General features: G+C 36.6%; 2 protein-coding genes across 4 annotated transcripts; one reads left to right on the top strand and one right to left on the bottom strand.

Moving 5' to 3' along the window:
• The first annotated feature begins 41,491 nt into the window (after nucleotides 1–41,491).
• Nucleotides 41,492–48,527, top strand: LOC107809173 (phosphatidylinositol/phosphatidylcholine transfer protein SFH8). 3 transcript variants are annotated; one of them, XM_075248515.1, is made up of 15 exons: nucleotides 41,623–41,804; nucleotides 42,956–43,098; nucleotides 43,332–43,632; nucleotides 44,417–44,516; nucleotides 44,623–44,889; nucleotides 44,998–45,075; nucleotides 45,167–45,268; nucleotides 45,367–45,416; nucleotides 45,537–45,636; nucleotides 45,875–45,964; nucleotides 46,054–46,170; nucleotides 46,380–46,509; nucleotides 47,031–47,434; nucleotides 47,957–48,040; nucleotides 48,298–48,527. In XM_075248515.1, the coding sequence occupies exons 3-15, from the start codon at nucleotides 43,622–43,624 to the stop codon at nucleotides 48,316–48,318; spliced, it is 1,554 nt and encodes a 517-aa protein (XP_075104616.1). In that variant the 5' UTR covers nucleotides 41,623–41,804; nucleotides 42,956–43,098; nucleotides 43,332–43,621; the 3' UTR covers nucleotides 48,319–48,527. The 3 variants fall into 3 exon arrangements, with proteins under 3 accessions (XP_016489261.2, XP_016489254.2, XP_075104616.1); XM_016633775.2 differs by lacking the exon at nucleotides 42,956–43,098 and having other exon boundaries at nucleotides 41,492–41,804; nucleotides 46,057–46,170; XM_016633768.2 differs by lacking the exon at nucleotides 42,956–43,098 and having other exon boundaries at nucleotides 41,505–41,804.
• A 2,411-nt stretch (nucleotides 48,528–50,938) lies between these two features.
• LOC107809164 (uncharacterized) lies at nucleotides 50,939–51,892 on the bottom strand. Its single transcript, XM_016633760.2, has 2 exons — nucleotides 51,639–51,892; nucleotides 50,939–51,446 (listed from the first exon to the last, which is right to left on the bottom strand). Exons 1-2 carry the CDS (start codon nucleotides 51,843–51,845, stop codon nucleotides 51,006–51,008), a joined length of 648 nt encoding a protein of 215 aa, XP_016489246.2. The 5' UTR covers nucleotides 51,846–51,892; the 3' UTR covers nucleotides 50,939–51,005.
• Nucleotides 51,893–72,089: the final 20,197 nt, after the last annotated feature.

The raw sequence follows: 72,089 nt of genomic DNA, 5'->3' as shown, positions 1-72,089 counted from the left end.
AATAGAGGTCTGTAGATAGTCATGTATAGTTAGATAGTATGTGGCCTTGTCGGCTAGCCCTACCATATTTCATATATATATATATATATATATATATATATATGTCTTTTGGGCATGTTTTCTACGTAAGTTGTTCATATGAATTAGTAGTTTATTTTCAGACTTTATACATGAGCTACACTTATTTCATGTTTATATCTTAGACAAATGCTTAGGGGTGTTCGATAGGTAGAACTCGGGCACTCGTCACGACCCATCGATTTGGGTCGTGACATTGTCGGTGGTCCTAACAAGGGGATAGCATACAACCTTCCAAATAGATCATTTTGACGCTACAGGGCTGGATTGCAAGGAATAAGGACTTCCGCCCAATGCGAGGCAATTGATAGGTCAACTATCTCGTATATGGAGAAGAAGATCGCAAAGCTGACAGCAGAGCTTGAAGAGACAAAGGCTAGAGAACAAAAGAGAGATAAATAATTTGATACCTTTCAAGTTCATCTAGAAAAGAGGGACCAACAATTTAATCTCATTCAAGGTCAACTCGTCAATCTTCTTGCTAGTGGTATTTTCCCCATTCCCCGGTCTCGTGAGCCTTCCCCAGATGCTAGTCCTTCTCGTCGTGATCCTTCAAACCATGCCGACGATGAAGCTTCTAGTAGTGAAGATGGAGGCGATGCAATACAAAATACTCATTGAATGATGTTTGAACTTTTACCTTGTGAAACGTTTTATTGTTGGGTATTATGTTTTGTTAATATAGTTTAGTGGAGATGGAGATGATGTTTTGTTAATAATATAGTTTTGATAGTTGCTATTGTTATTGTTATTGTTATTATTGTTGTTGATATTGGTTGAATGACATCAATGTAATGCTGTCATTATAGGTGATTGGTTGTTGGAAGGTGGTACAACTATAAAACAGTTGTATTCTGCCCAACAAATACCCAAAAAAACCGACCGCCTACCGACCGAAGTCGGTCGGAACTGTTCATTTGAACTTTTCAGAAATTCAAAGTTACCGACCGACATCGGTCAGAATTATTGAATTTAAATATTAAATATTTTAACAATTCCTACCGACTGCAGTCGGAATTTTTAATTTTACATTTTAAATATTTTAAACATTCCAACCGAAATCGGTCGAAATTGAACAATTTTAAACATTCAGATAATTTAGTCAAAGTGCGTTGACGAATATCGATCGACTACGGTCACTACTCTATTGAGACCATTCTTTTTTCGATAAATTGAAATCAGTCGGTAATCGGTCGATTTTTGTTCGATTCTGACCGACTTCGGTTGGTTTTTGTGAACGCTTTTTGACAGTTTTTTAGTAGTGAGGACTTGTAGTATCTCTCTAGATCTGGCAAAAGAGAAAGGCCCCCCTAACATAATTCGAATGGAGGCTGACTGCTGAGCCCACTCTAGCCTCGCAGGGCGGGCCCCTGTGGTTTCATTAACGGTTGAAATGGAGAGCAGGCTCAGAATATAATAGCTTGACTGCTTAGGCTCTTTGCACCTAAATAAATAGTAGACACGCAAAAAAATAAGACGCGAAACTTATAGTGTCGTAACCTTCTAAGACTTTCTTCTCCAACTCACTCAATCGATAGATTGAGGCAATCAACTGGAAATCGACCAAAAGGATTGTCAAGCCTTAGAAGTCAAAGCATGCATCCAATATCATCATGCATAGCTAGCTTAGCATTCCCTCTTTTCAATCTTATATCAGATCCTTCATTACTTCTTCGCCAATACCATGGATTGACCAGAGACTCGGAGTAGTCGTCATCTTTTTACATAGTAGTCATCTAGCAAGAAAGGGAAAGACCACTTAGCGTAGTGGAATAGGAAAGAGAGCGTCGAGCACAAATTTTGTATCACCGAAAATCCTTTTTCGTTTATTGGAAGAATGAATGAAAAAGGCTTTGTCAAGCAGGCATGATTGTCACGTCGATCGACTGTTGAGAAATATTATCTTCGGGGCCACATCAGATATTTTTGACATGTAACATCAATTTATATTTGATAAGTTGATAAATTTGAATAAATATTATATTCTGAAGTTAGAATCTATCATTTTAAAGGTACGAAAAGTTTAGTGCATTAAGGGTCAGTCATACAAAGAATTTCACTTTTTTTTTCCAAAAACAAATTCAATTTTGTTCGAAATAAGTGTTTAGTTATAAAATTTTTAATTTTCACTTGAAGATAATTTCGGAATTTTTCGAAAATTTAAAAATTTTCAGAAGGTTGATTTTCAAAATTTTCACTTCAAATTACTCAAAAAAAATTCAAAAATAATAGCCCAGAATTATATTCATATTCAAATACAACTCTAACTTTCAAATACCATTTTCATTTGAATTTTTTTTTCACTTTTTTTCCGAAATTTTACAATTCTTATATCGAAACGGCCACTAAGACTTTCAAATTTGAGGGCATCAAGTTTAACTTCTGGATCCAAATGTGGTCCCTATCATTTCTGTTTCAGCCTTAATTAGTATCCAAACCGAAAAAGGTGGATATCATCAACTTGGAATGGTGAGTCAGCTCTTGAATCTTTGGAAGTTAATGCTTAAAGCTGCAACCCCCAACTTGTGGGAAGTCTAGTCTAGACTCTAGCTAGAGTTATTTGTGTGTCCCCTACCAAAATCATAATGATGAAACTCAAGAAATAAGGGACGAAAAAGGCAGGGACGGTGGAATTCATGGGTCAAAAGTTATTAACAAGAGAGAAAGGTACGTACAACTTTCACTTATGGGATCCCAATTGCCCGTGAGCTTTTTCTATTACAGGTACTTCGTAAGTTCCACTAGCTAGCTATTCTTTTCTGCACTCAAAATCATTGAAAAATTCCTCCTATCATCTCGCAAAAAGTTGAAGATTACCTTACTTTATCGTATCAATTAATGATCAAGTGTTGTAGACACCAAATTTATGAGAATCCGGTATATTCGACGCAGAGTATAAATTTTAACGCGACGATGTAGGAAGTTTAACCATGACAAGAAAATGGAGGACTTCATTTTAAAACTTAGATAAATTATACCGTATTATTTTCTCCGTCCTAACTTATGTGAGATTTATATAACTCGCACCAAATTTAAGAAAAACAACAACAATAATAACCCAGTGTAATTCTATAAATGGGGTTTGGGGAGAGTAGAGTATACGCAGACCTTACCCCTACATTTAAGAAGGCAGACAGATGTCTCTGATAGACCCTCGGCTAAGTAAAGAAAAAGGAAGGGCAACAAGCACACCATTCAGAAAACTGAAGCAGAAATACAAAACTAACAGTAAGTACTACTATCAGAAAATCGAAACGAAAGCAACAACAAGTAATAACAATAGTCAAGGAATACAAGAATACACAAAGGACACTAAGTCATATACTAGAGTTATTGTTACAGACAGGACAACGTTCGACTACGTATCATAACCCTTTACTTTAATTCTCAACCTCCATACATTTCTATTCATGGCCATGTCCTCACTAAGTTGGAGCAGCGCCATATCCTGTCTAACAGAAAGAATTTTCACGCTTGTCTAAAACAATACGACATAGGAATTTCTGTTGTTATAAAAGATTTTATTAAGGATAAATTAAAAAAATTGAAGTTAAATTATTTATTAAATATAAAAATATATCATTTTTTAGAACATACTAAAAGGAAAAAATTATTACATAAATTGGACGAGAGATAAGTGAGTGTTTATTTGGAGGATTTATGTAATTTTCACAAAAGTAGGATTCAAGTTGTAGAATTTCAAATACTTCTTTCAGATTCTTTCTTCTTGCTTTTAATATAACATGATCAAGACGACAGTATCTTCACAGAATCACAATCATGCATTACATTGAAAAACCAAAAGTTATAAATAATTGCCGTCACGAATAACATGGGGAGACCTCGTACCCATGCCTTTGAGGACCCAACACATGCCTTTGAGGATCCAACACCTAAATTCCTTTCTAGTAGCTGTTTTTTTCTTCTTTCCCACATAGTTAACTGATGAAGAGGAAAATAAACTAGTAGTATTGCTGTTTGAATTATGGACATGACTAGCTAATACATTTACTTTCCATTATATTGTTCAAATTGTGGTATCTTGAAACTGAACTATTGTTCAAATTGGTTTCCTATGAGGCCCGACTAATTTGGATTAGCTACTATCACGTAAGGTTCAATAAAAGAGGAAGCGCTAGCTACGAGAATAGTTTTTAATATTCAGCATTCGAAGTCGGAACATTTGGCTAAGGATAGAAAAATTATATTCATCCTACCACAAACTTACTTGGTTCTTAACAAGTACTAACTTCTTGCCAATCCATCTTACGCTAAAGTTTCCTCTCACTGGTTTGAGTTCCCATTGAAGTGTTTTGTGTGATTTCTTAACAAGTTATGAATAATTGAATATATGGAGGAGAAAAGTTTTACACTTGGGTTAGTAGTAGATCTTTTTTTTTTCGAATATAATCTATAACGACACTGAAAAGAATTATACATATGCTATATATTTATATAAACTTGTAACATATGATTGGCTAAAAATGTAAGACCAGTAATTTTTAGAGGGAACATGTTGACTAAATTCAGTAGTTTACGATGCTTGACTAGTCTGGAATTTGATCATTTTACCGTATTATTTTGGTCTAAAATAAGTGTCCATTTATATAATCAAGAAAGAATTAATTTTATTTTTTCAAATTTTGCCCTTATTTACATATTTCAATGTGTTAAGGTAACAATTAATTAAGGTTAATTTAGTGAATATATCTCCTTCTTTTTCTCTAGGAGTTCGTATTTCCTTAATGGGTATGCCAAAGGTAAAATGATCACTTATTGTGGATCGGAGAGAGTAATATTTAAAATATATAATTATGTTCTATATTTTTTACTTTACTAATAATGATAATAATAACGTTATCTCTTAAAATGATTGAGGATATACATTTGGTTCGTCAAATGTCCATGTCGACAGACAGATACCTTCATTGTGAAGCAAAAAATGCCTAAAAACATCCCATGTAATGCTCCATCATTCTTCCTTTTTTGTTTTATTTCTTTTAGTATTTGATAATTATAAATTTGGTTCAACAAATTAAGTATCACAAATAAACGGCGACGACTCAATTAAGAAATTTCAAAATTTTGCATACGTCATAAATTAAAAAACAGATAACTTACATGAACCAACAGAATAAAAAGCCAAAAATTTCCAAATTCAATTCCAGATATTCGAAATGTTTCTTAAGTTTTTGCAGCTCGCTATGAAAGTATAAAAATATGTAGCCCAGATTTTCATTATATATTTGATGGTGCTGAAAGATTGCTAAGATTTTCTATACCCAAGACCTTTTTTTCCTTCAAAAAGGAATATAATTTCATTTTTAATGCAATTTATAGATATTGCTAGCTTCGAGCTTTAGTGAAAGGCTACTAACAAGGGTTGTGGTGGAGTGATAAGTACTCTTTCACCCTTAGCTTGTATCAGGTTCGAGCCCTTGATATGGAATCACCTTTGTTAGGGAGCGCTTTACCCCCATGTGAGACTTTCCAGTGCGAATCCGGATTTAATCGGGGTCCCAGTACGAATATCGGATACCAAGTGGAAAAAAAAAACTTTAGTGAAAGATTGATCCGATAACTAAGAAGTCCAGCTTAGGCCCAAGATAAGGTTTCTAGAAGGCCATTTGAGGCCCATTTACATAGGGTGAGAATGGACCATCATTAGATTTGTTAATGGAGGGGGTCGACTGCGCGACATATTTTTTTGGGAAAATTACCCAAACTGTCACTCTATAAACTTTTCCAATCAAAAATAGCCCAAAATAAAATATCTACTAAAAAAAGGCTCAAATGTCATTTTGAGCCCAATTTTTTTCAATTAATGTTGTATCTGTTATTTTTGTAATACAGACATCGAGTTTTCTCTCTCTCTCTCTCTCTCTCTCTCTCTCTCTCTCATATATATATATATATATATATATATATATATATATATATATATATATATATATATATATATGTGTGTGTGTGTGTGTGTGTGTGTGTGTGTGTGTGTGTGTGTGTGTGTGTGTGTGTGTGTGTGTGTGTCAAAATTGCTGAAATTTACAACAAAACAAGAAACATTTGCGATTATTTTCTTCTGATTCCAGGTAATTTGGAGTAGAAAATCTTTTGTTTTGTATAATTTTTTGGGATTGCATGTGTTTTTGGAGAAGCGATGTTGCTATTTTTTTAAGCTTTTGCAACTGAATTGTTTAGTTAGAGATCATCGTATGTATCTGTTATAGATTTTGTTAGTTTTGGTCGAGTTTTGTATCAATTTCTTCACAAAATTTTGAAACTGTTTGTTCGTATAATTTTTTTTTAAAAAAAAATTCTCATTGAACCTAGTTTCAATTGTGAAACAGAGCAATATGATAGGACAAACTCGTTCGATGAGTTCATCACCTTATTCAAAGTCGGTTTCAATTGAGAAATCGAGTAACATGAGAAGAGAAACTAGGTCGATGAGTTTATCTCCTCATTCAACCCCGATTTTAGTTGAGAAATCAATTGATGAACGAAATATAGGAAGACAAAATCGTTCCGACAGTGTTAAAGTGTTAGAATCTCGAAAGGATGTTGTTCGACAATCTGAGAAAAAGAAGAGCAAAAGGGTTAGAGTGGATGATGTTCAAGGTAAGAGAAAACATGTCGTGGAGGACGAAGTGAATTTGGGTGTCAAACCAAAAAAAAGTAAGGTTCAGAAGGCAGAAAAAGTTAAAATTCCTAACAAAGTTTGTAAGGTACATACAATTTCAGTTAAATTTTTTTCTGTTGTTGCATCTTCTTTTAAAATTGGATTTAGTTTATATTTGTTTATTTTTATTCGTGTCATTTATTTGTAGCCTTGGAAGCTTTATATTCCACTTGGTGAGCCTTTTCCTGTTACTCATTGGACATCATACACTAATGTGGGCATCGTATCAGTTTTACAGTCAAAGTTGACTAATGTCCAGCTTCGGATGTTTAGGGAAAGCTGTTTTGGCTATTTTTTTGATTTACCTCGAGTTGCTATCCATGCACAACTTATTCATTCTTTAATGTTTAGGGAGTTGGTTCAAGATAAGTGTGATCAGTTTTATGTGAAATTGAATGACGAATGTGTTTTACGTTTTGATCTTCGGGAATTTGGTGATGTAAGTGGTTTAAACTGTTGTGGCAATGAATATATTGAGAGTAACTTCAGTAGACCCAATAGGTTGATGGATACTTATTTTTCCGGTCTTGAAGCGGTGTCAAAGAAGTCGCTTATTCATTATTTTGAGAAGAAAAAATGGCAGTGTGATGAAGACACAATTAAGATTGCAATCATTTATTTCATAAACACATTTCTAATGTCCACTCAGGCTCAGAAGACATTTATAAGTAAATGTGATTTCTATCTTGTCGAGAGTGGTGAGTATATGTCATTTCCCTGGGGTAAGATTGCGTTTCGAGCTTTAATGAAGTCGGTGAGGGACAGGTTGGGGGGAAAGTCTGAGTTTTATAGGATTGGTGGATTTCCTCTTCCATTGCAGGTGTGGTTCTATGAATGTTACACTGTAGTTGATCAAAAGTTTGTTGTTCGCATTGGAGATCATACACTACGCATATTGAATTGGGAAATGACAGACAGGCCAACGCGTGAGAACTTCTCTACTGGTTTCTTCAACAGCACAGAGAATAAGGGACCAGCTTTTATGTATTGATGGGTTATACATATATGATACACTGTAATTCATTGTGATACATCAAATATATAATTTTTATACATCTTTGATACATCTAGAACTGAAGCACTTTTTGTTATATTTGCAGTTTAAAAATATTTCTCCTACAACTGAAGAACTAAGGAGATTTACTTTGCCTGTTGAAGTTAACGATGAGTATCAGAAATATTTGACATCACGTAATAGGGGAAAATTTCCTATTGATGATAGTGATGATTTTGTCACGCCACCCCCGAAACAGATTAAGGAGCATGTTCCATCAAAAAAGGTGCCGGGTGTCCAACCTGTTGATTATGATCGTGAGTTGCAAAAGTTAAAAGCTGATGTTAAAATATATATATAAACAGGTTTGCATTGGTTTTTTATATATATGTATATATATTTAAAAGTTTTGTTAAAAATGTATATTCAAAGTCTATTATTTTTCTTATTTGTTTCCTTTTGTAGCTCCATAAGCAGTTAAAGTCGTTCATGGAATATGTTTCTGATAAATTCAAGGAAGTCTTTAAGTTGATAAATTTCAAGTTATATGTTTCTTTTCCATTGTGCATTTCCTTTTATTTTTTTAGTTAACTTACTGTATTCTTTTTTTTAAAAATAGTTTGGTGCAAGCGAAGACAAATATGGTGCACATCCAGAGGAAGACATCAGTGGTCGTCAAGCCAATAATGATTTTGTGAGCAATACGGAGTTTGGTGGAAATGAAGATGTTGACATGGATGGTTGTAAGGTGTGTTTAGTTGTGCATTCTGCACTTTTCCTTTTTCTTTTCTTTGTTGTTTTTGATAATTCAATAAATTTTTTTTTTAAAAATAGGTCGGTGGAAGTGAAGGCAAAGATGTTCCATATTCTCAAGGAGATACCAGTGCGCATCATCATAACAACATTATGCTCGATTCAGCAGATCAGTTAGGTGTCAATATTATGGAAGAACCTTCTGGTGTGAAAGTTAACATGTTCATTGCTGAAGTAACTTTCACACCAGATGTAGCGCATGCTAGCGATATTGGTGAGACTGCATATGAGGCAGCAGGGGAGATGGAGGCAGAATCTGAGAAAGAAAAGGTTCCTGAATCTCAGACTGGCGTTGTATGTGTGACTGCAAGTGTTGATGAGGCGGCATGGGAGATGAAGGAACAATTTGAGAAAGAGGTTCCTGAATTTCAGATTGTTTTGTACAAGCCTGAATTACTTCCTGAAGTTTCGTCGCAAATGGAAAAAAGAAAGAGATGTCCTGCAAAGATCGTGCAGTCTCCGTTCATTACTGTATTTGATTCAGGATCCAGTACTAGTGTTGTTGAAGCAAAAGAAAAAAAGCAAATTTATGCTGTTAAGCATCCTTTTCAAAGCAAAATCGGAACTGGCATTAACAACTCTTTGTTAAATGTATTTATTGCATGGGACAAAGAAGGGAAGTCCAGAAAGAAGTATGTTTCCAACTTCTGAGTTTTGTTCAATTTTATATTTTAATATATTGTCATTTGTAGCATTATTTTATATCATTTTACTGTATCTCTTTTGTGTATATCTGTTACCAGAAATGAAATTTACCCGAACCATGTTAGTGAACTCAATCCTGCTTATGATCTTGGGGTATTGATAAGTGGGGATTTTGACTACTTATTAGCGCATTTTAGCTTTCGTTTTAGTCCAAAAGCGCTTAATTGTGTTTCCGAAAACTGATAAAATATACTTAATTGCAGGAATATTAGAAGATGAGGTCCCGAGATAAAATCCAACTGAAGAAGGAGTAATATGAACACAAGGACAAAAACAGGTACAAAAGCTCAACATGCGGACCGCAGAATATCATCTGCGGCCGTAAGTCGTGAAGCAATTCCATCAGAGAATGTTGCAAGATGCGGACCGCACACGAATTATGCAACCGCAGAAGCTGGGCCAGAGCAAAAGTTCAGAGAACCTGTGTAAAGCCCCGTGGATTTTCATAATTAATTCGAGTTAATCTATTAAATCTGAGCTACATGGTTATTCGAGTGGAATAAAGTTATTGGAATGCTTAGAGATAATTTTAATAGTTAATTATTGAATTAGTGGAGGTTACAAGGTCAACAAATGCATTTGGAGCATATCAAGTTTCTATATCGTAAGGGCCGAAATTTATGAGAACTCAAAGAATTTAATAAGAAAACAAGGATTTTAAAATCCTAACCTCTTGCTGGCATCGAAAAAGGGATTTAGAAAAGTAGAAAGGTTGTTGGCTAACAAAGGGACAAAGGTACAAAGGAATAAAGGGGACAAGGGAATTAATTATTAAAGACAAAGGCAAACATGTAAAGTTGGGAAATGAAATGAACAAAGTTGAAGACCAAAATGTTACTTCAGTGCTGGACGCTGCACTTGATGCGTCGCATCTCCATCGCGTCCGAAATAAATTGGAACCCATAGTGAGACAGTAAACTTGTCCCATAGCGCCAAAGTTGGCATCCGCTCAAGTTGAAGGAGTTGGGACGCACGCGATGAAGCATGCGACGCGTCCCATGCGGCATCCGAATTCTGAAGCCTTTTAAAGGTAATTATGGGAGGAGATTGGTCTTTTATTTTGGGGCTTTGTATTTGAAGACTTAGAGAGAGAAGAAATCTTTCTACCATTAATACACCTTTAAGATAAGAATTTAATTTATTCTTGATAGATTTAGTTCATTAATTACATCTCTTAACTCTATAACTACATGAAAATTATAGATTTTTGAAGAAAATCTCAAGAACACTTCAAGAACTCAAATCTTGAATTTTCTAAGGTTTGACAAAGAGGTAATCTCTTCACTCCAAACTTATATATTATACTCCATGGATGTAGTAGAGTATGTTTATAAAGATAGATTTACATTTAAACATCTATTCATGAAACCCTAGAAGAGTTGGTTGGTAGGGATGATGAATAGTGTTGGGTCTTACTTGAACGATGTTATTTTGAGTTTCTAGTAGAACGACTAGATCCAATAACAAGTTTAATGAATGAGTTAAAGTTATAATTCAAGTATTGACCTTCAAATGATGAAATGAGGATTTTTGATAAACTTAATAAGTTGGACTTGAGTGTTAGACACTAAGTTGGTATTGTTGTGACGCGTTATTAAATTATGTGAGTTCGTATATGTAGATTGCGACTCGTCGGCATTATTGGATCATTTAGGGTAAGGTTGGAAGCTATTTGAGTTACATTGAAACTTATTAACCTCGGAACTTTTCTCCAAACTCATATCAAAACACGATTTAATTGAGTTTCTAAATGTGAGTCCTAGCTTGTGGGGACGAGCGAGCTGGGATTGTACCATTTCTTGCATCATAAAAGATTTAAGTGCTATGAATATAATTTTATTGAAATGTTATTCAAATTTTTAAAACTAAAATAAGGAATAGCACTTGTAGTATTTTTGAAATGGAAATACATGACTTGTGAAATATCTTGGATTTAACTATTCTCAAATAGTTGATTTGGCTATGAACATTGTCATTGATAAATGTAATATTTTTGGGAGTTACTTAAATTCACCGAGATTGACCTTGGATACTTTTCCTCATTAGGTCATGAAACTACATGTGTCGGTGTAGGCATAGAACCTACCTTATGGTTGGGAACAACGACAAAGTACTTCCCATTAGGGGGTATTATTGTACTACTTTATTAGCACGGATGAGTCGATTCATGCAACACAACGATGAGACGACCTGAGCAAGTAGGGTATATGATACTTGCCGCTAGGTACATAACCTAGTTGACCTTCTTTCGTGTCGGTGATTGTATAGTACTCCCGGTAAATGAAAAATGTAACATGATTTGCAAAGATTAATATTAAAGAAAGACTCTGAAATATGTTTTACCATACTATTTTATTTTATTTTCTAATATGTTAATTGATGTGAAGGATTCTTTCTATATCAATTGTTATTACATATCTTATATCTTCTTAAGTCTTGTCCTATTTTCTTTTGGGGAATGGTTCATGATTCGTACTAGGCATGCGGAGCTTAGGCCTTTTCGACCACATTTCCATTTCCATTTTCAGGGACTGGACTTGAGCAGCTTGGACCGCGTGGTTAGGGCAACTCTACATTTTCTATTGGCACTTTTGGTGAGACTCTACACTCGTACCCGAGGAGAACTTTATTATATTATTATCCTTTGAGCCATCGGGTTATGCCTTGGTTGGCTATTTTATTCTGAGTCATAGAGATTCCATAGATAATAGTAGTATTCATTTTGGGTTGTAATACTATAATTACTAATATGGCATGCATGAATAAAATTTTCTTTTATATTTATGAAGCTTTCTTTCAAATAAAAATATTTACCTAAAGATATTACTCATGTCTTGTTCTATATCTTAAAATGATTGTACGTGAAGAGGCATTCACATCCTCCTGTTAGGCATATAAGTGAGTATTAATTTATGGGATGGTTCACTCGGGTCAGGTAGAGTACCGAGTGCCGGTCACGTCGTTTTAGGGCGTGACAAACTTGGTATCAGAGCCCTAGGTTCTAATTCGAGTCCTAGAAAGTCTATGGAATCGTGTCTGATAGAGTTCTCCTTATTGGTGTGTTGTTCACCACACTTATATTGAGAAGGTTGTATGGACATTATAAGAATACTTCACTCTTTCTTCTTATTCTAGAATCGTGCAATAGAGCTAAGAAATATTTCCTAACTCGTACGCTATATCTATTGGCAGAAGATAGTGAACACGCGCGGCAGTAAAATGAATCGGGAAGCTGCTCATATACCCGATGCGGCTTCGGGAAGGGTACCCGCTAGACCTAGGGGATGACCTCCGAAGGCTGCAAAGCATGGACTGTGCCAGTTCTAATGGCTCCAAGGGTGGTCCAGGAGCTCGAGGAAGAAGTTGATGAGGCACCTGCTCTACTTCCAGAACTAAATCACTTGGAGAAGACCCTCACTGATATTAAGAATGATATGGATACTTTTGTTGACCTCATGGCTATGAAGACTCAACAGAACCTTCAAGTGGGTATTCAGGTACTCCAACAAGGAGGGATGAGAGCACCAGTGGTTGAGAACATAGCACAGTTGGCCATAAAATTCGTGAGACTTGAGCCACCAATTTTCACCGGTACATATCCTGCTGCAGACCCTCAGGACTTCTTGGAGGAAGTTGAGAAAGCTACTACTTTGCTGGGAGTTAAAGACTATCGGATGGTTCGATTGGCAGCTTACCAGTTGAAAGACATTGGTGACCTCTGGTTCAAGGGGGTAAAGAAGATTCGATCGGAGGATGCACCTCCAATGATTTAGGCAGATTTTAAGAAGATCATCATTAAGACGTGGTTACCATCGGGAGTGAGAGCTTCCCTTGTAATATTGTTTGAGACCTTAAAGTAGGATACTATGACCGTTCTAGAGTATAGCATCAAATTCGAGAAGTTATCCCATTATGCTCCCTACCTCATCCCCACTGAGGATGAGAAGATTGATCGCTTTGCTCGTGGCTTGATTCTGGGCATCAGAAAAGAAACAGCTAGTAGAAGAAGAAACACCACATTTACTGACTTTGTGGATTTAGCAATGGATCTTGAGAGGATTCATCAGGAGGATAGGGCCAATAAGGAGGAGAATAAAAAGGCCCGAACTTTTGGCACTTTCAGTGGAGTGCCTAATTCGGGCAAGAGGCAGAGCAGCAAAGGGCCATCTGGCCCACCACAGTCTAGGTTGCAGACAACTACCAGTAGCCCTCCAGTGGCATACAGTACCGGATAAGGAGGCCAATCTAGGCCCGTTCATAGAGACCACTGTACTGCATAGTAGGCTCAGAGTAGTATGGGTTCTCATCAGCGTCAGTCTAGTGCTACCAGGGGACCCCGTGGTCCATGCTATGGTTGTGGTTTGATGGGTCATATCTGAAAGTTTTGCCCTAATGGTCAACAAGGTTTGATAGCTCATCTGTCACCATCTATGGCTACTACTTCGGTTGCACCGCCCCCACCTAGGGGTAATGGGGCACACAATGGGCGCAATGCAGAAAAGGTGCCGCAGATAGCTACTACTTCCCAGGGGACTCATCCTCGTTTCAATGCTATACCTACTCGCCCTACTGCGGAGGCTTCAAATGTTGTCGTTACAAGTATACTTACTGTTTGTACTCTAGATGCTTATGCACTTATGGACCCTGGATCTACTTTTTCCTATGTTACTCCGTACTTTGCTTTGGATTTTGGGATATAGCCACAACAACTACTTGAACCATTTTCTATGTTGACTCTGGTAGGAGATTCTGTTATTGCCTCCCGCGTCTATAGGGGTTGTGTGATTATAATTCAAGATCGAGAGACTACGACGGACCTCATTGAGCTAGAAATGGTTGAGTTTGATGTGATCATAGGAATGGAATGGTTATACAAATGTTACACCATTCTTGATTGTCGTGCTAAGGTGGTCAAGTTTGAGTTTCCTAATAAGTCAGTTCGTGAGTGGAAAGGCAATATTACTGAGCCTCGAGGTAAGTTTATTTCATACCTTAAGGCAAATAAGATGATTACGAAGGGATGTCTTTATCATTTATTTAGAGTCACTGACACAACTACAGAGGTAGCAAGCATTCATTTTGTGCTAGTTGTTAATGAGTTTCTTGATGTTTTTCATGATGAGCTTTCGGGTATTCCACCAGATCGGGTTATTGACTTTGGGATAGATTTGGTTCCAGATATTCAGCCGATATCTATTCTCCCATACCGAATGGCTCCAGCTGAGTTAAGAGAATTGAAGGAGCAATTGAAAGATTTATTGGATAAAGGGTTTATTAGACCTAGTGTATCACCTTGAGGTATACCAGTGTTCTTTTTGAAAAGAAAAGATAGTTCTTTGAGGATGTGTATTGACTACAGGAAACTTAACAAGGTGACCGTCAAAAATAGGTATCCATTAACTCGAATAGATGACTTATTTGACCAGTTGCAAAGGGGCGAAGTACTTTTCGAAGATTGATTTAAGGTCGGGGTATCATCAATTGAAAATTCGAGAAAAGGATATTCTCAAAATGACTTTTCGTACTTGCTACGGGAATTATGAATTTTTGGTGATATCATTTGGGCTAACAAATGCATCCACGGCCTTTATGGATCTAATGAATCGGGGTTTCAAACTATTTCTTAACAGGTTCGTGATTATTTTTATTGATGACATATTAGTCTATTCACGAAGTCAAGAGGAACATGTCAACCAATTGAGGATAGTGTTGCAAACGCTTCTGGAGCATAAGTTGTATGCTAAATTCTCTAAGTGCGAATTTTGGCTTGAATCCGTAGCATTCTTGTGTCATGTGGTAACTAGTGAATGTACTAGGGTTGATCCTCAAAAGATTGAAGCGGTTAAGAGTTGTCCTAGACCAACTACACCGATAGAGATCTATAGTTTCTTGGAATTAGCGGGCTACTATTGGCGGTTTGTTGAAGGATTTTCTACTCTTGCATCTCCGTTAACCAAGTTGATCTATAAAGCAACAAACTTTCAGTGGTCGAATTCTTGTGAGATAAGTTCTCAAGAGTTGAAAGCTAGATTGACTACGGTGTCGGTGTTGACCTTGCCAATAAGTTCAGATGGCTTTGTAGTATATTGTGATGCCTCTAGAGTTGGGTTGGGTTGTGTCTTGATGCAGAAAGGTAAGGTTATTGCTTATGCTTCTAGACAATTGAAGATCCATGAGAAGAACTATCTGACCCATGAGTTAGAACTTGTCGCGGTGGTATTTGCTTTGAAAATTTGGCGGCATTATTTGTACTATTGAACCTGAGGCAAAGGAGATATTTACTTAGAAATATTGAATGATTATGATTTAAGCATTCATTACCATCCGGGGAAGGCGAATGTGGTAGTCGATGCGCTAAGCCAAAAGTCAGGAGATACTTTGGCACATATACCGATAGCTAAAGACATTGCCGCTTGTGCCATATCACGTTCCTCTCTTATTGAGCGTGTCAAGACTAAGCAATTTGAAGATCCAAATTTGATGAATATTCGAAATGGTGTACAATCTAAAGATATCCTTGCATTTTCTCTTGACGAGGATGGGGTGTTGAAGATGAACGGTCATTTGTGCGTGCCAGATATTGATGGAATTCGTAATGAAATTATGGCTGAGGCACACAGCTCGAGATATTTTATACATCCGGGGTCCACAAAAATGTACAAGGATTTGAGGGAGATCTATTGGTGGAATCGGATAAAGGAAAATGTTTCGGACTTTGTGGCTAGATGTTTAACTTGCCAGCAAGTAAAAGCTGAGCATCAACGACCTGTGGGTTGGCTCAGAATATTGAGATTCCACTTTGGAAGTGAGAGATCATTAATATGGACTTTGTCGTGAGTTTGTATAATGACCTAACCGGTCATTTTAACTTTTAGAAACCCATTCCTTAAAATAAAACTCCCTGAACATGCTTTTATTAATTTATGACTCGCGGGGATGGTTGGTTCGGGATTTGGAAGTGTGTGGGTTGAAATTGGAACACTTGGTTCCTTAAGTTAGCTTTAAATGGACAAGTTTGACTTCGGTCAATATTTTGAGAAAATCACCCCAGAATCGGTATTTGACAGTTCCAATAGGTTCGTATGATGATTTTGGACTTGGGCGTATGACCGAATCGGGATTTGGATAACTCAGGAGCGTTTTGGCTCTTAATAGTAAAAAAATCAACTATTTGAAGATTTAAATTCTTTAAATTTGGTTTGGAGTAGGATTTTGAGTAATTGAAGTCCGTTTGGAATTCCGAGTTTCGGAATAGTTTCGTATAGTGATTTAAGACTTGCACGCAAATTTTCGTGTCATTCCGAGTAATTTAAGTATATTTCGGCGCATTGGAAGTAAATTGAAGAACTTTAAATTCTTAAGTTTGAATCAATTTGGTTTAGGGTATGATTCTTGGTTTTTGATGTTATTTCCTAATTTTGATCGCTCGAGCGAGTTTGTATGAGGTTATTAGACTTGTGTGGATAGTTGGTATGGAGCCCCGAGGGCTCGGGTGAGTTTCAGACGTTAGGAAGGAATGAAAATACATCAGTTTTCTGGTGTTTCATGGCAGCAGTTGTAGGTCTCGCAAATGCGAACCTCGCATTTGCGAGAAGGGCTTTGCAATTGCGAAGAAGCCCGATCTAGGCAGTGTTCGCATTTGCGACACATTTGATGCATTTGCGATCCCAGCAGAGTTCCCATTTGCGACTCTTTGGTCGCATTTGCGATCCCAGCAGCTGAAGGCTAAGCTTCGCATTTGCGAGAGTTGTGTCGCATTTGCGAACCTGGTTTCGCAAATGCGACATCAGAGGCTTGTGCCCAGCTCATTTAATGCGCGACTTAGGCTATTTATCTCACTTTTCTTTCATCTCTTGGGGGATTCTTGGAGCTTTTGGAAGAGGGTTTTCACCTAGCACTTTGAGATAAGTAATTCCTACATAACATGAGTTACATACATAGATTATTGGTAGATTATAACATGTAAATTAGTGAAACCCATAGATTTAGGTGAAAACCTAAGTGTTTGAAAAAAATGAGATTTAACCACGAAATTTGTTATGGAACTTAGTAAAAATCATATATTTATGTTCCTAAGATTATGGGTAACGTTTTCATCCGAACATTTCTGGAATCCGGGCACGTGGGCCCGGGATGAATTTTAGAAATTTTATCATTTTGGATAGGGTAATTTGTTTAATAGATAAATTTTGAATTATTGAACATATATTAATTATTTTGTATAACTTTTGGATAGTTTTGGATTTTTCGGCATCGAATCAATAATTTTACGCGATGCGGTAATCGAAAAGTGGACTTTGAGACGAGGTAAGTCTCTTGTCTAATCTTGTGAGGGGGAAATTGCCCCATAAGAATTAAATTGAATAATTGTTGCTAATTGCGGGGGCTACGTACGCACGAGGTGACGAGAGTCCGTGCGTAGCTACTATTAATGCTAAAGTCCGGGTAGTTTAGGACTCAAAGCATGAATTACTTGTGTACATTGTATTCTTTGTTTAATTAATATTAATTGATATATATGAATATATTGTGAATTGTTAGATAAAGATATTAAAGGATGGAAATCTCATATGCTTGATTTTCTGTTTAAATTAATTAATTATTAAAAGAAATTGTTCTTCCTCCCGAATTTATCTTATAATAAATATACTCTCCTTCCGGAGGTACATAAGAAAATGTCCTCCTTTCTTGTGGAGCGGGCCAAACGCCTCGGCAGGATAGATGCATCTATGGATCATGCCGCACATCCTTCGGTAGTGTACACGACACTTTGGATCGGGCCGTATGTCATCGGCAGAAATTGTGTTTAATAATAATAATTACACGATACTTTAATAGTTATTTCAGCTTGCGAAACTAATTGATAAATTGGAGAATCCTTGAAATTTAATGAATTATTATTCCCGCTTGTTAAGGAATTAATTGTTATTCCTGTAAATGAGATTAATTGATAAAATTGGAAATTATTTGAATTTAATGAATTTACTTAATATATTGAGAATTTTTGCATTTGAAGGAATTTTTAATTATTATTATTGACCCATAGTGAGTGTCAAAGTCGGTCATCTCGTCTCTACCATTTCAAGATTAGGCTTGATACTTACTGGGTACACGTTGTTTACGTACTCATACTACACTTGTTGTACTTTTGTGCAGGACCTGAGGCAAGTACTAGTGGGGGGACCTATCGTCTTACACCTACGTTATCCAGGGGCATAGTGGTGAGCTGCACTTTCTGAGCCGTTCTGCAGCTACTAGTGTCTCTCCTTGTATTTTTCATCTATCTATTTTTATTTCAGACAGTATTTGAGGTTTTGTATAATCTACTAGATGCTCATACACTTGTGACACCAGGTCTTGGCACACACATTGGTAGAATTTTGGTGTTTTTATTATTTTTCTTGGTTTTAAATTTTGTCAATGTATGCTTAATTTATTAGTTGGCTTGCCTAGCTGTAGTGTTGGGTGCCATCACGACCTATAGGTGAAATTTGGGTCATGAAAATATGGTATCAGAGCACTAGGTTCACGTAGGTCTCACAAGTTATGAGCAGACCAAATAGAGTCTTGCGGATCGGTACAGAGACGTCTGTACTTATCTTTGAGAGGCTATAGGGTATTAGGAAAACTACCTTTCTTCATATTCCATCGTGCAATTGATGTAGTTCTAAATATCCTTCTCTTATTCTCTCTCAGATGGTGAGAACACGCTCGAATGAGGTTCCAGGCCAGGGAAGAGCTACTCCCCTAGTTGCTAGAGGCCGAGGGAGGGCTCCAACCGGTGATAGAGGGCGAGGACGTCCCAAGACTGTTCCAGTTATGCCGCCAGTGGGTCCAGGAGAGAACCCCATTGTTGAGGAACATGATGAGGTGCCTGCGGCAGAGCCAGCTCTGGTGGATTTCACATCTGCACCGGGATTTCAGGATATCATGGGCCGTATGTTGCGGTTCATGGACAATATGACTCAGGCCGGTTTATTTCCAGCAGACCCAGCCGCATCTCATACGGGCGGGGGAGCATAGATCCCTACCGCGCAGGCTCATGGACAGGAAGCTGTTGTATATCAGGCCCAGGGTGCACTACCCGTGGGTGGATCCCAGCCAGTGGCAGCAGCTACACCTGAGCCCAGGCTAACTGTAGCCGCTGATCCTCAGAAACTATTGGACAGATGGACTAGACTACATCCTCCTATTCCACAGGACTTCATTGATCGTTGCAGGGATAGACTGCACAACATGAGGACATTGGAGTCTCATGGGGTAGACTTTGCTACTTTTCAGCTAGAGGGCAGAGCCCGTAGATGGTGGCAGTCTTATATTCTGGTAGACCAATAGATTCTCATCCCATGACTTGGGACAGGTTCACCTGTATCTTCCTGGACAGGTATATTCCACCCTCCCAGAGGGAAGAGTTGCGGTTTCAGTTTGAGCAGCTCCAGCAGGGTCAGATGTCAGTGACCGATTATGAGGCGAGGTTTTCTGAATTATCTCGCCATGCACTTATGATACTTCCTACTGAGGCTGAGAGAGTGCGGAGGTTTGTAGCTGGTTTACATACTGGTATTCAGGCCACTATGGCTCGAGGTTGAGATGGGTACTTCTTATGAGCTAGTTGTGGAGATAGACCGGAGGATTGAGGGTGTGCGTCAGCGGAGCCGAGAGTAGATTATGAGAGATAAGCGGTTCAGGTACTCTGGAGAGTTCAGAGGTGCTCTGTCTGGGGGCAGAGGTCAGTTCGTGAGGGGGCAGTCCAGCAGGCCCCCATATCCAGCACCACCACCTCCTCGAGGTGCTCCAATGCGACCTTATCTTAGTGCTATACCAGAGAGTTCCTACCGCCCACCAGCTATTCAGGGTCCTACCAGTGGGTATTCAGTTCCCCAGGGCCAGACACTTAGTCAGCAGCCCATCGTACCGAAGAGTTATTACGAGTGCGGGGATCCCAGTCACATGCGGAGATTTTGCCCCAGGCTTCGGGGTAGACCAGTACAGCAGGGTCAACGGCCTATGCTTACCGGACTAGTTGCTCCACCAGTAGTCCGACCACCAAGAGGTGGAGGACAGATGGGTAGGGGTCGTCCTAGAGGTGGAGGTCAGCCAGGCGGAGGCCAACCAGTTGGCGCTCCAGCTCGATTCTATGCTTTTCCGGCTAGACCAGATGTAGAGGCCTCAGATGCTGTGATTAGAGGTATTATTTCTGTTTGCAGCAAAGATGCCTCAGTATTATTTGATCCAAGATCCACGTATTCATATGTGTCATCTATATTTGCTCAATTCCTGGGTGTTTCTTGTGAGTCCTTGAGTACTCTTGTTTATGTGTCCACTCTTGTAGGCGATTCTACTATTGTGAACCGGATCTACCGGTCTTGTATTATTACATTCAGTGGTTATGAAACTAGAGCAGATGTCTTATTGCTCGAGATGACCGATTTTGAAATTATTCTGGGCATGGACTGATTATCTCCATATCATGCTATTCTAGATTTTCATGCCAAAATTGTTACCTTGGCTATTCCATCTTTGCCTAGGCTAGAGTGGAAGGGTTCGTCGGTTAGTTCATTTAATTGGGTTATTTCTTTTATAAAGGCTCAACACATGGTTGAGAAGGGTTGTTTAGATTATCTAGCTTATGTTCGGGATACCACAGCAGAGACTCCGGCTATTGATTCAGTGCCTGTAGTTCGGGAGTTCTCCGATGTATTTCCTTCAGATCTTCCAAGTATGCCACCTAATCGTGATATTGATTTCTGTATTGACTTGGCTCCAAATACTCAGCCTATATCTATCCCACCGTATCGCATGGCTCTGAAAGAATTGAAAGAATTTAAAGAACAACTTGAAGAGTTACTAGCCAAAGGGTTCGTCAGACCGAGTGTATCGCCTTGGGGTGCACCGGTATTATTTGTGAAAAAGAAGGATGGAACAATGCGGATGTGTATTGATTATCGCCAATTGAACAAGGTCACTATTAAGAACAAGTATCCGTTGTCGTGTATTGATGATCTATTTGACTAGTTACAGGGTGCTAGGGTGTTCTCTAAGATCGACTTGAGGTAGGGGTATCATCAGTTGAAGATTCGAGATTCGGATGTTCCGAAAACTGCTTTCCGTACTAGATATGGTCATTATGAGTTTCTGATAATGTCTTTCGATTTAACTAATGTCCCACTAGCGTTTATGGATCTGATGAACAGGGTATTCAGGCCATATATTGATTTATTTGTCATTGTCTTTATTGATGACATTTTGATCTACTCGCACAGAAAGGAAGAACATGAGTAGCATATGAGAGTAGTGCTTCAGACATTGCGAGAACAAAAGTTATATGCTAATTTCTCTAAATGTGAGTTTTGACTAGAGTCTGTAGCATTTTTGGGACATATTGTATTGTGCGAAGGTATTAAAGTTGATCCCAAAAAGATTGAGGCAGTTCAGAATTGGCATCGTCCCACTTTGGCGACTGAAATCAGGAGTTTTCTGGGTTTAGCAGGTTATTATCGTCGATTCGTGGAAGGTTTTTCATCTATTGCAGCACCTTTGACCAAATTAACCCAGAATGGTGTTCAGTTCCGATGGTCCGATGATTGTGAGTCAAGCTTTCAGAAGCTCAAGACAACATTGATTACAACACCAGTGTTAGTGTTACCTTCTGGTTCGGGAATGTATACAGCGTATTGTGACGCTTCACACGTTGGCTTGGGTTGTGTATTGATGCAGGAAGGGCGAGTTATTGCATATGCTTCACGTCAGCTGAAGCCCCACGAGAAGAATTATCCTGTACATGATTTGGAGTTAGCTGCGATTGTTCACGCTCTAAAGATTTGGAGGCATTATCTTTATGGGGTGTCTTGTGAAGTTTACACTGATCATCGCAGTTTGCAGAATTTGTTCAAGTAGAGGGACCTAAATCTGAGACAACGCAGGTGGCTTGAGTTGCTAAAAGATTATGATATTACTTTCCTATATCATCCAAGTAAAGCAAATATAGTTGCAGATGCCTTGAGTAGAAAGGCGGAAAGTATGGGTAGTTTGGCTTTCATTTCAGCAGAAAAGAGGCCATTAGCTTTGGATATCCAGTCCTTGGCCAATAGACTTGTGCGGCTAGATATTTTAGAGCCCAGCCGAGTTCTTACATGTGTCATAGCTCAGTCTTCACTATTTGAGCAGATCAAGGCTCGCCAGTATGATGACACACACTTAATGGTTCTTCGAGAAACGGTACTACGAGGTGGTGCCAAGGAAGTTACTATTGGTGTGGATGGTGTTCTGCGACTCCAAGATCGTCTGTGTGTTCCTAATGTGGATGAACTGAGGAAAAAGATCCTGGAGAAGGCACACAGTTCTCGGTATTCTATTCATCCAGGTGCTACGAAGATATATCGTGACTTGAGGCAGCATTATTGGTGGCGACGAATGAAAAAGGACATAGTTGAGTATGTAGCTAGGTGTCTAAATTGCCAGCAAGTTAAATATGAGCACCAGAGGCCATGCGACCTACTTCAGTAGATGACTATACCAGAGTGGAAATGGGAATGAATTACTATGGACTTTGTAGTTGGGTTGCTGCGGACCTTGAAGAAGTTTGATGCAGTTTGGGTGATTGTTGACAGGTTGACCAAGTCGGCACATTTTATTCCTGTTGTGACTACGTATACTTCAGAGAAGTTAACCCAGATTTATATTCAGGAGATAGTTCGGTTGCACGGTGTGCTAATTTCCATCATATCAGATAGAGGCCCTTAGTTTACTTCACATTTTTGGAGAGCAGTATAGAGTGAATTAGGGACCCGTGTAGAGCTCAGCACAACCTTTCATCCGCAGACCGGTGGGCAGTCAGAGCTGACAATTCAGATTTTGGAGAATATGCTCAGGGCATGTGTGATTGACTTTGGAGGTCACTGAGATAGTTTCCTGCCTTTGGCCGAGTTTGCTTATAATAATAGTTATCAATCCAGCATCGAGATAGCTCCATTTGAGGCTTTATATGGCCGTCGATGCCGTTCACCTATCGGATGGTTTGAGCCCGGTGAGACTAAGTTATATGGTACTGATTTGGTAAAGGATGCCTTGGAAAAGGTAAAGTTGATTCAGGAGCGACTTCGTACAGCACAGTCAAGATAGAAGAGTTACGCGGATCAGAATGCGCGTGATTTATCATTTATGGTAGGTGACAAAGTTCTCTTGAAGGTTTTGCCGATGAAGGGAATTATGATATTCAGAAAGAAGGGCAAGTTGAGCCCAAGGTTTATAGGCCCATTTGAGGTGTTGAGACGAGTTGGAGAGGTTGCTTATGAGCTTGCATTGCCTCCCAGTCTATCGGGAGTTCATCCGGTTTTCCATGTATCTATGCTCCGGAAGTATCATGTCGACCTATCACATGTGTTGGACTTCAGCACGGTTTAGTTAGATAAGAGTTTGGGTTATGAAGAAGAGCCATTTGCCATTGTTGATAAACAAGTTCGCCAGTTGAGGTCCAAGAGGATCTCTGCAGTAAAGGTCCAGTGGAGGGGCCAACCAATCGAGGAGGTGACTTGGGAGGCCGGGGAGGACATACGGAGCAAATATCCACACTTATTTAGCACTCCAAGTATTATTCTAAACTCGTTCGAGGACGGAGAATGTAATGACCCAACCGGTCATTTTAACTTTTAAAAACTCATTCCTGAAAATAAAACTCCCCGAACATGCTTTTATTAATTTATGACTCGCGGGGATGGTTACCCAGGGGCATAGTGGTGAGCTGCACGTTCTGAGTCGTTCTGCAGCTACTAGTGTCTCTCCTTATATTTTTCATTCTCTCTATTTTTATTTCAGACAGTATTTGAGGTTTTGTATAATCTACTAGATGCTCATACACTTATGACACCAGGTTTTGGCACATACATTGGTAGAATTTTGATGTTTTTATTATTTTTCTTGGTTTTAAATTTTATCAATGTATGCTTAATTTATTAGTTGCCTTGCCTAGCTGTAGTGTTGGGCGCCCTCACAACCTATAGGTGAAATTGGGCCGTGAAAGTTTGCCTCACATTCGCTTAAAGCATGACTTTATTTGGGTGATTGTCGACCGACTTACAAAGTCGGCGCATTTCTTACCGGTAAAGATGACTGACACGGCACAACAATATGCTAAGTTGTACCTGAAAGAAATTGTCAGACTTTACGGTATTTCAATTTCCATTATATCTGATAGAGGGCCCCAGTTTATTGCTCATTTTTGGCAGCCCTTTCAAGAAGGATTGGGTACAAGTGTAAATTTAAGTATCGCTTTTCATCCACAGACTGGCGGACAGGCTGAGAGGACTATTCAGACGCTTGAGGATATGTTGCGGGCTTGTGTCCTTGATTTTGGTGGAAATTGGGATGAACACTTACCTCTGATTGAATTTGCCTACAATAATAGCTATCAAGCTAGTATCCAGATGGCTCCATATGAGGCTTTGTACTGACGACGTTGTAGATCACCTATTGGATGGTTTGAGCTGACTGAGGTAGGACTACTTGGTCCCAATCTTGCACATGATGCCTTAGAGAAGGTGGCTTTGATTCAACAACGGCTTAAGACCGCTCAAAGTTGAGAAAAAGGTTATTCAGATGTACATCGACGTAAGTTGGAGTTTAAAGAGGGTGATCAAGTGTTCTTGAAGGTATCGCCAATGAAGGGCGTTATGAGATTTGGGAAGAAGGGCAAGCTAAGTCCTAGATTCATTAGCCCATATCGAATCTTGAAAAGGATTGGTGAAGTAACCTACAAGCTGGAGTTACATGCATCAATGACTTTAGTCCATCCCGTTTTTCATGTATCGATGCTACGGGGGTATGTGCCCGATCCTGCTCACATCATCTCACCGGAGGTAGTAGAAATAAATGATGGTTTAACTTATGACAAAGAACCTGTCGAGATTCTTGATAGGCAAGTTCGTAGGTTGAGGACTAAGGACATAGCTTCAGTTAAAGTGTTATGGCGTAATCATGACGTCGATGAGGCTACTTGGGAGGTCGAGGAGGATATGAAAATTCGATACCCCAGTTGTTCGTGACTTCAGGTATGACTATTTCCTTGAAAATTTGAATTTGGAGTTTATCATGCTTTAGTTCCATAGAGCAAGTAAGCAATTTATTTATCTTACTTATTAGTTGGGATTCAATACGATTTTGTGATGTGATTTATTCATTTATTGCTCACGGTGGTTAGATTTGTCTCATGGTACTAGACTTTATTATCGTGACGCCGAGAGAGGCTATGTAATGGTGTTTGAAGGCATTGAAAATCGTGGAGACTTTCACTGATGTAGCTCTAATGAGTAGAGTCATGTGTGGCATTTTATGTTGTACTCTGGTGGCTCGCTGTCAGGTTGAAATTTTGGAGAGACCTATAAACAAAGAAAACCCTAGCAATTTTATTTTTTTTTGAAATTTAGGGAGTAGTCAAATTTCAAAGCCTTAAAGAGTTAAGGAGTAAGGAAAGACTCGAAAATTTCACCTTCGGACGTTAGCACGACCAAGGATTTACATTCGAGGATGAATTTTCTAAGTGGGAAAAAATATAAAGCCCCGTGAATTTTCATAATTAATTTGAGTTAATTTATTAAATCTGAGCTACATGGTATTTCGAGTGGAACAAAGTTATTGGAGTGCATAGGATAATTTCAATAGTTAATCATTGAATTAGTGGAGGTTACAAGGTCAACAAATGCATTTGGAGCATATCAAGTTTCTATGTCATAAGGGCCAAAATTTATGAAATCTCAATGGTATGTAGCTAACTTGAAGAATTAGAATTTAATAAGAAAACAAGGATTTTAAAATCCTCGCCTTCTGTTGGCAATGAAAAAGGGATTTAAAAAAGTAGAAAGGTTGTTGGTTAACAAAGGTACAAAGGGTACAGGGGAATTAATTATTAAAGACAAAGGCAAACATGTAAAGTTGGGAAATGAAATGAACAAAGTTGAAGACCAAAATATTACTTCAGTGATGCGTCGCATCTCCATCACGTCCAAAATAAGTTAGAACCCAGCGTGAGGCAGTGAACTTGTCCCATAGCGCCGAAGTTGGTATCCGCTCAGGTTGAAGGAGCTGGGACGCACACGATGAAGCATGCGACGCGACCCATGCGACATCTGAATTCTGAAGCCTTTTAAAGGCAATTACGGGAGGAGATTGGTCTTTTATTTTAGGGCTTTGTCTTTGAAGACTTAGAGAGATAAGATATATCTCTACCATTAATACACCTTTAAGGTAAGAATTTAATTCTTTCTTGGTAGATTTAGTTCATTAATTACATTTCTTAACTCTTCAACTACATGGAAATTATAGATTTTTGAAGAAAATCTCAAGAACACTTCAAGAAGGGCGTAATTTTAGATTTTATGGAAAATATTAGCGTTTTGATATAGAATTAATTCTTATAAATTGTGTGGACTGAGTCAAATTATTATGACTAGATTCGAGCCGTTCGGGAGTTGATACGCACATAATGGAATTTTTGGAGCATTGTTTAGCTTGCTCGACATTGGATTCGGCTTGTTCAAGGTAAGTAACTCTTCTAATCTTGGAGATGAGGGTATGAACCTTGAATATGTGTATTATGTGAATTATTGGGAGGTGACGCACATGCTAGGTGACGGGCGTGTGGGCGTGCACTATAGAAATTGTGACATAATTATTTCTGTGGAATTTTGAAGTTAAATAATCTTGGCATTTTCCATGCAGTTTTATGAGTTAGAGAAATTAAGCTGAAAAGCATATTAAAAATTATGATTGAGGCTATGTGCCAATATTATTAGGACCCACATAGGTCATATTGCTGTGAATTATTTATTTGAAATTGAAAATTCATACTCAGTCATATTTATTTCATTGCATATCATAACTCAGTTTTATGACTTTATTTTGATGCATATAAATGTTTTGGGCCGAATGCCCTATTTTACTGAAATGCCCGAGTGGCTTGAGAGGTTTATGACTGAGTGAGGTCGATGGCCTGATTTGTGAGGATATTTATGGGATCGGGATGCACGCCGCAACATGTTTGATATCGGCCGAGGGCCTGATTGTGAGGATGAGTGTGGATCGGGGCTGCCCGCCTGCGGCATACTTTATTATTATAGCACGAGAGTTGTCCTTGCAACACGTGAGTTGTCCGTGCAGATTATAGTGCTTGGGCTGAAGGAGGCCCTCCGGAGTCTGTACACCCCCCCAGTGAGCGCAGGTACCTACTGAGTGCGAGTGCCGAGTGCTGAGTAACTGGGAGGCGTGAGTGATAGTGAGGTATGCCCGAGTGGCAAGAGTGATTGTAAGGTATGCCCGAGTGGCAAGAGTGATTGTGAGGTATGCCCGAGTGGCACGAGTGACTATGAGGTTTGCCCGAGGGGCTGTATATGAGTGATGTTCTACCCGAGGTGTTGTTTATGATTTTATCACTGAGTTCCATCGCATTGGCATGCACACATAACATACATGCATAGATATGTATTTTTCCTCATGTTGTACAATTTCACATCATTCATAATTTGTCATACATTTTGACAGATGGGCATAGTGATGCATTTGTTTTACACGGGTTATCCGTAAGGAAAATAAAACATATTATTTATTATTGAGAAGATTTTTGGAGAAATTTATTATTTTCAAACTATCCATATTATTGGCAACTTCGGCAAACGATTTGGGTTTTCACTGATGTATTTGAAAGAAAGAACTACTATTTTTTTTTGAAATCATTACTTGGCTGTGTATTCTATCCCTGAGTTACTTCTGGTATTATTTGCTTTATGTCGTTATTAACTGTTGTGGATTAGTGGATTTGGACCCGACCTTGGTAGAAGCTCGTCACTACTTTCAACCTAAGGCTAGGTTTGTTACTTACTCAGTACATGGGGTCGGTCGTATTAATACTACACTTCTACACATTGCGTGCAGATGTTGACTGATGTTGTTGTTGTGCTCGATGGTTGCGGGATTTGAAGATGTACCTATGTTCCTGTTGTAGCTGCCTCTTGTTCAGGGTAGCCTTAGATTTATAAAAGCTCTGTTTATGTATTATTCAAACAGACTATGTATTTATTTTATTTTCGCTTTGTATACTCTATTCTTAGAAGCTCGTGATTTGTACTACCAGTTCTTGGGGATTGTATAAGATCAGGATCTTTATTCACTTAAATTGATTTAATAATTATTATTGAAATTGGTTAGTTGGAAATTGGCTTACCTAACGGGATGGGTTAGGTGCCATCACGACTAGTTGGATTTTGGGTCGTGACAGTATATGATACATGCCGCTAGGTACATAATCTAGTTGACCTTCTTTCGTGTCGGTGATGGTATAGTGCTCCCGATAAATGAAAAATGTAACACGATTTGCAAAGATTAATATTAAAGGAAGACGTTGAAATATGTTTTACCATACTATTTTATTTTATTTTCTAAATTGTTAATTGATGTGAATGCTTCTTTCTATATCAATTGCTATTACATATCTTATATCTTCTTTAGTCTTGTCCTATTTTCTTTTGGGGAACGGTTCACGATTTGTACTAGGCATGTGGAGCTTAGGCCTTTTCGGCCACACTTTCATTTCTGTTTTCAGATACTGACCTGAGCAGCTTGGACCGCGTGGTTAGGGCAGCTCTACATTTTCTGTTGATGCTTTTGGTGAGACTCCACACTCGTACCCGTGGAGAACTTTATTATATTATTATCCTTTGAGCCATTGGGTTATGCCTTGGTTGGCTATTTTATTTTATGTCATAGAGATTCCATAGACAATAGTAGTATTCATTTTGGGTTGTAATCATATAATTACTAATATGGCATACATGAATGAAACTTTCTTTTATATTTATGAAGCTTTCCTTCAAGGAAAAATATTTACTTAAAGATATTACTCATGTCTTGTTCTATATCTTAAAACAATTGTACTTGAAGAGGCCTTCGCATCCTCCTGTTAGGCATATAAGTGAGTATTAATATATGAGATGGTTCACCCAGGTCTTGTAGAGTACCGAGTGCCGGCCACAAGTTTTAGGGTGTGACAACCTGCACCTCGAGTCCAACACAAGTGCGAACCACACAATTATTGTGCGGCCGCAGAAGAAGAGCTACGCGGACGCACAATTCCATGTGCGGACCGCAGACATTATTGTGCGGACCGTAGAAGAGGGCAGTGTGGCCGCACTTCATTATTATGCGGCCGCAGATTTTCAACCTTTTCAAGCTGAAGCAAAGTGCGGACCGCACATGGAATTGTGCGGCCGCAGAACCTCCGAATGGGCATTTATTTTCGAAAATTTTAGCTATGTATAAATAGAAGAGTTTTACTTTTTTAGGTCAACTTTTGACATCAGCTACTACAGTAGACGGTTTCTTTTACTCTTTTTAGTAGTTTTTGCTATTTTGAGCTTTTTGAATATTGATTTCATCATTTTAATTATCAATATGGGTTTAATTATCATTTATTCTCCTGTTTCTTCTAGTTTAACCATGAGTAGCTAAATTTTTACTAGGGTTGTGACTCAACCCTAGTGTGTAAACTTAATGAGTGTTTGATTTATTGCTGATTTATGGTTGGATGTTTATTATCTAGCCTCGTTCTTATTTTTATTTGAAGAATTAATGGTTACAAATATTAATTCATGCCTATTTGACTTAGTGGGCGTTTGGACATAAGAATTGTAAAATTCTAAAATAGGGGAAAAATGTTTTTCAAGTGAAAATGTTATTTGAAATTTAGAGTTGTGTTTGGACATGAATATAATTTTGGGTTGTTTTTGAAGTGTTGTGAATGATTTGAGTGAAAATTTTGAAAAACAGCCTTTTAGAGTTTTTCAAATTTTTGAATATTTCCAAAATACATTTTCAAGTGAAAATTGGAAATTTTATGAACAAACGCTGATTTCGAAAAAAAAGTAATTTTTTTTTTTGGAAAAAAGGGAAAACGTTCTTATGTCCAAACGGGCTCTAGTCTCTACTTGAAAAAGAGATACATTGTATAGGAAAACTTGGCTAGCAATAAATTGGGTCAATCGAGAGATTGATAAGCCCAATTAAAGGGTTGAACCTAGAGATAGTAAAACCCGACTTAAGCTTTTTATCAACTATTTTGTTCAATACCCATTTGGACTTGAGAAAGCCAAATTAGGCAAAATCACTCTCTGACCGAAAGGTATTGAGTGGGTACTTGAGTGTTGATAACTATAATACACCCCGACCAATAAAATAAGTTTTAAAGTTTACAACACATTAAGCAAACACCTAGGTGAAGGTCATAGGCCTAGGCCTTTTATATCATTTGGAAAACAACAAAAATAATTTTGTAGTTTCATTCTTTGAATCGCAATCGTAGTTTAGTTTAGATTTTTAAACAAAACCAAATATTGCGGAAGTGCAAATTTAGATATACAAACTCACGCGCTAAGATATATACTACTAACAACTATTCATATACCTCCATACGGAATTCGACCCCGACTCTTGTTAGGTATTACTATTGCATCGACCGTTTTCATAACCTCAAAGAGAGGAGTAAAATTGGACGAGATCAATTTTTGGCGCCGTTGTTGGGGAGCTAAAAACGATGTTAGCTATATATTTAGGTATGTATTGGGGATATCTTCTTTTCCTTCCTTGTTACTAACATGTGAGTGTTATAGGTGCAATCATGGCAAACAACGATCTCGGAAAACATAGCTGTGGAGGATGTGGATGTTGAGGATGATCAAATGGATGAGGTCCGTCTTGAACCTCAGGCCAATAGACGAGGCCAACCGCCTCAAGACAATGTACCCTCTCCACCCCCACCTCCACCACGAGTGACTCCACACCGAGTGTTGCCGAATGAAGGGTATGCAAGTGCTATAGTCCCTCCCCGTATTAGGGCGGGCAATTTCCAAATAACCAACATGATGCCCGCTTTGCTCGAGCAACGAGGGTTCTTCACCGGTGCACCAGGTCAAAATACATATAAATATTTGAAGGGGTTCGTAGATACGTGTTGAGGGAGCAAACAAACAAATGTCTCCGAGGGAGTTTTCTTCACTCTCACCCTTCTTATACTCTTATTTTTTTAAGCATTGGGGATAATGCTTATTTTTATTCAGGGGTGGAGTTTCTTTGACATTTTGATGATTATGATTTTGTATTTTGATAACTATGACACATTTGGCCTGTAATTAACTTAGTACTATTTTAGTCTTCTTTATCATTATGTATATATTCTCTTTATTCCCTCATTGTGTATATTCGTTTATCTTTCAATAGTTTTTGTTTTATAGCTTCTTTATCTTTTTGTTTGTCTTCCTTTTGACTTAGTAGTTTCTTTTGGATTTGCTTTTTGAATTAGTAGCTTCTTTTTGCTTTAATTATTTTTTATGATTTAGTGGATAATAAGGCTTTGGTTTTATTAATGCCACGGTTCATTCCAAAAGGTATTTTGTGTGAACCGGGTGACCCTTCCCAACGATGGATGGCGTGACAACCTTCATAAGGGATTGAGTCTGTTTTTGATGTTTGGGTAAGAATAGTAGTAATAATTAATAAAAAGACCTAATTGAGTCATGCTCGAAGAGTCAAACATGCTTCACTTGGTACCAACGCAAATAACTACATGCTTATAGTTAAAAACAAGATTTTTGGAAAGAAATAACTCTAGTTAGTGACCTTTTGACTCTTGTGTTGACTTAGACAATCATCAAGTGGTTTAGTCGAACCATAGTGATTCTCAATCTTGAATATAGTCGTTGTGGGCCCTCGAATCTATCCTCTTTAACAATCCAGCTGCATGAGAGGTGAGATGTTGTTGTTGTTAGTCCAAGTACCCGTGCGAATGGTCTAGAACTTGCCCTGAATGTGTTTCTAGGTAAAGTTTTAAGTTTTATTGGATTGAGAAGTGATTGTAGGCTCTCCTTGACCCACTTGAAATTTTCCATGGCTCACCAATATTGTTATACCTAGTCAGCCCAATTGATCCTAAAACCTTTCTCATTTGATAACCACGTTACAAGCCTTTACCCATCTTATTGTGATTCTCTCTTGGCACCCGAGCTTTTCTTAACACTCTTGTGAGATAATTGGCTAAAACGTAAGTATGAGGGAGAAACGAGAAGTTTGAAAAAGGTATCAAGACAAAAGAGAAAAGAAATGAGGAAAAGGAAAGGCAAGAAAAAGAAAGAACAAAAAGAAAAATGCAAAAAGAAAAGTGAATAAGTTGAAAAGTTGAAGGGATTCAAAGAAAAGTAATGATGCGAAACATGGAAAAAGCAAAGAAGGAGAAAATGAATATCATGACCAAGAAAGAGTGATGTTAAGTCTCTCTAGTTCCCCTAAGAAAAAAAAATGCCTCAAAGGGTTGGCAAAAGCATGAGCCGATAAAAGAAAATGGAGTGCTTAAGGAAAGGTGAACCCGTTCTATCATAGCTTATCCAACCTTAGTCCAAAAGCCTGCATTGCATCCCGAAAAAGCCCTACGTGATTTTAAGCCGAGTAAGCTTACATTAGTGGTGATTTACATGAGGGGCAAGCATATGGTACTTAAAGCCGTACTTGCGATATTCTTTTGAGAGAGATGAATGAACCTTTCACAAATCTTTGAATTGAGTGTTATATTCCTAAGTGAGATAGGAAAACAGAGAGTGGAGGAGGAGGAGTTTGGGATCCATAATGACCTACATGAAAGAGCGAGCTTCTTTGATGAATAAAGTTAACTCTTGGTGCTTAAGTATCACATTAGAACCATTCGTGCATAAAAGTTTAACTTGTTGCCTTGTTGATAATTCATAAGTGTCATAGGTAATTGTTGGTCCCAATTGATGTGTGATTGATTCAGCTTTGATTAGCTGGAATGGCTCTTAACTTGTGAAAGATGGAACTACTTTATTTGCTTGAGGACAAGTAAAAGCTTAAGTTTGGGGGAGTTGATAAGTGGGAATTTTGACTACTTATTAGCGCCTTTTAGCCTTCAGTTTAGTCCAAAAGCACTCAATTATGTTCCCGAAAACTGATAAAATATACTTAATTGCAGGAATATTGGAAGATGAGCTCCCGGGATTAAATCCAACTCAAGAAGGAGTAATCTGAACTCAAGGACAAAAATAGGCACAAAAGCTCAAAGTGCGGACCACAGAATATCATCTGCGGTCGCAGGTCGTGAAGCAATTCCATCAGAGAATGTTGCAAGATACGGACCGCACACAAATTGTGCGGCCGCAAAAGCCGGGTCAGAGTAAAAGTTCAGAAAACTTGCACCTCCAGTCCAACACAAGTGCGGACCGAACAATTAATGTGTGGCTGCAGAAGAAGAGCTACGCGGCCGCATAATTCCATGTGCGAACCGCAGAAGAACAAAGTGCGGCCGCAGACATTATTGTGCGGACCATAGAAAGAGGGCAGTGCGGTCGCACTTCATTATTATGCGGTCGTAAATTTCCAACCTTTTCAAGCTGAAGCAAAGTGCGGACCGCACATGGAATTGTGCGATCGTAGAACCTCCGAAAGGGAAACTTGGCTAGCAAGAAATTGGGTCAATCGAGAGATTGATAAGCCCAATTAAAGGGTTGAACCTAGAGATAGTAAAACCCGACTTGAGCTTCTTATTAACTATTTTGTTCAATACCCATTTAGAATTCAGAAAGCCAAATTGGACAAAATCATTCTCTGACCGAAAGGTATTGAGTGGGTACTTGAGTGTTGATAGCTATAATATACCCCGACCAATAAAACAAGCTTTAAAGTTTACAACACATTAGGCAAATACCTAGGTGAAGGTCATAGCCCTAGGCCTTTTATATCATTTGGAAAACAACAAAAATATTTCCTAGTTTCATTCTTTGAATCGCAATCGTAGTTTAGTTTAGATTTTTAAACAAAACCAAATATTGCGGAAGTGCAAGTTTAGATATACAAACTCACGCGCTAAGATATCTACTACTAACACCCATTCATATAGCTCCCTGTGGAATTCAACCCCGACTCTTGTTGGGTATTACTATTGCATCAATCGTTTTCATAACCTCAAAGAGAGGAGTGAAATTGGACGAGATCAGGTATATCATGTTGAAGACAAAAAGTGGTTTTACATTTTGGCATATAATGGTCAACCTTTGGATGACTCGGTATGTATGAAGTTACTTTTACAGTTTTTTTTTAGTTTTAGCCAGTGTACACGTGATCAGGACTCCTAAGTTAGAACATATTATTAATTGCTATCTTGCCTGGCACAAGAGAAGTAGTGAGCATTCATTTTTCTTTGTTTTCTGTGAATTTGGTTTGAAAAAGTGTAGCTGCTTAAAGCTTACAAGCCTTCAGTGATTAATTATTTGTTATGTTTTGTTTCAGCACATTGATATTTTATTCTATTATTTGAGGAAGAAGGGGAAGTATGACAAAGACCTATCTATAACATTCACCACCACAGATTGGTACTTTGACGAGAAAATTAATGAGTTGTGCCAGGCATTTATTGATACATATGGAGATAGTGAAGTGTGCGATCCGAAACATGTCATTGCAGAGTATATTCAGGGGTATGTCTTGGATGCCAATGTTCCATAGCACACTGTCGAGCACATCTTAATGACAATTAATGTTGCGGAACAATGGCATTGGATAATGGCTGTGATGCCTTCAAGGATAGGTGCATTTATGTGTATGGCTCTATGCGCGGTGGAGCTGCTCATCAATCCAAAGTTCATAACACAATGCACAAGTATTCTGTGTTGCTGCCTCATTTTTTCGTCCACATGCATTTCTATTTAAACAAAAAAGGTATTAATTGGCGCACTGGTGTCTACAAATCAAAGGACTTGATTAATTGCGATGTATTTACGGCATCATTTGCCGAGTATTTCATCGAGGGCAAGATGCCTCCTAAAACATTTAATGCCTATGCACACCGGCACAAATTTGGTGCTCTCTTGTAGGATTCTGCTAGAAAAAAGATGGAACTGAACGTGCAAAGTGATGATGAGATTATTGGTCGACATAATAAGTCGCGAAAGCAGAAAAAGTAGTTATTTTGTCATTGTTGTAGGATGAACTCAATAATTTCATATTGTATTGTGTTCTGTTATGTTATCATTTTTGTAAGACGGATCACGTTTGTTTGTGTTTGAATTTTATGAATACTTTTAAGATTTATACGGCAAATGAGATGCCTGCTCTGTTATAAAGGTTTAATGAGTTTTAGTGCAATATTGGAGTGTTACAGATTAGTTTATTTTGGTATTTTCTTCCTTGATTTTGTGTTGTGAATTCAAGATATGAAAAATATACGGTAGTTTGTGATACACTATCTCTTCCAGATACACGCATGATACAAATATGATACACACATGATACATAGATGATACATTCGTTTTGGATTGCTACACAGTTAGTTTCTTCACAATGAGTTATGCAGTTTGTTTGGTTTCGAAATATGTATTGATGATGCCACACTCTTATTTGCAAATTTCTAAAATTATTTGCACATTTTTCTAACTGCTACGACTGTTTTTCATTAGTTAGATTTGTTATTACACAAATACGGACATGATTAAGAGCGGATACACAAAGATACATAGGTGATACATAGATGATACAAAGATGATACATAGCCGATACACAAAAGATACAAATATGATACATAGCTGATACAACTTCTTTTTTAATCAAACAGATGTATAATTTAAAAAATACACTTGCAACATGATTTTAAATGATAGATCAAATATTTATTTATATCTAAAATTCAAATAACATTCTGCATTAATACAGTTTTTGATATATTGGATTCTTCTAAATCTCTATGATATTCAGTAAAGTAAAATAATCAGTAATTCTAAGTTTGACATATTTCATTCTCTCTTTGGATTATTTCTACAAGTTTTCCTATTGTGACCTTGTTCTCCACACTGTCCACGTGAAATCGACCTTTTTCGTTCCCTTTCAGATATTGGCTTGCACCCCCCATTTCTTGACCTTCCTATTGATTTAGTCACGTCTGGTGGCAAGACTTTTTCATCTAGAACTTTTGCAGGAATTTTCTATGTGCTTTCATCAGGAACTGGATAAATTAGAATTTTACAGGTCTTCAATAGGTAATTTTCGGTGTAGTACACCGAGCAATACTCAATGTGATCAATGTATTTGTATTTTAATATTACCCAAGTATGTGCACATAGCAGCTCATCCAACTGAAACCTTCAACAGCTGCAAGTTCGATCTTTTAGGAACACCATTCTCTGCTTACCCTTGTCAAGTACTGAATATAAGTAACTCGTTGAAGGGGTCACCTACAAAAATTATCAACTATCATTAGTGGTGACAAAGCATATGCCCTCAAAACACATACTCGAGAGCCTACAAGATTCAAAATAACTTAATATCATATCAAACTAGCCAATATTTCAATAGTGGGGTAGGCATATATGCTACATTAAATTGAAAACCTTATGTACATGCTGGTGGTCGCCTAAAAGTTGAACAATTTGCTTACATAATGACTAATTTCTTACATGCCCCAAAAGAAACAGAGAATAGAGGTAGACCAACCAGCTTTGAAAAGAAACAGAAAACCTGAAGCCTTGGGTAACAGAGATAAGACTCTCAATTACTTGAACACTATAATATTGCCTTTTGTGCAAAAAATGAATATTAGAAAACATTTGCTTTAATCCATTTGGCCTCCCTGTGCCGTGCATGTGGATACTAGTTTAACAGAAGGGTTCAAGATATAACAGATCCGTGAATTTGGTATGATTACATATTATATGCACAAGTATCTACAGATTCTAGTCATACCTTCATCTGATGTGACAATTCGAGATTGTCCATCAGCATTGTATCATATTTTTTCCCAAGATTAGTAAATGACTCTATTGCATTCTTTTGGTTTGTAACGTTCCATCGTTTGATCAATTGCCTTATGTACTCCAGTAAAGGCAGTACTGGGAGTTCCCTAGCAGCCTTGAGTGCTGCATTGATCTACTCTGCAATGTTTGAACTCATTGTCAATGTTCTATTAACAGTGCAATGTGCTCTGGACCATCTTTCATACCCAACATTGATTAAGTAATCTTTGACCCTCTTATCAATTCTCTCTACCTCTGTCATGTGGTAATCAAACTTCTCAACGGTGTATGCTTTGGCCATAGCAAAGAATATGTTTTTGAGCTGCAAATGGTTCTTCTTGTAATTTTATTTTACATTATTCCATATATGCCATATGCAGACACAGTGAGGTACTTGTGGATACAATATTGCCGCTGTATTTTCAATGCCTTCATGTCTATCTGAGATTATGCACATTCCCTCCCTTTCCCCAAATGCATCCTTGAACCTCGCAAAAAACCACTCCCAGTAAGCATTATTCTCTTAATCTACTATGGCATATGCGAGTGGTAGAATACTACCTAATAAATTGTATATATATATATGTGTGTGTGTGTGTGTGTGTGTGTGTGTGTGTGTGTGTGTGTGTGTGTGTGTGTGTATATATATATATATATATATATATATATATATATATATATATATATATATATATATTTTTACCTGCTGGATCTTGTGTGGATGCTTAATCAATGATGTTCCACTCTATGTCGATTTAAGAAAGGTTCCATCTACAATAACAACAACTACTTTGCAATACTGCCATCCTTTTATAGACGGATATAGTACAACGAAAGCATACATGAACATGTCTTTCTCTGTTTTTTTCAAACTTACCACTGACATAGGATTCGTAAGAACCAGCAAATAAAAGTAGCTTGGCAGATTTTTGTATGATTCGCTCGGGTTCCCTCTCAGTAGTTGAACTGTGTATTCCTTCTATCTCCATGCTTGCATATATGTCATTTGAAGACCATACTGCTTGTTCATGTCTCCAATTATGTCATTATGAGTGCATATTATTTTTGGGTCTTTATACTTGTCTATCAGAAGATTGCGGATGAGTTTTGCAGTAGCTTGACGTTGTGCGTAAGATCTGTCTTTCAGTGGGCACGAGTGTAGTTTGCTAAAATTTCTGACATTGAAAAGTTTTGCTTTTTTCAGGCTCGAAGACTTAAAACATCAATCGCAGTTGTTGTTGATGCACACTAGGTAATACCTACAATAATGATATAAACTTTTCCATCAATAAACAGAGCGACGTGAAATATAAGCTGACGAAATTAGTAATATTATTCGTGAATGTATTGAACAATATAATAGAGAAGTAAAGATTGTAAATACCGGTACCGTACTTCAAGTAGGCGACGGCATTGCTCATATTCACGGTCTTGATGAAGTAATGGCGGGTGAATTAACAATACTAGATGAAAAAATAAAACGACTATATAGTACTACACGGTGACAACCACAACTTAAAAGTGTACAACCACATACTTACAAGCAGCAACTTATTTTCTGCATAATTATGCTTCTAACATCAAATACGATATACATTGAGATACATAATTATACAATAAATATTATGATACCTGCTTTCACTTGATCTATGCACCTTAAACTGGAATTTTTCCTTTACTGCCAAGTGCTTCATGACTCTGACTATCGTAGCCTTGTCTTTATAAATTTGACCTTCTTCTACATCTATGTCTTGAGGGTCAGTTATTATTATATTTTCATTAGATTCTGTATCCTGCCAGTCTTCTCCATCCCTAAACTCAATCATATTAATTGTATCACCTTTGTATCTCTCCTGTATAACTGAGCTTTGTGCACACTCTGAGGAAATCACAACAGAATTTAAATTGTAGCAGATCATATCCATATCCTTTTCACTCGATGTTATACAAAGGGGATACATTGTAAATTTTGAGCTTTTTTTCAGCTCAAGATATACACATACACCCATATTATTGTGTATCACTATTGGTGGAGAACCGTTTTGGAAAATGTATTTGATTTCAATAACATTCAATGAAGTATCCATCATAAGTTATTTCGAAATCACGTCTACAAAATCTTCATAACTTATATTTGGAGTAACCATTACAGCATTGACATTGTAATCTACAAAATTGTTGACAACATTCCATCGGTCACCATACTGAAGAAAAATTGGTTTGCCATTGAAGTAGCTGGAATTAGGTCAAAACTCACTAATTCCTTGAGTGATTTTGATTGTAGTTCGTAGTTCCTTCATCAAGGCTATATCTACAGAAAAATCACGAAAGGAAATTGTTGCTTCTACAGTGAAATTGATCGATTTTTGAGTGAAATTTGGAGCTATTTTTGAGATTTTTTTGGGAGATAACGCTGTGATTTAAAGAATGTATGTATCTGTGAAATTGACACGCTTGAAAAATAGGGAAGGAAGGAAGATCTTTAGCGTGATTCTCGAAAGGAAGAATCCTTCCTTGCGTGTATCTCTAATTTTCAGCTAATTTTGGTAAGTGTCTAATTTTGAGCTAGAGATTCATAAGTTTGAGTTTAAATTGACTATTTCCGTAATTTTTCCTTCTTTTTTTTTTTTTTGAAAGAAACAAGCACTTTGAAAGCTTAGGATTCTTTCCCATCTTCTGTTGTATCTTTTGTTCGTTTTAAAACAAATGATACCAAATTTGCACATGCTGACAGAGTAAAGGCAAGCATAAATGACTGGTTGGTTCCTTTGGTGTCTAACAATGTCAACCGGAGACAAATTACAATAAACATTATGCAGTGCCTCATGCTCAAGATCAGGGTCGTTAAATGGGCGGGTTGAGCCCATTTTGGGTGGATCAAAATAGATTAAATCAATAAATAAGTGGGTTGACCTGCCCAAAATTTACTTGGACTGAGATAGGCCGGGTCAAGATAGACTAAAATTTAGGTCATAGCCAACCTGTCTAACTCGTACCAAACTCTAATTAATATGTGTTATTTTTTAATGAATTGTATACTTACTAAATAAGACTTTTTTTCTTTGGGCCAATGCGCATGCCCTTTAATCAATTGAATTTTAGGGCTGCTAAGCAAAAGGCCGGAGCCGCGTTCAATCACCTGTGGCCCGTATGAGTATTTGAGTGGGTCATGGTCAAGCAAGTTTGCTACTTTTAGAAAAGACAAAAAGAAAAAGTTGATTACTTCTTCGCGGTCTTCCGGGCGAAGAGACTCCGTATTTTGTTGTTTACAAAAAGATTACATATAGTAATTTTTAAAGATAGATTAATCAATTGTAACATTAATTTGGTTGTTTATTTATTCACGTTAAAGCACGATCTTGACTGTTCAACGGCATGCGTTTTTTCTTTTTCTTACGCTGACGTTAATAAAAAATATAATTTCTTTCACTTTTCTTTAATTAATCACCTAAGGACAGATCAAGTATCACTAATCATGCTAGCTGGCTCATTGTCAACAACGATAGCTAACATACTATCAAGAATTGTTTTAAATTATTTATTTATTGACATATAATATGTTATTTTAATTCTACTATTCAACATCAAAATGAAAAATATTGTCTGAGTTCCATTATTATGAAAAGGATTATAACCAATTTTTTTTGATTGAGAAGAGAAACATAAATTTTCATCCCTGACAACCTTTTTGTTTTTGTTTTTTTGTGTACAGTAAAGTTTTTTTGTCAATCTATTACTCCTATTAATATTAATTAATTTCTCCTATATCACCGTCGGTCACAAAATCATTACTCAATCAGCGCCCCTTTTTGTCATTTTAACCGCAATGAACCGCCAGCCAGATTTTTATCACCTTCCAAACACGTCTTGTATACGTGGCATGTTCCACTCACTTTTGGGACCCACCTGTATCCTACGTGGCATGTGATACTAATTTTTTTTAAACAAAAGTAATTTTTTTTCAAAGTTAAGTATTTGGCAAAGTAAAAGTACTTTATGCGAAAGTGTTTAATTGTGAGCGAAGTTTAAAAAAATAAAAGAAATTTTTTGAAACTGATAGTTTAAAACAATCTATTGAAATTAGTGTGACTAGAAATTATTTTATTGACAGTAAAAAGAAAAATTTAAAATTAAATTATTATTAAATATAAAAAAAATATTATTCTGGTACTGACTAAAAAAAATATTACTACATATAAATTGGGACATTTAACTATTTGGTATTTGAGATTTATCATTATTTATGAAAGTTAAAGAGTAAAAAGATTTTATTTATCAGAAATCATCTATAATTGGATCGGTGCCATTAATTATCTTCCCCAAAATACCCCTACTCTTACCAAACAATTCCACTATTCCGTTACTAGTTTTTGATGCATTTATTGCCGTCCGATCATCCTCGATACTTCCAAAAAGGTGGCTCCAGCTTTGTTTCTTCCCATTTTTCTTCTCCCACCTACTGAGTAATAGCGACTTTTCTTCATTTTTCTTGTTGATTTTTCTTGTTAGAGTTTTGACTTTACAGTGATTTTGTGAGGCTCTTTTGATTCTCGATCTACCGGAGCATCAAGTTTCTTTTTTGAGTTTACAGTGATTTTTGTCGAGCTCTTTGGATTTACCGATCTACTGGTCATCAGGAATTTTCAGGCTTGATTCATCTGCTTGATTTGGGCTATGTCGGGTCCATTAGATCGATTTGCGAGGCCTTGTGAGTTGACTTTCGTTTGCTTTTATTAACTTGTTTACTGATTCTGAACTACATTGTTTGCTATTTGCTGAATTTTAGTTACATTCTTTACTTGTTACTTTTGGGTTTTTGAGCTTGTGTGCAGTTTTAAGATTGCTGAAAAATAGGTTTAGATTAGGATATGGTGCTAATTTAGTATGTTATTCAATTAAGTAATTATGCTTCAATCCCGAATTAGTTGGGGTACCAATTTCAATGTTGCAGTATTTAGAGCTTTCGTGATAGTTTACACTGTTGATGAACTTATCATATCTCTCTTCCTTATCAGGGTTTGAGAGGGCTTATTAGTTAGACTATGTTTTAAGTGATTCTCAACTTGTTGGGGTTTGAGAGCCGTTAACTTTTTTTTGTAGCTCACATTGGTGGATTAATATGGTTGACTTTACCAGTCATTCTTGTTCGTAGTGGTTGAGAGAGTCCTTTTCATGCCAGCAGGTCAAGAGTTTGAGCCTCGTACCCTGCCAAAGTGAAAAATATGGTTGACTTTAGTTCGAAGGTGTGGCCGGTGAATGGTCAATGAAGTGGGAGTAGAACCATGAGATCTCAGTTCAAATCTTAGTCGAGGCAATAAATACTAGGTGATTTCTCCGCATCTGCCTAAGCCTCGGTGAGTAGAGTTACCCATTACATGTGCTAGTGGGGAGGTAGTAGTCAACCCGATGAAATAGTTGAAGTGCGTATAAGCTGGACTGGACGCTGGTGGTATCACAGAAATAGAGAAAGTGTGGGAAGAGATCCATGAGGTATCGAGTTCAAATTCATGCGGAGGCAAAAAACCATTAGGTGATTTACTTCTCATCTGCCTAAAGCCTCAGTGGGTAGAGTTAACGGTACATGTGCTGGTGGGAGGTAGTAGCCAACCAGTAGAATAGTCGAGGTGCCGCATAAGCTGGCCCAGACACCGCTCTCATAGAAAAAGAGACAGTGTGGGAAGGTTGCTGGGAATATTTGATGAACTTGCATATATGATTTTGTTTTGAGTTATGCTGATTTGATGAAAATCTGCATTGCGGTGTTTCTTTGCTTTTCTTAAATGGTTCTAGTGGGGTTGATTTTGGTGAATTCCGGAAGCAAATCAATCTTTTGTGGTGGTTCTTCACTTTTGGATGCAGTCATTTTCAGTTCCTATTTTAGAATGTGCTCGACTTCCCAAGCTCACCTCATGTCAATGGAAATCTTCTAGCACTCTGTTTAAGAACTTGCTTGGTGGAATTCGGTTCACATACAGTTCCATGCTACTCTGCTTTTCATATTTGTAAGCTATTACACTTTGTTTTGGGAAAAAGTATGAATTTTGATCGAAAATGAGCTTAGGTTGAAGAGGATTTTTTAACCTTATTCTTTACTGAATGTGTTTGAATAAGTCTAATGAATATAGAAGATTCATACAGCTGAACCCAGTTACTTAGGAGCTTGATTGGCCTTTGTGTTAAATTCAAATGTGTTATGTGATTAATTTTCCTGCTGTTTCCTTTTCAATGTTAACAGGCTTTGAGGGGTCGTCCACACATGATGAGAGAAGAGAAAGAAAATCTGATTTCGAGAACTCAGAGGATGAGAGGAGGACAAGAATTGGTTTGCTGAAAAAGAAAGCACTGAATGCATCAACAAAATTTAAACATTCTCTTAAGAAGAAAGGCAGAAGAAAAAGTGATGGACGAGTGAGTTCAGTTTCAATTGAGGATATTCGTGATGCTGAGGAGCTACAAGCTGTTGACCAATTTAGGCAAGCACTAATTTTGGATGATTTGTTACCTGAGAGACATGATGACTACTATATGATGCTAAGGTGATACCCTGTAACCTTTAATTTCTTCAAGTATTTATGTCAAACTGATTAAGATATATCCTGCTATCTGTTATCTTGTGATAGTCTTTTTTTTAAACTTGTTTATTGTGATAGTTGTTGCTTGTATAGAGACAATTTCAACACACTTCATGTTCGAAATGTTAGTTGAAAGTTAGAATGCTTACTTAGGCTTGTTTTAAAAACTGAATCAGGGGTGAATGCATGGGCAGAAAAGGCCAATTTATGAAATGAATTTTTCCAGGACCATCATATTGTTAGGCCAGGTTCCAGTGCCTTCAACAGTGTTTCTTCTTTTGTGCTCTTTTTTCTTTTGTTGGTTTGTTCTATTATTTTGATGTGTTGCAACAATTTCTGGAGCCACAGTCATACATATTACCTCTGCGTAAATCTGTCCACTACAAATGACACATGATATCGGTCCTTTTCTTTGTCCAAATAGAGTAAGAAAAAATTGAAAAATGATTTCTCAACTTTTTCCTTGAACTCATGTATTATTTTGTTCTTTAGTTTGCTGTAGTCAAAGAGGCCGGATGTGAAATTTACTCTGGATATCATATGTCAACTTTCTCTATGCTCTTTTCCATCAGGCCTGCCAACTGAAACAAAAGTTAGAAGTGGTAGACATTGTGAGCATAGGTATTAGCTCTCAGAATAGGCAAATGAAAGAGGATATAGATTTATGCAGGCTTTTGATTAAGAACTGTCAGGTGGTCTATTCTTGTTTTTGTCATTTCATTTATTATTCCTTATGGGTTTCTTGCAGGTTTCTGAAAGCAAGAAAGTTTGATATTGATAAAGCAAAGCATATGTGGGCTGATATGCTTCAGTGGAGGAAGGAATTTGGTGCTGACACCATTATCCATGTAACTTATTTCTCCTCTGATGGATAGTGACGGTATTTCTTCATATACCAGATTCTAGTGACTTCATTTATTCTGAAATATTTCCCATATCAAATTTTTCCATCAGGATTTTCAATTCCAAGAGCAGGATGAAGTTTCGAAATACTATCCCCAAGGTTACCACGGGATTGATAAGGAGGGAAGACCGGTATACATTGAAAGGCTAGGGAAAGTTGATCCTAACAAACTTATGCAAGTCACAACAATGGACCGTTACATAAGAAACCATGTAAGAGAGTTCGAGAAAACTTTTGCAATCAAGTTTCCAGCATGTACAGTTGCTGCTAAAAGGCAGATTGATTCTAGCACCACTCTTTTGGACGTCCAGGGAGTGGTATGTCACCTACCATTAGTTTTCTTGCGCTAATGTGTCATGATTTCAGATTGAATTTTTAGCACACTAGGATTTACCTATTTTCATTTTCTTGTGTTGATTTCCCAGGGTTTGAAAAACTTTAACAAGAGTGCAAGAGAGCTCATTGTGCGACTTCAGAAGATTGATGGTGATAATTATCCTGAGGCATGATTATATCCCTATCTCAGTAGGTACTATATGGTCTTTTCTAGTTTTCGGTTCATTAACACATGTTGCTACATTTTGGCTGGTGCAGACACTTCATCAGATGTTTATCATCAATGCTGGACCTGGCTTTAGGCTGCTGTGGAATACTGTTAAGAGTTTTCTGGATCCCAAGACCACCTCCAAGATACATGTTTGTCTATGCTCTTCTACTGCCACTTCTCAAAGTGTAACATTATCAATTATTTGGCTATATTTACTCAATTGCTTCTGTTGTCAAATTTCTTATAGGTTCTTGGAAACAAGTACCAAAACAAGTTGCTTGAAATAGTTGATGCTAGGTAAAGGAGTTCAGCATTCTTTTCCACTGTACAAGGAAAATTTTTGCTTATTTCTGCTTTTGATGGTATTGCAGATTTCCTTCTTTAAAAGTTATGTTACTGATTTTTGATTTTGTGCAGTGAGTTGCCAGAGTTTCTTGGTGGAACCTGTACATGTGCAGATCAAGGAGGTTGCCTTCGTTCAGATAAAGGGCCATGGCAAAATCCGGAGATACTAAAGGTTTCATCTACACCCTCGCATCTGAGAGCAATTTTGTTTTGAAAGATGTTCTTCTCCTCATTCTTTTAGGAAGGCAAGATCTTCTTTTTTTCTTTTCCTAACATTTATTTTCAGCACTCTTCTTTTCTGGAACAAGGGTCTGCTTGTTCTTGATGTCTTTAGTAACGAGGAAGCATTTCTACCTTTATGAAAAACTATTTTAACTTTTGAGTAATGGGAAATCCTTCTTTGACGGCAGATGATTGGTGAAGCACGGCGTGCCAGGCAGGTCGTTAAAGTTGTAAACAGTGAAGGCAAGGTAGTTTACGCTAAACCTCGCTTCCCCACGGTATGTCTTCTACTGTCTTTCCTAAATTATGAGAACACTCTAAATGGTCAACCTCCTTTGAAGATTGCTACATGTATTTTGAATTTTAGCAGGTAAAAGGTAGTGATACCTCCACCGCTGAATCAGGATCTGAAGCTGAAGATATTGCTTCCCCTAAAGCTGTAAGGAATTATTCCCATCTTCGGCTTACTCCTGTTCGTGAAGAGGTATATTTCTACCTATTCACCTGATTTCATGAATTAGCGTTTCTTTTATTGGAGAGAATGTAAAATTTTCTTTCACTGAGACTCGGAACAATACAGGATTTGCATTCCCTTAGTTTTCATGGAAATATCTCCTTCCCCATTCCCTTCCTGAACGAAATTGAGCTTACACAATTTTCTTATCATATACTATTGTTTTTCTCATCAAACAGGCTAAGGCTGGAACCTCAGGCTACACTACAAACTTCTCTGGATATGATGAATATGTTCCCATGGTTGACAAGGCAGTTGATTCTGTGTGGAAGAAACAAACATCCTTTCAAAGAGCTGCCATTTCCAAAGGTTAGACTTCTGCAAAAAACACATGCATTTGTACACACAAGGAATTGGAAAGAAGAGGGGAGAAAGCATAAGAGTATCTGAATCTTTTAGTTAGATTTCAGTATGCACCTAATCAAGGGGGGTAAAAGGAGCTAGCTCACTGTAGTTCTCACCCTGTAATTTTGATGTACTTCCTGTTTGTGATTCAATATAATGTGTATATATGTATGTATTTTTGAAATGTATTATTCTGATACTCTAATCGTCTTAATATGGTTTTTAGTTGCATGCAGTAGTCAGGCGTCAGTGCTGCTTGTGGCCACCTGCATCCAAGACAATCTGTGTTGGGTGCAACTAATAGTGTGAATTTTATTCTGTCTGTTTTGCTTTTAGCTCTATTTTGGTCGTAAAGCTGGAACTTGCAGATGTCTGTGGTTAATATGGCATTTATCCTACCTGTTGGCCATGTTCTATTTTATTAGTCCGTTATAAGTTTCAATTCGTACTGACATGAGGTATGTGGCTATTTACATTTTATTCAGGGATGCTTCCACCAGCAGATTCTCAGAAGCCCGCAGGTGGTCTTAGTACTCGGATATTGGGACTTCTTCTGGCCTTCTTCACGACTGTGATGATGTTTTTCCGTTCAGTGCTATGCCGTGTAACCAAGAAACTTCCTGATCCATCAAATGGTCAAGCCCAAGCAGTTCAAGAATTCACCTCTGATGCAATCAGTAAAGAGGAGTTTCGGCCACCTTCACCAATTCCAGCCTTTACAGAAGCGCAGCTGCTTTCTGTTGTTCTGAAGAAATTGGGTGAACTTGAGGGCAAAGTAAATACACTTCAAGAAAAGCCATCTGAGATGCCTTATGAGAAAGAGGAATTGCTAAATGCTGCTGTTTGCCGTGTGGATGCCCTAGAAGCTGAGTTAATTGCAACCAAGAAGGTAAATATTTTATGATGCAGTATGTGAATAAGGGTGCGAAACCAGTGGTTTTGCTTCACCAAAGCTTGCATCTTTTATGTTTGCTAGCTCAGCTGGAAGTTTTGGTTGCTTAGCATGTTCAACTTGTGAGATAAGGCCTAACTAATGAAATATAGTCTAAATTACGTTATGGTTTGGTCATGTGAGACTCTTTATGCTTTTGGAGTGTTGTTGAGGCCAGAACATTATCAGATAGAGAAACGAGGGAATATGTTGGAATTCAATTATTAGTGTGACAGCTAGTGTGCTTGCAACTTGAAATAATATTCCACGATTATGGTGATAAGTTGTGGCCAAACTTATGACTTGTTTCAGCAAGCATTTCATTGCATATTACTGCTGAGAATAACGACATCTACATCACATACCTCAGCAAGCATTCAATGTAAATAATGTTGTGTTGCTGACAATATTAGCATTTAAGTGTAACATACCACTTTTTCTTGGTTATTGAGTTGATAATATTCCTTCTTTTCGAAACAGGCTTTGCATGAGGCTTTGATGAGACAAGAGGAACTTCTTGCATACATTGCTGGTCAAGAAGCTGCGAAAGCTGCAAAATTTCAGGTGAGTTTCCAGCTTTGTTTGGTAATTAGACAACATCAAATTATGAGTGAACCCAAGTAGGATAGGAAGTCGGTATAGTGGAAACTTCTTCTGAGAAAATACCTTGGTGCATATAGACTTAAGAATAGACAAGGTTTTGAGCAGTATTGCCTGTGCACCTTTTTTCTGTGGTATACGTTTGTGCATTCATATTTATGATTGTGTTAGAATTTTAAGATTCATATTGTTGATTTGTATCTTGCTGTCTTGTTATGCAGAAAAAGAAGTTTTGCTTTTAAGGTCTCTCGGAAAGTGGAGCTCCGACTTTCAACAAAAGTATCCGAATGAGAGATAACATACTTGTAATATGTACGAGCTGGCATGGATCCTAGTCATTGTGCAGTGAATTTGATGTATAATGCAACACCTTTTTTCTTCTGAAAATATACTCCTAATGATCTTACTTTGGCACTATGAATTCATTATTGTTTGTATTGAATTGGCTAAACCTGAGGCGTACCAACTTTTTATCTCTGAAGTGGTGGAACATTTACCTATCTTGTTTGTAAGGGAGTAGAATTTATGTCCAAATGTTAAGGTGCTTTTCACAAGTTCCGGCATAATATTATAGGAAGAATAAATGAGGTAAATGTTAAAAATAAGCAGAAGTTGGATTAGATAGCTGAGAGTAAAAAACACAGACGGGAGAGTGGAAAGTAGGCAAAATTATCTCTCGTTTAGCCATAGATTTTGGCTTCATTTTTTTTAAAAAAAATTAAAAACATTATTTGTTTATGAAATATGATCATGTTTTGGGAAAAAGAACTTCAAAAATTTTCAGTAGTTTTTGGGTGAATTTATTTCTTCCGGTCACAAAATTTTAACTTTTTTTCAAATATAATGCATGTTCAAATACAATTTCAACTTTCAAAAATTATTTTTCTAACACAATTTCAAAAATTCTTTTTTCAAGTGAATCAAATCTATGTCCAAACGCTAACTTAAACTCTCAACAACTATGTACTATCAGTCATGTGCGCAGGTAAAAATTTATCTGCGCCATGTATTTACATTCAGTTTAGTTAAGTTAGCCATTAAAAATATAGTCTATTAAAAATCCTATATTTAATAAGTTAAATATTTGAAAAGGAGGTAAAATCATAACAAGGTAACATTAGGGCTGCTTATCGGGCGGATTGGGCGGTTAATTACTCTTAACGGTTTGGCTTAATAGTTATCGGCTTTTAAATGTATTAATCCGCTAGCCACCCGATAAGATATCGGGCGGATTGGTATCGGTTTAGCTCTTATCGGGCAGTTATTGGGCGGTTTATCGGCCTAATTCAATCTATATTACGTGTATTAATTGTTTGTTGACCGCCTAGCATACAAATTCAGAATAGGAAATTATACATTGAGTCTAGACATACATGTCTGTTAACGCCTACATAAGAATGATGTAGTGTGTCATGTGTTGTAGAGTGAAAAAAGATGTGGCACAACACTGTTGTTCTTCTATTAAACATAGACAACATGCATTAGTTTTAAAAAACAAAAGCAGAGGTGAACCATAGACATCAACTTAAACAATCTTGTTGTAGGGTGAGAGAATAAGCTAAGCTAAGCCAAGCCTGAGATCTTCTGATGCATAGTACGTAAGGATTCTGATTATTTAGGAATTAGGCGTTAGAACTTAGAGATAGAGTACTGGAAGAAGTGGAAGGGTTTTTGATCTTTAATATATATATATATAGAGAGAGATATATATATATATATATATATATATATATATATATATTCTTAACGGGTTAACGGATTATCCGTTAAGAAAATTGAATAATCCGCCCCCAAACCGATAAGCCGTTAATAAAAAAATTTCAATCCGTTCCCCGTCCGTTAAACCGTTAACCTGATACCAATAAGCCATTAAACTTCGGTTTCGATTCGGTTTTCGGTTTCGGTTTGGTTTTGAACACCCCTAGGTAACATTACAAAGCTTAGGTACTTCTTTAGAGAAAGGGAATGTATTTTTATCAAAGTACAGCCCTTATATAGTAAGAGATTAGAGAAGATACGCACTGTAGCAAAGCTTCCCTTATCTGTTCTTATGACAGATAGCGTATCTTTTTTTCTTGTTGAGTTACTGACAAAATGCATTTTGATATGCAAACACTTTACAAATGGTCAACCTCAATAATCTCTTTGGATTAGTTCAACTAATTTAAAAACATAAGAAGCATTACAATACCACAGTACTTCCTCTGTTCTAAAGGTTAGCTGGTACTCAAGGAAACTAGTGCTGTTTCCAACCACACTCTAGAGGAGAAAGGGAAATAGATAATTGTTAACTAAATCAAAGCTATCCATGAACACAAGAAGAAATTTTAAGTTCTGCGAGTTCAATCTACTTAAAAAGAAACATAATCTTTACTTTGATATACCATAAGTGAAATATAATCCACTTTGTATTCCACTTCGGTTTTGTTATTAGCGAGCTGTTGTTAATGCTTCTCTGCTCATGTCTTCTTTGCTATCGTATTTTCTTTAAACTGTTATGTTTTTGTTCTCCTTGAACCGAGGGTCTATCGAAACATCCTCTCTATCCTCGCAAGGAAGAGGTAAGGTTTGTGTACACACAACCCTCCCCAGACTCCACTTGCGGAATTACACTGGGTATGTTGTTACTGTTGTTGAACCTTGGTTTGAAGCTTGACTCTATATTTCGCTTGCATTGAGTGTGTTGTCCTAGTAGCATCCTTTGCGAGCATTGACCCAGTCACTAGTTGAGTAACTATACTGTTAACATCCAACGTAATGTTTAATCAATGAATATACTGGAAAAGTATATACTAATATAAAAAAATCTTACAGTGTTATAAGAAAAACCTGACAGTAACTGTTTTTATTAATTCATATCAAACTTTGTAATCCAAGAATCCAATTACAATGATTGAGTTAAAAGAAAAAATGCAAACCAACAAACATGTCAAGTTTTCTCCCGTAGATTTTCGCATGTCTTTCGGTTGCGACCCTCTTGTGCACATTGTCCGCATGATATTTTGCACCTCTTAGCTTGTGATCCCGGCAACAACTGGATTCTCAATTTCTTTGGCCTTCCCGGTTTAATTCTACCTGTCGGCGGTAGCACCACATCTTCTAAGATCTCTGTAGGAATGTCCCAAGTGCTTTCATCGGAAACAGGATACACTGGTATTTCATACGTTTTCAGCAAGTAATCCGTGTTGTAGTAGATAGAGCAGTATTCATATGCATCCAAGCTTTTGTACGTGACAACTGCCAAAGCATGCGGACACGGCATTTCATCTATTTGAAACCTTATGCAAGTGCATGTTCTCTCTCCCAGGTTCACCACAAATTGTTTTTCATCTTCAATGACAGTATATAAGTAATCGGTGGAAGGCTTCACCTACACCTTGAAAAAGATGATTAGTGATATACTCTACCATCTGCGGTCCATTTTCATTTTCTTATATATACATATAGACTATATACTAGATATAATACCATTTATGTACTACATATAGACGGGCTTATATTATACTGCATGTGTTCCGATTTCATTTTTTTGTATGAAAGAAACATGGTAATGGAATCTTACCGTCATTCTCTGAGATGCAATGTAACTTTCCCTCATGATATCTTCATATTGTTTTGCCAGCTTTGTGGATGTCTCTATTGCATTTTTCTTGTTCGCGTGATGCCAATCCTGAACCAACTTCATCATGTATTCCAGCAAATGCAGTATTGGTAAATCTCTTGCATAGTTGTTCGCTGCATTCATAGACTCCTCAATGTTTAAAGACATGATCGTGGTTCCCAAGACTTTGGAATGTGCTCGTGACCATCTATGATATCCAACATTTAACAAGTATTCTCCGACCCTCTTATCGATGTTATTTATCTCAGCCATATGGCGGTCAAATTCTTCTACCGTGTATGCTTTGGCCGACGCGAAGAATAGTTCCTTGATAGGTATATGATTCTTCGTGTAACTCATCTTTATGTTGTTCCACAAATGGAACATACATACACAGTGAAGCACTCCTGGATACACAACCGAAGTCGCATTTAAGATGCTTTCATGCATGTCGGATACTATGCACACCCCTTCCCTAGCACCATAAGTATCCCTGAACCTTTCAAAGAACCACTCCCAAGATGCATCATCTTCTGAATCAACCACGGAATATACGCAAGTAAAAAATTTTTACCTGTTAAAATCAATCAAAAAAACTCATGTAAACATATACTTAGATCAACAATGGCACAACTTATACACAACCGGTGTAATATTGCAAATATGAGGTTAAAATGTAAGTATCATATAGTAAAAATATACGACATATATACGATACTATATTGCAACTTATATGTATATAAACTTTATACATACTGATTTATAAATATTCATTTGTTATTTCAACTTAACTCACCAGCTGCATTTTGCGTGTAAGCCGTGATTAAGGTCCCCCTGCGCGCTGATAGAAAGTTCCCATTAACTACCACAATAGGCTTGCAATAATCCCATCCCTTAATTGATGCATCCAACGATACAAAAACGTACAAGAAGAAGCCACCTTCTGATTTATGCAGTTTCACGACGGATCCAGGGTTTGTATGCATCAACATGTACAGGTAGCTCGGTAGCTTCCCATATGATTCGCTTGAATTCCCTCTCAATACACTACTAAAAATCTGCTAAAAACCGATCAAATATTTCCGACCAACGTTGGTCGGTCAAAAAAAGCGATCAAAAATCGTCCAGGTTGGACGGAAACTGGGAATTTTTTTATTATATTTTTTTAAAACTAAATACCGACCAACGTTGGTCGGTAAATTGGTCAACGAATTGACCCAGCTGGTTAGACAAGGAAATTTTGGATTACCGACCAACGTTTGTCGGTAATCTGGATCCAATTTTTTAAATTTTAATAATTATTTTATTATTTAAAATATTTTATAATATTTAAAAATTTATATTTAAAATTACCGACCAACGTTGGTCGGTTAATGTAGGGGAAGCATTTACCGACCAACTTTGGTCGGTAAATATTATTTTCTGCAAAATAACCGACCAAAGTTGGTCGGTTATTACGTCAACATTGGTCAAACTTTCGAATTACTTTTTTATTTACTATCTAAATAATATAAATGTAATTCATTAACACTTTTGTAATACAAATAATGAATATACTAACATATACTATATGTAACATGCTATTTCTAAATTAATTCATCGACTTATAACTTACTTAGATGCATCGATGAATATTAAAAATAAAACGTTTGACCTATATCGACTAATAGTAAAAACAAAACGTCTCGACCTATATCGATTAATCTAGCTATGCCATGCATTATTAGTGATGAATGAATGAAAAATAAAAGAATTAATACTAAACATCTTTGACATATATATATATATATATATATATATATATATATATATATATATATATATATATATATATATATATATATATATATATATATATATATATATATGGATCACAAATTAAATAAACGAAAGAAGCTATTAGTATTAAGTAAACGAGTTAAATTAATAGGTCAAACATGGTCAAACTTTAACAAGCTATATATATACACACACTAACATATACTATAACAAGCTATATATATAGTTAAAGTATTACAAGTGTGTTTGTGTGTGTGTATATATATATATATATATATATAAGAACACGAAGCGCTAGGACCACAGGGTCGGGTTCTTTTAGGGATAGACTTGGGAAGATACTAATTAGTGGTCGGGTTCTTTTAGGGATAGACTTGGGAAGATACTAATTAGTATATATCCTTTATCATCAAATATATCTATTTATAAATTGATTCATCGACTTATAACTTACTTAGATGTATCGATGAATATTAATCGATGATTCATCAAAACGTCTCGACCTATATATCGATTAATCTATGTCATGCATTATTAGTGATGAACGAATGAAAAAAAAAGTTATTAGCATCAATTACAATATAGTGTATGTGTGTGTGTGAGAAATTACTCACATACTTAATTATAACTTAGAAAATTTACTTAGATAGATGCTATTATAATTTATTAAAATTAAATAGTTAATATAATTATTTATAAAGATTATGCTTATAGTTTATAATTATTTATAATAATTACATAGTTAAATAAAATAAATGCTTGTAGTTTATAATTTTTTTTATAGTTTATAATATTTTAAGAAAAAAAATAGAAAAAAAAAGAATTTAATTTTTTTTATTAAAAAACCGACCAAAGTTGATCGGTTTTTGGTCAAACGGTCAACACTTAATGTACCGACCAAAATTACCGACCAACTTTGGTCGGTAATTCTGAAATCAGAGAATTGAAAAACGGGGGAAACCCCCATTTCTCTCTTATTTCCCCCTCTCTTCTCTATTTTCCTCACTCAAAACCTTCCCCTCTCCTTCTCTATTTCCCTCACATAAATCCCATTCCCCACCCCGCGTCGCCACCGCCCAGCCGTCGCCGTCGCCGCTGCCACTGCCACTGCCGCCCCTCTCCTTCTCCATCTCCTAAAAATTCTAGGTTTGAATTACAACCCATTTATTTATTATTTCTAGATTTTGTTAATTAGTTATGAATTAGTTTCAATTGATTAGTGTTTTAATTATTTGAACATTGCATTTTATTGAGGATTAGGGTTTAGGTCTTGTTTTAATTAGTTTTGTTAATTAGTTTTATTAACTAATTAGTTTTGTTAATTAGTCAATTAGTTATGAATTAATTTTAATTGATGAGTGTTTCAATTTTGAGTTTGTATTGTCTTGAATAGTTTAGTTAGAATTGAATTATTAACTTTGTATTGTCATGAATAGTTTAGTTAGAATCTAGGGTTTACGATTTGTTCTTGTGAATCGAACTTTTAGGGTATGGGTTGAATTTCTTTAGTTTAGTTAGTTTATGTTTAAACTCGTAGGATATGAATTGAAATTTTAGTTTTTAGGATTTGTTCTTGTGAATTGAACTTTTAGGATATGAATTGAATTTTAAGATATGAATTGGACCTTTTGGATATGAATTAAACTTTTAGGATATAAATTGGTGTAATTAGGAAAAAATAATTATCTTGAATTAACTAAAAAAGATATAATTAATTTATAATTGTAGAATAAATTAATTTGTTCTTGTGAATCGAACTTTTAGGGTATGGATTGAATTTCTTTAGTTTAGTTAGTTTATGTTTAAACTCGTAGGATATGAATTGAAATTTTAGTTTTTAGGATTTGTTCTTGTGAATTGAACTTTTAGGATATGAATTGAACTTTTAAGATATGAATTGGACCTTTTGGATATGAATTGAACTTTTAGGATATAAATTGGTGTAATTAGGAGCCAATTATTATCTTGAATTAACTAAAAAAGATATAATTAATTTATAATTGTAGAATAAATTAATTTATTCTTGTTTTATTTGTATAGATGGAACATCGTACTTGGATGTACAATAGGGATTATCCTAATCGGCGGGGATTGCGGGAGGATTTTGTAGAAGGGGTTGATGACTTTATTAGACATGCAATGTCACTTCCACCATACCAAAGTGAAGGAGTAATTAGGTGCCCTTGTGTCAGGTGCGATTGTATGAAGTTTAAAAAATCGGAGAAAGTTAAGCTTCATCTTTATAGGAAGGGGTTTATAGAGAATTACTTTGTGTGGACTAATCACCTGAGTTGTGTATGACTAGTCCATATATATTCTTAAATTGTATTATCCCCGGTCCACGTAATCCGAAAAGTTTGATTGATGTATATTTGCAATCTTTGATTGATGAGCTAAAACAATTGTGGTATGATGGTGTTGAAACATATGACATATCAACCAAGCAGAATTTTAATTTGCGTGCTAATTTAATATGGACTATTAATGATTTTCCTGCGTATGGAATATTGTCTGGGTGGATGACTGCTGGGAAGCTAGCTTGTCCTTACTGCATGGAAAATAGTAAAGCGTTCACTTTGAAACATGGCCGAAAGCAATCATGGTTTGATTGTCACCGTCAATTCTTGCCTGATGATCATGAGTTTAGAAGGATGAAAAATGCATTCAAAAAGAATAAAGTGGAATATGATTCTCCACCTCCGATACTTTCAGGTGAGGAAATTTGGGAGAGGGTCCAGAACTTCAGTAAAGTTACTGAGGCTCCACCTTATAGATTCCCCGGATATGGTGTTAATCATAATTGGACGAAACAGAGTATATTTTGGGAGTTGCCTTATTGGAAGGATAATCTTCTCCGACACAACCTTGATGTCATACATATTGAGAAGAATTATTTTGATAATTTGTTCAACACAGTGATGGATGTTAAAGGTAAGACAAAAGATAACCCGAAGGCTAGAATGGACTTACAAGAATATTGCATGCGGCCTGAATTATACTTGCAGACAGCAAACAATGGTAAGGTGTTCAAGCCCAAAGTAAGTTACACATTCACTTTGGAGGAAAGACGACAAATTTGTGATTGGGTTACGAAATTGAAGATGCCTGAGGGTTATGCGTCGAATCTTAGAAAAAAATTTAGATATGGAGGTAGGGAAGTTGAGCCATTTGAAAAATCATGACTGCCATGTTTTCATGGAGACCTTAGTGCCTATTGCATTTTGTGGTTTGCCTGAAAGAATCTGGAAACCCATCACAGAGATTAGTTTATTTTTCAAAGACTTGTGTTCTACCACATTAAGGGAATAAAACTTACTTTGGATGGACCAGAACATCCGTGTAATTTCTAGTAAGATGGAAAAAATATTCCCATGTGGTTTCTTTGATGTGATGGAACACCTTTCAATATACCTTGTACACGAGGCACGACTTGGAGGGCCTGTTCAATGCAGATGGATGTATCCCTTTGAGAGGTAATATTATAAGTTTGATGTAATATTCTATTTTATTTTAATATTCTTGGCTAACATGAGATTATGTAGGACAATTGGCAAATGCAAATAATTTGTTAAGCAGAGGAATAAGATTGAAGGATCTATATGCGAAACCTATCTTGCAAAGGAAACTGCACATTTTTGTTCTTATTATTTTGAGAGTAACGTGCCATGTTCTAGGAATAGGCCCAATAGGCACACGGTCGAATGTGTGAATGATCTATTATATCCACCAATGTCCATATTCAATCAACCAGGCCGATGTTCTAAGGATGTTAGAAAGAGAAGTTTGAGTGATATGGAGTACAAGTCAGCTACACTTCATGTGTTGCTAAATTGTCCCGAAGTTGTACCATTTCTCAAGTAAGTATTGATTTATTAGTTATCAAAATGTAAAATTTACTGTGACTACATATTGATGCAACTACTAAAAATATTTGATATGTCACAGTCACTTCGTGGGTCAATTTGGCTATGATGCTGTATATACGAGATTTGATACGTGGTTCAAATAGTTTGTAAGTGTGTATATATATATACATATGTAGTGAATGTGTGTGTGTGTGTGTAAACAGTTTGTAAGTGTATATATATATATATATATATATGTAGTGAATGTATAAAAATTGATTCATAAGTTGTGCTAACTTATGAATTTTTTTAACTCTATGTAGGTAAATAATCCAAATAATGGTGTAAATCAATTTTTGAAAGATATATCTTGGGGACCTGGGCTTCAGGTCACAACAATATCTAAGTACGTAGTGAATGGTTATACGTTTCATACAGAGGATTGCTCTAAAAATAAAAATAGCAACAACAACGGGGTGTGGGTTCAAGGTGGTGATGGCAACCAAGTTGGAGATATTGATTATTATGGTGTGGTCAAAGAAATATTACAACTAGAATATACAGGTTGGCCATATAAGAAATTGATACTCTTTAGATGTAAGTGGTTTGACCCAAATCCAACAAGAGGTACAAGAGTACATAACCAATACAACATAATTGAGGTTAATCATACGAGGGAGTATGATCGCTATGATCCTTTCATAATTGCACATAACGTTAGGCAAGTGTATTATGCTCCTTATCCATTGCGGCGGAATAAGTCCGATTGGTGGGTTGTAATAAAAACTAAGCCTGTAAGTAGGGTGGAAGTCGAGAATGTGTTAGATGTTGCATATCAAAATGATATCTCCAATGTTCACCAAATAGTGGATGATCAGTTAGAAAATGATTTGGAACATCCTGAACGCATATTGGAAGAAGTTGATATAAATGAAGTAACAATTATAGAAAATGAGGACGAAGAATCAACTGATGAAGCTCAAACAAGTGAGGACGAAGAATTCTCGGACGAGGAACAATACGTCGATGAGGATTAAAAAGTTGGTTTTTTAAAGCACTCTCATTTTATAGCTAGTTTCTTATATGTTTCAATCTAAATGTGTATTATATTATGCAGATGGCAGGCAAGGGTCAAGGTAACAATGACCCTACTAGTTCTCGGGGTCGAGAAAAGGGTAGGAAGGGAAAGAGGAGGGTAGAAAATAATACTCCCTCTTGTCCACCCTTTTCAGAGATGCCTATGTCTTATCCTCCACCACATGGCTATACTGAGCTGCCACAGCATCACGAGCCGTACACCTTCATTCAGACACCAAGTCTTCCATCACAGGGCCATAGGACTATACGTCCGACATACAGTCCAGCTGCCTCACAGCCATCTGCATCACATCCACATGGATCACATCCCTACATATCACAGCCACATGGATCGCATCCATCCATGTCACAACCACTCGGGTCACAGCCACTCGGGTCACAGCCATTGATATCACATCCACTTGGGTCGCATCCAGCTATGTCGCAGTCACAGGGATCGCAACCATCTTCATCATCGACTCCATCTATTGCAGGCCTTCGCCTGCGAGGCAGTAGCTCTGACCCGCCTACACCGTCTTCACATGCCTCTGATACACATGCTTCAGATGGTGATGACGAGGTAGTGCATTATTATCGATATGGCAGGATCATCATAGTCCCTGAGGGTGATGGGTAAGTGTTATTCATTATTTTTGCGTCTATTGATTTGTAACATTTTTACTAAGATATTAATGTGTTTTTATTGTTAAATTGCAGATTCAGGCCGGGTAATAAGACTAGGAGGATAATCACCAATGCCATCAGAAAGCTTTATGATGACCCTTATGCGACTTGGATTGATTGCCCATTCTCACTGAAGGAGCAAATTTTCAATCAATTTAAGGTATAAATGTTCTTTTAAACAGTTTAATAATTTATATTTATGATGTTTTCATCTAATATTTAACTTTTGAAATACAGAGCAAGTGTGTACGAGAAGACCGCTATAGCGCGGAAGTGGCTATAAATTTTCATCATAAAGCTCGCAAGTGATTGGCGGATGCTTTCTTAGATGCTAGAAAGAAGAACGAGAGGCCTGGCTGGTTACTTGAGAATTTGTGGAATGATTTGCAAAGGCAATGGCTTACCGCAGAGTTCTTAGAGAGGAGCGAAAAATGAAAGAAAGCTCGCGCATCCGAGAAGAGAGACTCCTTGCACACTGGAGGTGCGATCAGCCTAGGGACAATAAAAAGAAGATTGGTACGTAATTGCTTAAATTATTTTACTTTTCTAAGTATATCTATTCTGTTTATTAACTAAATTAATTTATTTTCAGGAAAAGAAGTATGGGCGTCCAATGAGTCATGATGAGCTATTCAAGGAGACACATATTGTGAAGAAGAAGAAAGAGGGGGATCAAGATAGATGGGTCGAGGACCGGGCCTCGACTGCATATGTAAGCTTTCAATTTTTTTTAAGTATTATAATTTACTTTTATAAAAATTTTAAAATACTGATTTAATTTAAAATAATATAGGGTCACTACTAAAGTAACGTGGAGGAATTCATCCGTAGTCATCCAGCTGGTGAATCGGGTGAGCCAACCCAACCTTCGGACGAGGATGCTGAAAGAATATGGTTGGAGTCTGTTGGCGGTCCAAAATGGGGGAAGGTATACGAGCTTCCTACTAAAAACTTCCATCGCTATAAGTGTGGAATGCGAGGAATATGGACTTTCTCGCAAGGCGAGCAACTTAATAGGGAGAGCCTTTCCGCTATGCGGCAGATAGTGACAAAGCTCACATCAGAGCTAGAAGCGACCAAGGAAAGAGAAAGGCTTAGAGATGCTCAATTCCTTGGAATGCAAGCTCAGATCAGAACTCTCCTATCTAGTGGAGCTTTTCCGTTGCCCCGATCTCATGAGTCATCTCCAGAGGATCGACCTCCATATGATCGTTCCTCCCGTCCTGCTCGTGATCGTTCCTCCCGTCCTCCCTGTGATCGTGCTTCCCGTCATCCATAAGACCGTTCTCTATATCGTCTTGTAAATGAAAGTTCTCAGACGGTGATGATGATGTTGTAGAAAACACCCCTTGACTTTTATATACTTTGAACTAGACAAATAGAACCAGTTTTGAACTAGTTGTAATTAGTTTTAACTTGGTTTTGGATTTTTATGTTCAATTGAACTTTAATTTGTTAGTTTTAAAGTATTTATTGAATGTTTTGGTTGTTGTTGTTGTTGTTGTGTTGTTGTTGTTATTAGGTGTATTAGTATGCTGGCAGGTAGTGTAGCTGCCAAAACAGGCATTTTATGCCAAAATTAAACCCAAAAAAATTGACCAAAGTTGGTCGGTTTTTAATAAAAAAAAAAATTATTCCAAAATACCAACCAAAGTTGGTCGGTTAATGAACATTGAATTCCCAGAATTCAACATTACCGACCAACTTTGGTCGGTATTTTGCCTGCACTGTTGAGATTACCGACCATAGTTGGTCGGTAATGTTTAATTTTAATTATTTTAAAAAAAAATATATTTTCAATTACCGACCAAAGTTGGTCATTTTTTTTTAATTTTAATAATTAATAAAAAAAATATAATTTAGTTAAACCGACCAACTTTGGTCGGTAAAATTAAATTAATAAAATATGTTTCAGACCAAAGTTGGTCGGTAAGTAATTAAACTTGTCAGATGGTCGTTTTAAGCTACCGACCATCAAAACACCGTTCACACCGTAATGATCGCGTTTTGGTCGGTAATTGGCCATAACCGATCAACTTTGATCAGTTTTTTTTGGTCGGTTTTTAGCGAATTTCTAGTAGTGATATTTCAAGCGCCTTTTGCTTCGCTTTCCAAGCCTTCATATAGGTCAAGTCCACACCATAATGTTTTTTGATGTCACACATTATGTCTGCTGGAGTGTATTCAGATTCTGCATTAGCATACTTGTTTCTGATCATAAATCCAACGATCTCAGAAGTCGCGTGACGCTGTTTACACAATATTTCCTCTATCGAGCACGTGTGAACATCATTGAACTTTCTTACTTTGAAAAGCTTTGAGTTGTTCAGGCTTGAAGATCTAAAAGTCCAGGAGCAATTGTCGTCCAAGCATACAAGACAATAGCTGTTGGTAACAGATACATACACTATGAATATTCAGTTTGTATTCATCAAAAATACTGGAGATGAAAAATATACTATTATACCAGTAAAATACCATGCAATACCTGCTACTACTCGACCTTTCAACTCTAAACTGAAACTTTTTTCGGATGGCATAATGCTTCATAGCATTGACGAGGGTCTCTTTGTCTTGGTACAATTGACCTTGTTCAACATCTTGATGTCTTGGGTTGTTTATTATACCTCTAACATCATCATATATACTATTACAATCCTCCGCAGGAACAGAACTTATCGGCTCAATGGTATCTGCATTGTTTATTATACGTTTGTCATCAGCTCGTACACCATTACAATCCTCCCCGTGTACAGAACTTATTAGCTCAATGGCATCAGGCAGGTATATTTCAGGCATATTTTCACTCTGTATACCATCCGATGAAACTGTAACAGGGTTCACATTTGAGCAACTTCCAGTAGTACGCTTATCCTTGAAAGTTATGCAAAGCGGATACTCTGTGAATTCTGAATTCTTCCTTTTCAGCTCAATATACAACCGAACACTCATATCATTGTGTACCGTCATTGGTGGATATCCATCCTTCACAATGTACTTAATATCAATCGAGTTGGTATCCATATCCTTCCCTAAATGCGTTGCTATTACTGAAACTAATTCTTCAAATTTGCATTCAGAAGTGATCAAAATCCCATTAACAGCAAAATTCACAAAGCTGTAGTCATTTTCCCATACTCCATCGTGCTGAAGGAAAACAAGTATATTTTCCATGGATTCTAAATAAAACAAAACACTATGTATTAAATGACATGGTAATCTCAGTAAAAACAATTAGAACTAATGCAATACAATATTGCGCTTTCAAGTTTTATAAAAAAAATTATGTTTTGCCATATTATAAAGCATTCAAAGAAAAAATCTTTAACCAGATTGCTAACCTACTATTCATATTACTCTCAATGGTAGAATAACAGCTGGCCACCAACCCAAAGGAAAGTGTGAAATAATCAAAAGCAAATGCTGCATACGGAGACCCAGAGACGGATCTAGTATTTCTTGAGATTTTTGTTATATAAGATAAAATAGTCTTAAGACGAGGGTGAATGAGAAATGGAGGGAAAATGAAATTTTTGAGTAAAATTTTAAGTTTCTCCATCTTGACAATGAGACATTGTCCCATATTGGAAGAGAAAAAGATTTTTGGTGGGTATATATATATAATTGCTCTTCTTGTAGCTCTTAAAGAGTTAAGAAGAAAGCAAGCCTCGCGCCGTCGTCGTCGTCGCTTGGCTTCGGCTTCGGCTCGATTTTCTAAGTTTCTACTCCTTTGTTCTGCATTGTTTTAACTTCAAACAAAGCAACTGTAAGTGTGATTTGCTACCGAACTTTGTGTTCGCTGAAACACTAGGGTTTGAAGTACCGCTACACCAGCGTGTGATTCGTTCTATACTGGGAGGAAATAATCCATAACCTTGGGTACTAGGAGGGGATTAAATTTTTTAAGGAAACACTGTGAATTCAGTAGGCTCGAATTAATTACTGTTTCATTACGATAACTTATATTTTACAGAATTATTATTTACAAATACAGCAATATTGGCGGGACTAACAATCTTAAGGAATTTTAATTTATTTATTTATGTATTTGTGTTATTCTCATTATTCTGCAAACTAAAATCTTTATGATTTTGTGTACTCCCGTTTTGGAGAGTAAAGCCTTCGTGGCATTTTGTTGGAGATTAAAATCTATGTGATTTTTACTCCAGTTTGAAAACGTTTATTAAATGTTTGTTTGTGTCATTCTTTTACAGAAAAAATGACGACTGAAAGCGAAAACCAAGCTATTCCGACGGTGACTGCCAACGCATCGACAAGCCGAACACCGGCGTTGGCACCTGCAGAAAAACCTGGAAAATTTTCCGGGATTGATTTCAAGCGCTGGCAGCAGAAGATGTTCTTCTACTTAACTACGTTATGTCTACAGAAGTTCATCAAGGAAGATGTTCCTGATGTGCTAGATAAAACTCCAGAGAATGAACGCTTTATCGTGATTGAAGCGTGGAAGTATTCTGATTTTTTATACAAGAATTATATTCTTAGCGGACTGGATGATAATCTGTATAATGTATACAGTGGCGTGGAGACGTCAAAAGAATTGTGGAATGCGCTTGAAAAGAAATATAAAACTAAAGATGCCGGAATGACGAAATTCGTTGCCGCAAAATTTTTGGACTACAAAATGATAGATAGCAAGTCTGTTATTACCCAAGTTCAGGAATTGCAAGTAATTATTTATGATCTACTTGCTGAAGGTCTTGTCATCAATGAAGCATTCCAAGTAGCAGCAATGATTGAGAAGTTGCCTCCGTTGTGGAAGGACTTCAAAAATTATTTGAAACGCAAATGAAAGGAAATGTCCCTTGAAGATCTCATTATTCGGTTGAGAATCGAAGAGGACAGTAAAGCTGCTGAAAGGAGAGGCCGTGAAAATTCAACAATAATGGAATCAAATATTGTTGAAGATAACAAAAAGAGGAAGAAGGCTTCTGGTCCGAAATACAACCCAAGCAAGAAGCGGTTCAGTAGAAACTGCTACAACTATGGAAAAATCGGACACAAATCTACGGAGTGTTGTGCTCCGAAGAAAGACAAAAAAGGGGTCAAGCAAATATGGTAGTAAAGCATGATGATGTTGATAACTTGTGTGCCACGATAGATGTTCGGCTCAGTTAAAAAAAAAAAAAAAGAAAGCAAAAGTAAATGCTGCAATTTTCAAAATCCTCATAACCCTAAATCATTAATGCTACACATTTATCTATGATTTGAAGGCATGAAATTACCTCGAATACCCAAATTTTTCTCGATCACTTGAGAGATTTGGTACTTATTAACAGTGATGATTCTGTCAATGTTTCTTTTACATTTTTTAAAAGAGAATTGGAGAGTTGCTGCTGCTTTCTCTTTGGCCGCAGAAGAGAGAAAATACTATTAATATTGGAATTGTTATAAAATAAAGACAGTAAAGTAAAAACAAGTATAGAGAGAAACTGATATATTATTCAAACTTCAAATTTATGTACATAATGAACTGAAAACTCCTCTATTTATAGAAGAAAGGAAGCTGTTGTGTAAGCTGCTACTGCAAGCTGTTGCTGCAAGCTACTGTGCCAGATATAGATAATCTTCTACCATGGGTAATATTTATTCATAACGGAGTACCGAAAGGATAATTTTCTTCAGGAGGCCTATTTCCAATAGAGTACTAAATAGATAAATATATTTACGGCGGAGTCTTATATGGATAAGTTTCTTCAGGAAGCTTATTTACAACACAGTACTAAATGAACATCCATAATATAATATATTTATAACACTCCCCCTTGGATATTCATTAAAAGATAATGTGCCTCATTAAAACCTTACTAGGAAAAAACCCCGTAGAAAAAAATCCTAGTGAAGGAAAAAGAGTACACATATTTAGTAATATGTATTGCTAGCTGCCTCATTAAAAATCTTATAAGGAAAACCCTGTGGGAAAAAATCTTAGTAAGGAAAAAAGAGTACATTGCGTATTTTACTCCCCTGATGAAAGCTTGTTTCAAATATTTAAATCTCCGCATTCCAATCTTGTATACCATCTTCTCAAAAGTTGAAGTTGGTAAAGATTTAGTGAATAAATCTACCGGATTGTCACTTGAACGGATTTGTTACACATCAATGTGACCATTTTTCTGAAGATCGTGTGTGTAGAATAATTTTGGTGAAATGTGCTTCGTTCTATCTCCTTTTATAAATCCTCCCTTCAATTGGGCTATGCATGCAACATTGTCTTCGTATAAAATTGTGGGTCTTTTCGCACATTCCAAACCACATTTTTCTCGAATAAAATGAATTATTGATCTCAACCATACACATTCCCTATTTGCTTCATGAATAACTATTATTTCAGCATGATTTGAAGAAGTAGAAATAATAGATTGCTTTGTGGAGCACCACGATATGATAGTATCTCCATATGTAAAAACGTACCCAGTTTGAGATCTAGCTTTATGAGGATCAGATAAATAACCTGCATCTGCATAACCAACAAGATCTGCACTATCTTTGTTAGCATAAAACAAACCCATATCAAGAGTTCCCTTTAAATATCGTAATATATGCTTAATCCCGTTCCAATGTCATCATGTAGGAGAAGAACTATATCTTGCTAGTAAATTAACAGAAAATGCTATGTCAGGCCTTGTAGCATTAACAAGATATATTAGTGCACCAATTGTACTAAGATAGGGTACTTCGGGACCAAGGAGTTCCTCATCCTCTTCTGGAGGTCGGAACAAATCTTTATTCACATCAAGTGATCGAACAACTATTGGTATACTTAATGGGTGCGCTTTGTCCATGTAAAAGCATTTTAAGACCCTTTCTGTATAGGTAGATTGATGGATAAAGATCCCGTCTGCTAAATGTTCAATTTGCAGACCAAGACAAAGTTTTGTCTTTCCAAGATCTTTCATCTCAAATTCTTTCTTAAGATATTCAATTGCCTTTTGGAGCTCTTCTGAAGTTCCAACAAGATTTATGTCATCAACATAAACAACAAGTATAACAAATTCTGAAGCCATTTTCTTTATAAAAATACATGGACAAATAACATCATTTATGTAACCCTCTTTCATCAAATATTCACTGAGGCGATTATATCACATGCGCCCAGATTGCTTTAAACCTTACAAAGATCTTTGCAATCTGATTGAGTACATTTCCCGAGATTTTGAATATGCTTCAGGCATTTTAAATCCTTCAGGGATTTTCATGTAAATTTCATTATCAAGTGACCCATACAGATAAGCTGTAACCACATCCATTAGATGTATTTCAAGCCTTTCATGTAAGGCTAAACTGATGAGATATCGAAAGGTTATGGCATCCATAACTGGTGAATATGTTTCTTCATAATCGACTCCAGGTCGTTGTGAGAATCCTTGTGCAACAAGGCGGGCCTTGTATCTTTCAACTTCATTTTTATCATTCCTTTTTCGCACAAAAACCCTTTTATGACCAAGTGGCTTTATACTAGCAGGTGTTTGGACTACTGGTCCAAAGACCTCTCTTTTAGCAAGTGATCTCAATTCCGATTGAAGTGACTCTTGCCATTTTGGCCAATCAGTTCTTTGTCGACATTCTTCGACAGATCAGGGTTCAAGATTATCACTATCTTGCATAATGTTAAGTGCAACATTATATGCAAAAATATTATCCACCACTATTTCAGATCGATTTAAATTAATCCCATCACTAGTAGAACTTATTAAAAGTTCCTCACTTTCTTGAGTCTCGGGTTCATTGATTTCTTCAGGAATCTTAGAACTAATCAGATCTTGGGTCTCTTCAGGAGATCCCTTCATAATATTATTTTGATCATTTGTCGATTTTTTTTCTAGGATTTCAATCCTTAGAAGCCAAAGGTCTACCACGCTTCAGCCGTGCTTTAGATTCACTAGCTTTCATGCTAGTAGATGGTTCTACTGGGACATCAATTCAGATAGGCACATTTTCTGCAGGGATATGTTACATAGTTATCCTTTTCAAATCAGTAAATGCTTCTGGCATTTGATTTGCTATATTCTGTAGATGGATGATCTTCTGGACCTCCTGATTACATATAGGGGTACGTGGATCAAAGTGAGATAATGATAAAACTTTCCACATAATTTCTCTTTTGATTTCCTTTTTCTCTCCCCCTAATTGTGGGAAATTTGTTTCATCAAATCGACAATCTGCAAATCGAGCAGTAAATAAATCTCCCATCAATGGTTCAAGATAGCGAATAATAGAGGGTGATTCAAATCCAATATATATTCCTAACCTTCTTTGGGGGCCCATGTTACTGCGCTGTGGTGGTGCTACTGGCACATATACAGCACATCCAAAAATTCGTAGATAGGCAATATTTGGTTCATGACCAAAAACTAATTGTGACAAAGAATATTTATTATAATATGTTTGTCTGAGATGGATAAGTGATGCTGCGTGCAAGATAGCATGGCCCCAAACAGAATTGGGCAATTTTGTTTTCATAAGTAGTGGTCTTGCTATCAATTGCAACCGTTTAATAAATGACTCTGCAAGGCCATTTTGAGTATGAACATAAGCTACAGGATGCTCAACTTTTATTCCAACTGATAGACAGTAATTATCAAAAGCTTGAGATGAGAATTCTCCAGCATTATCAAGACGAATAGCCTTTATAAGATAATCTGGGAATTGTGCCCTTAATCGAATTATTTGGGCTAATAACTTTGCAAACGCCAGGTTGCGAGATGATAGTAGGCACACATGAGACTATCTTGAAGATGCATCTATTAGGACCATAAAATATCTAAACAACCCACTTGGTGGGTGAATAGGTCCACATATATCCCCATGTATACGTTCTAAAAAGGCAGGGGACTCAATGCCAACCTTCATTGGTGATGGTCTAGTGATCATTTTGCCTTAGTAACAAGCATCAGAAGAAAATTCATCATTTGTAAGAATCTTCAGGTTCTTTAATGGATGCCCACTCGAATTTTCAGTAATTCATCTCATCATTATTGATTCAGGATGGCCCAAACGGCCATGCCAAAGCACAAAAGTATTTGAATCAGTAAACTTCTGGTTTACGAAAGAGTGTGTTTCAACTGTACTAATCTTTGAATAGTATAAGCCAGAAGATAAAGTTGGTAACTTTTCTACAATGCATTTCTGGCCAGATATATTCTTTGTAATACAAAGATATTCCACGTTCATTTCATCTATTGTCTCAACATGATACCCATTTCGACGGATATCTATAAAACTCAATAAGTTTCTTCGGGACTTGGAGGAGAATAATGCATCGTCGATAATAAGTTTTGTTCCCTTAGATAGAAATACAGTAGCTCTTCCGGAGCTTTCAATCAAATTTATATTACTAGAAATTGTTGAAACATTTGCTTTTTCCTTATGAAAATAAGAAAAGTATTTTTGATCTTTGAATATGGCATGAGTTGTTCCACTATCAATTACACAAATATCTTCATGATTGGTCTTTGATCCAAACACAATTTGAGGATTATCCATATTCTTCAAAATGACATAAAATAAATAAATATGATAGTAAACATCATTTTCAAAGCATAACTTTTATTTATGTACAACAATTACATAACCATACTATCTATTACAAACAACAAAAAATAAAATATTTACATTTCTACAGATTCACTACCGATCACATGACTTGTTTCTCCTTCCGGGAGTGCAAAATAATCAGCTACATCCAAATGCATGAAGTCTAAACTATCTTCAGAAATAAAATTTGCTTCAGTATTTTTCTCTGTCTTCTTCAGGGAGGCTTGATACAGCTCAACCAGGTGCTTTGGCGTATGACATATACGTGACCAGTGCCCTTTTCCTCCACATCTATAGCATGCATTTTCTGGCTTTACTGCTTGTACCGCTTCATGCTTTTGTTCCTTCCTTTTCCACTCCTGGTGGTGAGAAGGGTTTTTTGGTGCATTGTTATTACCACGATTAGAGTTTTCTCCCCGACCACGGCCATGACCACGACTGGGGCCACGTCCTCTTCCATGCTTAGCTTAGTGGAAGTTCGTCTCATTCACTTCAGGGAATGGACAAGAACCAATAGGTCAGCTTTCATGGTTTTTCATTAATAGCCCATTATGTTGCTCGGCTACAAGAAGATGTGAGATAAGTTCAGAATACTTTTTGAATCCCATCTCTCGATATTGCTGCTGCAGGAGCATATTCGAGGCATGAAAAATGGTGAAAGTTTTCTTCAACATATCATGATCAGTAATATTATCACCACATAGTTTCAATTGGGAAATAATTCTGAACATAGCAGAATTATACTCACTGATAGATTTAAAATCTTGTAGCCTTAGATGAGTCCAATCATAACGTGTCTGTGGAAGAACGACCATCTTCAGGTGGTCATATCTATCTTTTAAGTTATTTCACAGTATGACTGGATCTTTAATAGTAAGATATTCCATTTTCAGGCCCTCATCAAGGTGATGGCGTAGGAATATCATTTCTTTGGCACAGTCTTGGTTTGATGCCTGATTTTTATCTTTGATGGTGTCTGCCAGACCCATCGCATCAAGATGATTTTCGGCATCAAGCACCCAAGACATGTAGCTTTTGCCCGATATATCCAGGGCTACAAACTCAAGGTTAGAAAGATTTGACATTATTTAGAAAAAGAAAGTTCGTACCTCTGATACTTTCAAAGTATTTTCTCGAGATGGCAGAGTCTCGTGCTAATAACGTGTTATAAAATAAAGACAGTAAAGTAAAGACAAGTATAGAGAGAAACTGATATATTATTCAAACTTCAAACTTATGTACATAATGAACTGAAAACTTCTCTATTTATAGAAGAAAGGAAGCAGCTGCGAGGCTTTTCAGGAAGCAGCTGCAAGGCTTTTCTTTAGCTGCTTGTAAGCTGTCTGTATGAGCTGCTTGCAACCTGTCTGTTTAATAAGAAGCTGCTGCAAATCATTTCATTGAGCTGCTTGCAACCTGCCTGCATCAGCAGACTTATTTCCAATAGAGTACTAAATAGATAAACATATTTACGGCGGAGTCTCATATGGACAAGTTTCTTCAGGAAGCTTATTTACAACGGAGTACTAAATGAACATCCATAATATAATATATTTATAACAGGAATGCAATATTTTGTGGAGACTAAGGCCAAGTTTTTGGGGGTTTAAGGAAGGTTCTGGAAATAATGTGGGAAATTCTGTCGAGATTTTTGGATATTTGGTGGGTCACCACTTACGACTCGTGTGTGCAGGTGCTCTTTTATTTCCCTCTTTCTTTTTCTTTTTTTCCAATTTTTCTTTTGGCTTTTGCTTTTGCTTGTGGTTTTTTTTTTTTTTTTTTTTTTTTGTCTTTTACTTCAAAGGAGAAATAGAACAAGACGAAATTGTAAAATACAACTAGCTCACCAGCTAAATATTTGTAATTAACAAAAACAATAAGCCAGTAACAAGAAATTTAATATAAATAATATAACAAAGATAAGAAAATGGAAAAGAGTGATTTTGTTTCTTAGTGGACGTTTGGACATAAGAATTGTAAAATAAAATAAAAAATAAAAAAAATTTCAAGTGAAAATGGTATTTGAAAATTAGAATTGTGTTTGGACATGAATATAATTTTGGGTTGTTTTTGAAGTTTTGTGAGTGATCTGAGTGAAAATTTTGAAAAATAACTTTTTGAAGTTTTTCAAATTTTTGAAAAATTCCAAAATGCATCTTCAAGTGAAAATTGAAAAATTCATGACCAAACGCTAAAAAATAAAAAAATTTCGAAAAAAGTAAAAATTTTCTTATCTCCAAACAGGCTCTTAATTTATTGCATAATTTTAGGGTAGAGGGCAGTCCAACATTATTTTGAACAGCTTATTCGGTGATCAATAGAAATGGCCCAGTAAGTATAGTCGAATCGGCGCACACATTTATTGCTTTTCAGGGATTCTCTACCAAATTGGTAGAGTTTATACTATATTTACTATACCTTTTGTTAAATTATTTGTCAAAATCTGCCCGATGAGTATGATTTTGTGCTTGTTCAATTGTTCACCAAACTCTACCAATTTGGCGTGACTTTGTGTTATTTACATTTTACCTATTTGTTAAATTGTTCACAACTCTATCCAGTTGGCATAATTTTATGCTTGTTCAATTGTTCATCAAACTCTACCACGCTGACATAACTTTGTGTTATCTGCAGTCAACCTAATGGTGGTAGGGAGAAAATATGCCCTGTAGATAATTAAAATTTTATTAAATTTGAATCCATAAGTAATTTGGATCTTATCATAAATTAAATACATATTAGTCCAAATGATATTATGGGCTAGTATAATCGGGTCGATTATTTAAATCTAAAATAAATTGATTTGAATAAATGTCTAATGTATTATTGGGCTAGCCCGTCAATTGGTCTTCTATAAAATGAGTTGGCCCATAAGCCTCAAGCCCAATGACCCACTAGGATTTTTTTTTGGAGACTACTCTACCCCATAGGAATGAGCTTCATTGTAAGAACAATTTGGGCAAATTATGGAAAGTTTTTAGCATTAATCCAAAAGAGGCAATTTACGTTTCCTCTGAGCTTATTTGTAATTAAAGCTATTATCTACGTATAATGAGCTTATACTTAGCCATCAAATTGGTTTGTTTCTCGGAGACAATCAGTTTGCCAAAACAAAAAAGAAAAAGAAATTCCAAATAAGGAACGTTTGGTACATTGATGGGCGATTAAGATACACTATTCGAGCAGTAATTCTTCTACTAGGTTCTTGCATGCCGTGAGAAAGTCATTAACTTATCTTCAAAAAAAAAAAGAGCAAGGCAAAGCTACATCATCTATTCTATCTGTATTAAGACCTTCTTCATTATGCCAGGTCACACTTAAAAATGTCCATTGGCTCCACAATGATTACTTCAAATCATGTCTTCAATTTATGATAATTCTACACCTCGACAAGCTTTGAAGCATGGGGCATTTGTAGACAATTAAAATTTTATTAAATTTAAATCCATAAGTAATTTGGATCTTATCATAT

Source organism: Nicotiana tabacum, chromosome 24 (genome assembly GCF_000715075.1).
Source record: "Nicotiana tabacum cultivar K326 chromosome 24, ASM71507v2, whole genome shotgun sequence".
Taxonomy (NCBI): Eukaryota; Viridiplantae; Streptophyta; class Magnoliopsida; order Solanales; family Solanaceae; genus Nicotiana; species Nicotiana tabacum.
Note: the sequence above shows the minus strand (reverse complement) of the source record. Positions and strands in the feature narration are given on the sequence as shown.

Bases quoted from the DNA above. Each gene is read 5' to 3' on its own strand.
- LOC107809173 (XM_016633768.2), top strand. From the start codon at position 41,771: ATGTCGGGTCCATTAGATCGATTTGCGAGGCCTT. The intron at 44,517-44,622 runs GTAACTTATTTC...TTTTTCCATCAG, and splicing joins GTGCTGACACCATTATCCAT to GATTTTCAATTCCAAGAGCA. The intron at 45,076-45,166 runs GCATGATTATAT...TGGCTGGTGCAG, and splicing joins ATGGTGATAATTATCCTGAG to ACACTTCATCAGATGTTTAT.
- LOC107809164 (XM_016633760.2), bottom strand. From the start codon at position 51,845: ATGTCTTTAAACATTGAGGAGTCTATGAATGCAGCGAACAACTATGCA. The intron at 51,447-51,638 runs GTAAGATTCCAT...TTCAAGGTGTAG, and splicing joins TTGCATCTCAGAGAATGACG to GTGAAGCCTTCCACCGATTA.